Source organism: Acomys minous (assembly GCF_964271855.1).
Source record: "Acomys minous genome assembly, chromosome: 4".
In the NCBI taxonomy this organism is placed as follows: Eukaryota; Metazoa; Chordata; class Mammalia; order Rodentia; family Muridae; genus Acomys; species Acomys minous.
The window spans coordinates 22,015,075-22,087,163 of record NC_140486.1 but is presented as its reverse complement, the minus strand read 5'-3'; the positions used below and the strand labels follow the sequence as shown (position 1 = coordinate 22,087,163).

Below are 72,089 nucleotides of genomic sequence, written 5' to 3'. Positions count from 1 at the left end.
GAGTCAAGGCAGTTTCAAAACACAGGTACTGCTCTATTCTGATTATGTAATATATTTTAAGGAGTCAAGTTTACAGAAGTAACCTGGGTGTGTGCCTGAGCCTGTAAGAGGGAGGAGGAGGAGGAGGAAGGGGAGGAAGAGGAGGAAGGAGGAGGAGGAAGGAGGAGAAGGAAGAGGAGGAGGAAGGAGAAGGAGGAGGAGGAGGAAAAAGAATAAGAAGAATAAGAAGAATTAAGAGTCTAGTCTGTGCTACATATTAAGACTACGTCTCAAACAAATGTAAAATGCTCATAGAAAGATAAATTAGAACCCGCAGCAAAGTAGTAGTAAGAAACGTTTGTTTTCCAGGTACAGAATTTCAACTGGAAAGATTAAAAAGTGCGGGAGAAGGGTGGGTAGTGGTAACACTTAAGCAAATTTGTGAATGTGCTTAGGGCCATTCATTCAGAAAATGGCATATTTTATTCCACACATCTTTTACCAGAATTAAAAATGACAAGAGTCTAAAGTACATAGCAAGCCCCAAACTTCATTGTATCGTTTTTGTTTCAGCTACTGGTAAGAGAAGAAGGGCTCATCCACCTGCAGCAGTCAGTTATGACGTGCAAAACAAAAGAAAAGAAAACTTCAAGCATGTAGGAGAACTGAAAAGGTTAGAAGCTTTGCAGGCCTACCACTTAGGTTCGAAGTCAGTGTTGTTCTAGAACATGTATTTATTCTGTCCATGCACTCGCCTAGCAACATCTTGTGTTTCGTGCTTTTAAATCAGATTTCAGACTTCGCTCTTCCATAGATCCTGAGTTCAATTCCCAGCAACCACGTGGTGGCTCACAACCATGTATACCGGAATCTGATGCCCTCTTCTGGCAAGCAGGTGCACACGCAGATAAAATGCTCATATATAAATAAAATCTTAAAAAGAAAAAAAGAAAGAAAGAAAATCTATAAACAATCATAAATTCTGCTTATCTTAAAATTACAAGGATGGTCTCTGTAGAGGAATGATGAGTGGATGTATCAACCATCAATAAAGCACTGTTTAGCCAATCAGCTGGGCGGAAGGACAGAAAATGGAAGGCGGGGCTTGCTGGGGGAGGAAGAGCAAGTTTGGCAGTTGAGGAGAGAGACGCTTGACTGGGTAAGAAGACAAAGGAGAGAGAATGAATGAACGAGCATCTTAGCGGCAAATGCTTGGGATATATTTTTTTTCCTTCAGTTTAGTTTGTTTACCATAGTTTAGGAGAAGATTTGTATTAGTATAGTTTCTGCCCAGCCTAGAACTACAGCCTAAAAGTATGCTTCGGACTCTGTGTCTTTATTTAGCAATTTTAGGCTGAACCGATACTTTTAAAATGTAACATCTGTTATATTCTAAAACTTTATTCTCGGGTTTAATCCACATTGGATTAAAATTTTTTTCTATAGTATGATTTAATGTATTTCTGTATATTTACTTCATTCATGGGATTGGGTTGGTACCACTTTCAAAACTCATTTGGTTGGGAGTAAGTCAACAGTTTACAGTGGTTAGTGATGGGAAAGGCATGGGGGTGGGTACGATGGTGTTCGCACAGGGAGACTCCATGGTGACGCATTAACTCTGTGTCCTGATGGCGACACGAACACATGCAAGCAGTAAGATGATAGCAAACTAATCGCTCACACTGGACCACTATGGACTTCCTGATCTTGCCATCGTACAACAATTATAAAAGAGGAAGTGATTCAGGGAAGCTGGCATGGGTACATGGGACATCTCAAAACGCTCTTTGCAAGTCTGTGTGTGTGTGTGTGGGGGGGGAGGTGGTCAGTTGATGTGTAAACACAGGTTTATTTATTTCTGGGCTCTATATGCTGGTTCAGTGATTGATCAGCATCAGCACCACGTTGTCATGATTGCTGAGGTTTCAAGAAAGCCTCCTCGAGCAAGTAGATCTTCCAATCTTGCTTCCTATGAGATTTATTGTATGTTCATTGTCTCTAAGTCAATCTGACTTTCCAGTGAAATTTTAGGAGCAGCTCTCACTTCTTCCACATGGAGTCATGGCTGGGATCTCCCTGACTCCATCAATTCAGAGGGTGTGAGTTCCAGGACACATCTACTCTTCTGATACATAAATGGGCTTCAGTTTTTGGTATACAGGCTTTCCACATCTGTTGATGAATTTATTGCTAAGAATTTTGTTTCCTAATGCTACTGGTAGTAAAGTCATTTCAAACCTCATTTTTTTTTTTAAAAAAATCTGAGAAAGGATCTTGCTATGTAGTCCTGGGCTGGCCAGGAACTCTGTGTAGACGAGGTGGGCCTCTGACTCAGAGAGATCCATCTGCCACTGCATCTAGAGTGCTGGGATCAAAGCCAAGGGTACCACACTTAGGCCCTGACTCTCTATTTTAGTCAGAGTTCTCTAGAGGATATAACCAAAGGGATATGCATATATATATAATATATTATATGCATTATATATATAATTTATTCAGAATTTCTTAAGTGAGCTTTAAAGTAATCAAATGGTCAAATCACACTAGAGCTGGTCAGTGTCAGAGTACTCCCAGAATAGCTGTCTCTCACTGGGGGGGACTATTGGCAGTCACTTGACCCACAAAGGTAGGGTGCCTTAGTAGTCATAATTTGGCACTGGAAGCCTGGAGGGTTCCTGGAGAGCTGCTAGCTCCTGCTTCAAGACGAAAGTTTGGAAACACTAGCTCTGTAGTCAGTAAAGGAATTGTTGGCGGCAGCAATGGGGCAAATCAACTCTACAGCAAGAGAAGAGGACAGACCAGCAGAAGATGAAAGTAAACTTCCTCCTGAAACACCTTTTATCTGGGCCTACTGGATGGCACCTACTAGAAGGTGCCATCCCCAGGCCAGGCCAGGTGGCTGATGCAGACTGTCTGTAATCGTGAGGCAGGCACAAATGATCCTTCTATCAAGTTCCCTCGCTAGCCTGGCCAAACTGGTGAGCTCTGGTTTCAAGTGAAAGACCCTGCCTCGGTGTATTAGGTGGAGCACAACTGAAGGAAGACACTCATGTCAGCATCCAGCCTCCACATGAGTGTGGGACATGCATGTGACTATGCACATACACATGCACACACAACACAAATGCACACACATGCCCCCCCAAACTGCATTTGAGTTTCATAAGTTGCTAAGTGAATTTTAGCAGGGGAACAGGAGAGCATTTCCAAGTTCTGCAATGCCTTTAAACACACATCTGTCATTGTATATACTGCATGTTTGTGTACAGTTAGCATATTCAGCATTGATGATTGCAAATTATTTTTTGTGTTCTTGACACAGGGCCTCATGTAGCCCAGGCTGGCCTCAAACTCACTCGGCTGGCCTTCAGTTCATGATCACCCTGCCTCTACTTCCCAGAAACTGGGATTATAGACGTGTCACCCCATTTAGCCTAAAATCAAAATATTGATCAGTTCTTAAAAACTGTTGATGATGATGTCCTATAGTATCAAATATTGAGCAAAAGAACTAGCAGTTTATGTAAAGGTAAGTAAGTACACCTATCTTCTTAGAGTACACATTTGCTTTTATTTTAATGAATGTTAAAATTATATGTAAAGTTGTTAGAAATGTTTATGACTTGCTGTCAGTGACTATTTACTTATATACCTACATATATCAGCATGTGTAAAAACTTCCCAGGTGAAAAGGGTCACAAGAAAAAGCCTAATAAGCTCTGACCTAATAAACACATCCTCCCTGTCTGCCTGGGACTTGGTGTTAACTGGGGTAGTGTGATCTGGTAAGATGCGCAAGAGCAGTGATTCTCAACTTGCTGGTCATGACCCTTTCACAGGGGTCACCTGAGGCCAATGGAAACACAGGTAGTTATATTCTCACTCATAACAGGAGCAGAATTACAAAGTAGCAATGAAAATAATTCTATGGTTGCGGGTCGCCACACACCTGAAGAACTATATTAAAGGAGCGCAGCATTAGGAAGGTTGAGAGCCCTTGTGTGGTGCGGTGAAAGTTAAGGGCTAGGCATCTGTCAGGTTGTAACTCAGCATGTATACTCTTGTGTGTGGTGATACGGTTCGATGGATTATATTATGGGGTGGTGCTGTGCTGGGAAATGGTGCAGAGTGTTGTGGTGCTGTGCTGTGGTATGGGGCAATGTTGTGGTGTTATGGCATAGAACAGTGGTGTGGTGTGCTGGTGTGGTATGGTACTGTGGTGTGCCACTGCAGTGTAGAGGTGCTGTGGTGTGGCAGATTGTGACCTCAAGTGGAACCACGGCTGGTCCTCTGCAGGCTATGCAGCTCCATTGGGACAATGATGAAATGACACCGTGGTAATTTGGGCTGTCAAGATGAAGTGGCAATTTAGTGACTTCCTTGGGCACATTAGGCTTCATATTTTATAAGAGAGCAAGTCTTTGTGCCATCCTGCAGTTGCTCTATTGAATAATTAGACAGTGTTTTATGTCACAAAATGTACAAACCTAGGACTGACACAGCTCCCCTCACCCAGCCCAGCCCACCACCCCATTAACTAGAGCACAGAGGCAGGCATCAACTGAACAGGCCACGTAAAACTATATTTAAAGTTTCTTATATAAAATGAATCACAGCTCACATAAAAACTCTTATAGGAGATGGGTGTGGTTCTAACGTGTGTCTGTGGTGTGAGGAACTGTGGCTCCAAGGCGATCAGCACCCAACACAGCCCAGGGGTCTCCAGGAATGTCTGAGAGGAGCTAAACACTGCAAAGGGCCATCACTTCTGAACTTTGCTACTCGCTTTTATTTACCTGCTTTTATACCATGAAGCTGCGTCTTGTGCCCTGTGCCCAGGAATCCGGGTATGCACCCATGCGATTGTCTTATTGCTCTCTCATAGAGAGTTTCCTCTTGGTAAAATTGTTCTCTATCCTTACTGGTTCTATGAATGGATTCACTAAGAAGCTCCGTCTGTTTCATTTTGGTTGGTGTTGACTAAAGGGCTGTTTCTGAGGTGAATCTTTGTTCGGTTCGCTGTGTTTGAAAGAGCTGATGTTAGGGAAACTACACTGACGTCTACCCAGAAAACTAGCTCAGAATGTTTGCACAGTGTCCTGGAACTCGGGCCTAAGGGTGGAAGTCAGAACAATAGGAAAAGACGGGGGAGGGCTGAAGCTAAACGGAAAAATAAGGGCAGCTTGAGTGAAGCTCCCTCCTAGTATTGTTTGTCTAGCCCGTGCTCCCACTGGTACCAGAGCTCAGAGAGAAGGAACCGTGCTCAACTCACAAGCAGAAACAGCTGTCCTCGCATCCCTCAACCTTAACCTTTGCCTCCTTGAAGGTCACTCTGCGCCTGCTGATGCCGTCCAGTGCAGCAGGCTGGGGAAGTCTGCTTTCTGCTTCTCCTCTTTGGCCACAGCCCTGACCACCACTGACGCTTGGCTGAATCATGTCTGCTTTATCTTGGATAGGGAATGCCCCCCTAAAAGGATCATGTGTTGGGGGGGCTTATCCTCCACCTGGCAGTCTTCACTGGGACAGTGACAAACGGTATTGGGAAGTTTTGGGTTGTCAACGTGAAGTGCCCACCCATTTAGTGATTTTTATTGTTGTTGTTGAGATTCCGGAAACCTCAGGAGGTAGGACCCAGATAAAGGAAGTAGATCACCGGGTGTTTCTCCCCGCTACATCCTACAACCTTCCTGATGTGATGTTCTGCCTCTCCCTTGCAGCCAAGCAGCCATGGACTGGACCTTCTGAACTGTAAGGCCAAATAAGTCTTTCTTCCCTTTACAATGTTTATGTCAGACAGTTGGTCTCAGAAAGACAAAATGAGTTACACGGTGTCTAAGAGGCAAATTTGAGGGGGTGAGGGGACCATTATGGATCAAGGATGATGGGAATAAGAGGTGATGTGGTATATGATTGCTCTGTCACCTGTAGCCTTGGCACCAGGTGACCACAGCCTCCTCCCTGCCTTTCTCTCCAGGTGACTGGCATCATGTTGATTGCTGGACATTGTAAGATCCTGGAGAGGAAATGCCGCTTGTTTTTGTTTGGCTCTCCCGGCTGACCTAAAGATCTCTAAGGAGATGGCTCTGCGCCATAATTTATGGCTGATATTTCTTAGTTGCTCATGGCTAAAGCTAAAAGGAAAGTGTGCTCCCTGCTGCCCGGCTTGGTTAGTGCTGTGCCAGGACATCGAGAGTGACCGAATTGTTGTTTATTGTAGACAACTTTCCCATTGTGGTTTCCCTAAATATATTTGCTATATTGTACTGCATGCTAGGCACCCCCACTCTGACAGGCCTGTGCTCCCGAAGGTGGCCTGCCTCTCTCCTTCCACCTGGCCCACCACCTCTCACATCACAGAGCACTTCTGTTCTGCTGACTGCTTGATTTCTGTGAAGGTGGCCTGTGCCTTTTCTTTAATGGTATCCAAGTCCATGTTCTGGAGGTTCTGCAACTGCCCAAGGATAGAATCCTTCTCCTCTTCCTCATCTTGGTCTTCATCTACCATCTTTCGGAGATCTTCCGGCAAATCCACGTCGTCCCCAGCCAATTGGATTTGCGTCTCATCCATTTCACTCTATGTGGAAAAAAATAAGGAAAAACACATAGAGAAGTAATTCAGAAATTAACTAACTGTTTAAATGGCTGAATAAAATATAAGCGCAGCATGGAAATAAAGGACTGTCAGGAATGAACGGTGCAAACAACACACTTGGCTGCTGTGCAGTGGCCCTGATCCTGGAGGCAGTGCCAAAGACTACAGCTCTGGCCCAGGAGGTCCCTCCCTCTACGCATCTTGGACTGACCAGATTTGTCCAGACCAAAAGCTTTCCAAGATGTTCCCAGAGCAAGCAGCATTGGCGTCATCTAGGAGCCTATTAGAAACAGAAATTCTATCATCCTAAACCAGAGAAACTTTACCAGAAACCCTGGCAATAGAACCTGAGATGGCTCAGCAATTAAGAGCACTGACTGCTCTTCCAAAAGACTTGGATTCAATTCCCGGCACCCACACGGCAGCTCATAATTGTCTGTAACTCCAAGATCTGATACTCTCACACAGACATACATGCAGGCAAAACACCAATGCACATAAATCTGGGGGGGTGGTGGGGGGACATTGGAGAGTCCAGACAATGAAGTTCCAGAAGCACACTATCTCTCTCAGATTTTATTTATTTATTTGTTTATTTTGTATGCGGGTGTTTGTCTGAATGTATCTTGGATCATGTGCATGCAGTGCCTGGGACTAGAGATAAAGATGTTTTGAGTCACCATGTGGCTTCCAAAGGCACATGCATACCTGGTACCCATGGAAATGAGAAGAGGACATTGGATTCCCCGGAACTGGAGTTACAGACTATTGTGATCCATTGTGTGGATGCTGGGAACTGAACCCGGGTCCCCTGGAAGAGTGGTCAGTGCTCTTAACCACGGAGCCATCCCTCCAGCGCAAGAGGCCATCTCTCGATGTGCACAGAACCTACAGTTCTATCTCAGCCCCATGCTGTGACTCATGGGTTCAGTAGACCCCACTCTAGGGGGCTGCACTTGAGTTGGCAGTAGCCACCTATAACTCATTTAAGTGGCAACTCCTGCTTAATAATTGTTCCTGCCTTTATAAGGGGACCCCCTTAGGGGCAGAGAGTCATGTCTAGCATGACCTTAGTGCCCCCTCCCCTGAGTTAGTGTGACATGTAGTCTGTATGTGTTACAGGTGTAGTCTGTCATTGTCACTCTGTATGATTGGCTCTGTTGTCACATCACCTGGCTGGAGCAGGATTTCCGAGTGTACTGTGCCAGGCTCCATGCTCTTTATGCTGTAGAGCTCTAAAGTAATGGGGAAAAAAAATCTAAAGAATAAAGTTCCCCTGAAAAAGTTCACAATAGCTGATGTCCCAGATGGCAACTCTCAAACCATTTTCTATCAGGTTGTATTTTATATGGTGAACTGAATTTCAGGAGTACAGAGGGAGTTACGGGTACTAGAAAAGGCAATGATAGAGAAGGCGCCCACCCCTATAGGTTTTAATCAGCCTTATGTTTGCTACCAAAGCTCATGAAATCACTGATGGTCATATTAGTTTTAATCAGGCCACACTGATTTGACGTAAGACAGATTAGCATCTGCTGAGCTCCTCAGTAAAGTCAATACCCAAGGGAGCCGGGAATGCCCCTCACCTGGGTGCCTAGCAGAAAGGACCAGAAACTAGTTGTCACGAGATCTGGGAGATGTGTCAGGATAATACATGCGCTGTTCATTCTTGTCTCTAAGCGGGCTGAGAGGGACGCAGCAGCTGAAATCTTCCCCAAGCTCATCTCCAGGCGGGCCTGACACCTTTGTCCTAGAGTCTCAGTGGTCTGGTTCCAAGTAGAGCGACAGACAGTCTGGCTCTAGGGTGGGCTTGGGAGGCAAGGCCAAAGTAATGCCTTCTACAGGCCCTCTCTGTAGACCCCCAGCTCAGTCGTTGACGATGCAGTAGCCAGCCCTGCACTTGGCAGGTGACTTAGCCCCTCCCAGTGCTGTTTAACAGATTAATTAGTTCCTACTCAAAACCCTGTGAGAGTAATCAGCTAATCCCTAGGGGCTCCCAGGCAATCTTGCATTTGCACTTGTTTTTATTTACCTATTCTAATGGACTGTTTCCCTTGTAGATTATCTACTGTGTTTCCACTGAAGGTGTGGGGAAAAGCCCTCAACTAATTCTCTTTGAGTTCCTGTAAAACAGGAACATTGCATCCCCTAATCAAATGTATAGGGTTTAAAGAGCAATCTTGGGGGGTCCTGGCCCCTCCCTTATGCTTGGGAGTAAAATCTCTGCACATCTCAGCAGGTCAGACCCTAGACAGAATGCTTCTGGACAGAGTGACCACTGTAGGCCTAGAGGTCCAGGCATTAGAAGCTGGGTGTGGAGGATGGGGGGTGAGGAGGGGTGGTGGAAGGGCAGGATGTGCATGCCAGCCTGTGCTATGAAGCACTAAACCTACTCTTCTCACAAGGGACCGGGATCTCCCAGCTCCAACTCCCTGGACCGCCTTAGCACAAAGCATTCCTCTTATGATTCTGGGAATCGAATAAAGTGTCTTAATGGCTTCCTCCCTCGACCACATGTCCAGGGAAGATGGGAATGTCGGGTGTCCCCTGGGTGACGTCATCTTAGCTAGTTCTGTCTTCATGAGTCTGGGCGGCTAAGCAAATACTTGTTTGATATGAGGGAGATCTGCTTCTGTTTGAGGCTTGCCACTTATTTTGGGTGTGTGATAAACCAAACAGCTGCATGGGCAGATGTTTCCTGACATATGATATCATTGCCTCCAGTAGTTACTTCTTGCCAAAGGCTACCCCGACTCCATCCTGGTTCTCTCTGAAAAGCTGCTCAGGTGGTTCAGGTGTGGGGGTGGCCCCCCTTTGCTGTTACCACTGCTGTTCTTAAGGAGTCCCTGGCACACCCCGAAGGTAGCAGAGGATAGATTTGCCTTTTCCTGCAAAGGCCGTCCATTTTTAGTGTTGATTGGAAGTGGGAAGTTAGAGTTTCTGGGGAGCAGCTGTGCACACACACATCGCTTCCTTCCTCCTAGGGACTGAAGAGGCTGGGAGAGGTAACCTAGTCAACCAGCCGTCTCACTTTCAACTGAAGAAAGCTAGGTCCTATAAGGCAGATGCTTGCAAAAGTGTCATTTCCCAATCCCATCAATGGTTTTGGGAAATCCCTTCTGTCACAGACCTAGGGGAGGGGAACAGGATGAAAGAGGGAGGGAGGAGGAATGGGAAGATACAAGTGAGGGGATAACATTTGAGATGTAATCTGAATAAATTACTTAATTAAAAAAATTTTTTAAAGTGTCATTTCCTGAGGATGTGATGGGTTATTCCTATAATTCCACCACTTAAAGATTTCCAACAGTTCAAGGCCAGCCTGAATTACATAGAAAGCATTAGACCAGTGACACAGTGACATATCCATCATTCCTTATTGGGAATGCCACTTTAGTTGTTGTTGTTGTTGTTGATCCATCATGGCTACCAGAGTGGCCCAGCGGGACAATATGGTCTGCAGGGTTAGGTCAGTGTAGTTCCCACCATGTCGTACACAGGCTGTGTGATCTTGAGAAGCTGCTTTGCCTCTCTGAGCTTGGCACGCTATCTGACAGGGCTGTTGAAGGCTTAAGTGAGAAAGCTGGTGTGGCTGAGGAAACCCTGCCTCTTTGTGTCTCAAGATGCCACGTCCCTCCAGACATTCAGTTCACTGCTCTTCAAGGGGCTGGGGAGGAGGGGCCAAGGGAACCAGGACATGCAGAGGAGGGGGAAGTAGAGGGGGGGAAGGGAGGCAAGGGGAGGGGACTTCACAGTTGAAGCAGCTGCTGGAGGCAGGCTGGCTCTGTGTCTCAGACGCTGCAGAAGCCCCAAGGACCTCTAATCCTAAAAAGACCGCTGAAAAAGCCTTGAGCCAGCTTTAGTATTATGTATATATTTTGAGTGAAGCACATTTTAAATTAAACTCTAGTGGAGTTTTCAATATGACACATTTAAAGACGGCTGTGTTGAGAGACTTTCATAATGAGCAATGCCCGCCCTTCCCTTCCCAGGGCAGACAAACACCAGGTGTAACTAAATCGGACAGCTCAGCAGGGGCACAGCATGCTCTCCAGTGGCTGACCCAGATTGACAATTCTGTTAATAGGATTGGGGCACACTGTGCAACTCTTTTCTCTTATTAATTTGACTTGACTTACATATACATTTTGAATTGGCTGAGGATAGGGCTCATGTACTTTTTAGAAAGAATCTTGTGGCTTTATTTAAAACATGTGACTTACTGGGTTAGACAATATATGACATTTTAATTACAATATAGAGTAGGCTTTTGTTGTATACAACACTGTAATGTCTAATCCAGCTCTGTCTGATGTTTCTGGTATGTTGTTCTTTGAGTATGGGGTATTATTCTCTTTCTGCTATCTCAATAACAACCAGTCAATCAGCAGTAATAGTCTCTCTCTCTCTCTCTCTCTCTCTCTCTCTCTCTCTCTCTCTCTCTCTCTCTGTGTGTGTGTGTGTGTGTGTGTATGTGTGTGTGTACAAACATATGTGCATGTGTGTGTACATGTTCATGTGTGTTTATGAATGTGTGTATGTGCCTTCAACTTCTGTGTGATGGCCAATATTAGGTGCTGAGATAAAGACGAAGGCAGTCCTGTTGAGAAGCATGTAACAGCTGTGAATATTTAGGATCCTAAGATGATATAAGGCAGTGGTCCTCAACCTTTCTAATGCTGCGATCCTTTAATACAGTTCCTTATGTTGTGGTGACCTCCCAACCATAAAATTATTTTTTGTTGCTGCTTCTTAACTGTAGTTTTTCTAATTTTGAGAATCCTAATATAAATATCTGTGCCTTCCAATGGCTTTAGGTGACCCCTATGAAAGGGTCATTTGGTCTCCAAAGGGGTTGCTACCCACAGGTTGAGAACCCCTGATGTGAGGGCTGTGCACCAAATTAAGTGGGTGAACCTGGAGGAGGTGACCTAATCCAGCCTTCAGTGGAGGAAGGAGCCATGAAGAGTCTTAGAAGAAGCAACTGTAAACCAACAATCTCCCCTAAAGAAAAGAAAGTGTGGGAATTAGGGTGTAGGGACCATGTGGGATGAATGTTTGGGGAGCATGAAGCAGCCTGCAGTGAAGACAGAAAGGCAGACACCTGGCACAGCATGCAGGTCATGGCACGGCATGCAGACCAAGGATTTCCTTTAACAGCCATAGTTAGCCTTTGAGGAATGCCCACACAGACAGGGAAGGGCCTAGAACAGATAGCCACCTATGAAACCTCTTCCTACAGTTACAAGGCTCAGAGCTGCTGTCCTAACAGAGGTGGAAAGTGCTGGAACTTGCATGGAGAATGATTTGAGAGTATCTACAAGGTCAGTTAAGGTGCCCGGGTGATTGAGGCTAGAACAAATAGGAGAATCAAGTGTGCTTTCCATATGCCAAGCTGGCTGTGGGTGAGCATGGCAGCCACTGGCAAATGCGCAGCCTGGTAAGAGCGGGCTTATGAGGACAATGAGTCGGTGTTTAGGGGTGAGCTTGTTCTCCCAGTGAGGTGACATTTAGGAAAAGATGTAAGCTGGAGCTCAAAGTTATCAGCATGTGGATGGCAGTGGAACACAACAGGCGGGCACAGCCGTCAAACACCAAGGTACAGACTTGAGTGAGCGAAAGAACTGTCTCAAGGGAGCATGCTGGAACATTCTAGGAAATGGGGATCGGTAGGGAGATGTGACCTATAAAAAAAATTAGAGTAAATCAGAAGTAGAAGGGTAAATAGGTGAAAGAGAAGTGCATGGCAGAAGTGACCACAAACAGAGGGCTCAGAAGAGAACAAAGGGTGTGGATAGACCACCGGCATTCTGCAACAGTGCATCTCAGCCTATGGGTGGCCACGCCCACAGAGTTGCATATCACACATCCTGCATGTAAGATATTTATATTATGATTCACAACAGTAGCAAAATTACAGTTACAAAGTAGCAACTGTATAGTTGGAGGTCACCACAACGTGAGGAACTATATTAAAGGGTCTCAGCATTAGCAAGGTGCTAAGGGAAGATGGTACTGCAGGCAGGAAGGAGGCCTGCCAAGGAAGGTATGTTCAGGTGAAGAGCACTGCTTGCTTGCTTGCTTCTGTCGGCATGGAGGTAATCTGCCCTATGGGAGTCCACAGAAGAGAAACTGAGGGTACAGAGCAAGGGACAGGTTAACTGGTAGAGGTGATTCCACCCAACATGAGCATGGGGGACACAGGCATCTTAAGCGCCCCAATGGTCTCTAACTGAAAACCTGAGGAACTCCACAGAGCCTGGGTATGTGAAGACGAACATTGTGGCAGCTGATAAGAATGTATATACACATACACCCCTTAGTGTGCTATAGCATGGCTATTACGTTTATTTGATGACTTATCAACTACTACAATTAACAATGGGCATCCAAAAGCCTATGTTCCTGCACTTTTTAAAAAAAGAATTACTATTGTTTTTCCAGCTGTAATAGAGTGAGGCACTCCATTTCCTAAGAAATGCCAACCAAGTAAACATCTTCAGAAAATATAATTCTAATTCCTAAATGTGACACAGCTGTCCTCATTAAACCTGACAGCTCCTGGGAAGACATTACCCCCCCCCCTCAAATCTGTTCCCTGTTTGGCTTTGGTCAAGGGAAAAGGTCTAAACTGACCCCTGCAGCTTTGTAACCATGGTGGGGATGACCCTAGGGTATTGTGAATGAAGAGCCTGGTGTCCTTGTTAGCAAAAAGATGGGTTGGATTTGCCCAGCTCCCTTTGGACGGTTTACAATTTCCACTGGCTGCTTGCCTTCCATGTATGGCATCAGATGACACAGGGCTATGTATGGTACAACCGCTGTATGGAGGACATGGCTGTTAGGAGCTTGCTATAGTCCTGGTGAACTTCGTTCTTTGCCCAGGGCCATTCTATTTGTTAGACCACTTGCTCAATTCTAATGTCCCGCGTTGTGGAGGAGACTGACATTTAGAGAGAGCATGCAGTCTGAGACATGGAAAAGTACTCGATGAAGAATAATTGCTGTCCCAGTAAGCTTTGTGATCTTTCATAAATCTTTCCATTCACATGCTTCTCAGGATTATGCAGTGAGTGTGCACCTATAGTGTGTGCCTCCCTTGGTGCAAAAAGTAAGTAAAAAAAAAAAAAAGTCCTCAGTACGTACTAGGGAGCTGAAACAAGGTGGCCATCCTGAACCCAGATCTGTTCTAGAAAAAGGACTTAGTGATTGTTGGGGGAGGGGCCAAATGATGGCAAGTTCCTCAGATGCCTTTGCATGGCAAGCACACAGTAACTAGGTTCCTACGGGCCTTGGGCATTCTCTACCACAGAGCCAGTGAGTGACTGTGGAGCAAGGGGAAGGAAAATGACACCTTTGGGCAGTCCAGGGTCTCTGGCTTCTTAACGCAACACCTACAAGTCTCCAGCTCAGAGTCTGACTGTGGTATTCTGAGAACACTTGCAAAAGTTCCGGCAAGAAGGGTTCTGTAGCCAATGCAAGGAAAACTGAAGATTTGTCTATACTGTGACATGGCCACTGGGACATGCTGGCTGGAGACAATACTGGAACAAAAGCATGGCCTTTGGAGCACCCCTATTTCATTCCCCCCATCTTCTCTTGCAGTTTAAAATTCCAATTCTGTCCATTCACGCCCGATTAATGTCTAGCAGTACCATACCATCCTAGGTGGTGAAGCAGAGACAGCTGTTTCTGACTCTTTCCTAGTACCTCACAGGAAGATTTGCAGCGCACATTCTCACCCACAACAGCAAAAAGATGGGCGTTTTAAAGGTAGACTGTCATCCAGAGTCATAACGCTGTCACTTACCCACAAGTCTGGGCTCTCCTTAAGCAACAGGGAGAACCCTTCAGGTAATCACCACCAGGGGGCACCTGGCATTGGGGATCACCCATGCAGGAAGCCTCTGGGGTAAACTCCTAGGTCAAGCCTGCAGGTGGCACCACCAAGAGCTGCTCTCCTTGGGGGAGCCAGAGCCACTGTCCCAGTGCTGATCTCCAGAACTGTGTCTGACCTTCTTGGGCTCTTGAGACTATTGCTCCCTGAATCTCATCAGTGAGCGGGAAAGGGAACACATAACTCAGGAGGCAGGGGAGGCACCCAAGGGTACAGCTGAGTGGCAAACACAAGTGCCACTCGTTGAGGTTGGGGAAGTGGATGGCATCTGGTGCTAGGTAGGTGGAATATAATCCGACTGATTTTCTTTTTCCTTCACAGTTTCTGTTAAACACTGTTTTCACAGAGAGCCACTCTGGATCCCACAGGCAATTCTATCAGAAGCAGCAGTGTTTGGGGTGTTTTTTTTCCCCCACACACAATTGGGAAATTCTTAAAACACCATATAGAGTTAATTTCACAAAATGCAACCATAATCAAAAAACACCATAGGGAGGCTCCCAGCTGAAAGGCAGCTTGCCAATGAACCATGGATGTACAGTGTTCCTGAGTGAAATTCTCCTCTGTATTTTTGGAGCTTAGGCAGCCATGGAGGTCTCTGAAAACCATCAGAGATTGAGAAGGCTAACGAACCTCTGGTATTCATGAGAGTGGGGCTCAGTGACTTGTCCCTAAAGGAGTCAGGCAGGAGGGCAGTGCCAGTTACCCAAATATTTTAGTATAGTTTTAAGGCAGGCACAGTTCAAAAAGTGCCATCAATTGTTTGGGAGCTGAAAGAGCAGACACCAGTACCATAGGTACAAGGAGCTGTGTTCAAATCCTTTCTGTATTTTGTTCTTGCGCGTGGTCAGGAAGCCTGAGCGGCATCCTGTCTTGTGGCTCACTAGGCAACTCAGACCTGGCTTTCCTGAACGCCCTTAACTCTCCTGAGCTGAAGGAGTTTTTTTTTCTTGAGTGCATGGTAAGGTGACAGCATGTAGCTGGGTGACCTCCAAGGCTTCCTCTGCAGGATCCATGGAAACAATCAGACAACAGCCTGGAGGTGGCTCAGTGAGTAAAGCACTTGTGACACAACTGTGAGGGCCTGAGTTAAGAAACCATGTAGGGGTGCTGGAGAGATGGCTCAGAGGTTAAGAGCACTGGCTGCTCTTCCAAAGGTCCTGAGTTCAATTCCCAGCAACCACATGGTGGCTCAGAACCATCTATAATGAGATCTTGTGCCCTCTTCTGGCATGCAGGCATATATTTGGGCAAAATACTGTATACATAATAAATAAATTCATCTTAAAAAAAAAAAAAAGAACCCATGTAGAGTTGGATGCAATTGTGTGTTCCTGGTAACCAGTACTCCTGTGGTGAGAAGGGAGCTGGAGACAGGACAGTTTCTATAATCTCACAAGCCAGCCAGCTAGCCCGAGATATTCAAAGATAAACAGGACACTGTCTCAAATGAGCAGAAATGAGAACCAACAAGGAAGGTTATCTTCTGAGCTCTATGCAAACCCGTGACACATATGCATGCACACAGGTGCACAGACTGGAAAATAAAACAAGCAGGTGAACTCTGCAAGCATTGTGCGTTGGAGGCGGCTTTAGCAGGAAGGGCACGTGTGAGCACGCGTAAGGCATGCAAGGATAACTACCAGATCCTGCTGCTGACTTCTCAGTTCCCTCATCCTCTGCTGCCAGCTGGCTTTGGCAAGCAGATGCCTGTGTCAATGTGGTGGCCACCAGTTTCCCAAAGAGTATGCATAGAGGTTGAACAGTTCATGAAAATGACTCATTTCTTCTTATGGTTTCTAACGGAAAGCTGTGGTTCCAAAGGGCAACTCAGCCCAGAGAGCTGGGGTTGCTGCTGACTCTTTGGAGTCCAGACTCTGCTGCTAGACCCCAGGTGCCCTCACCCCTGAGTCTGGAAATGAATAAGCACAATAAACTCACCATGAGAGAAGGGGACGAGCAAAGGGAGGCCTTTGGCTCAAGAGCCTGAGTTGTACTAATGACATACATGGATGGGCTTACCTTGAGCCCCATACACCTCTGATTGTTTCCTTGTTGTTGTTTGTTTGTTTTGTTTTTGAGACACAGTTTCTTTTTGTAGCCTTGGCTGTCCTGGAACTCACTCTGTAGACCAGGCTAGCCTCGAATTCACAGAGATCCACCTACCTCTACCACTGCCCTACTGCCCCCCTGATTGTTTCTATCAGAAAATAAGATGCTTTTGTGGTCACTGATCAGCACACCTACAATCAGTGAGGTCCTCCCTCTTGTCAGGGGCTGTACTAGCTCTTCGACGTTATCTCAGACAGAGCTTTATCAGATGAGGTTGGTATCTTTGCCCTCCTTTTGTATACATGAGGAACTTGAGGCTATCAGAGGTTGCACCGTGTCTCCCTGGCAGAGCCAAGGCTGAGACCTAACTTTCCTTTGAGCTCCACTGAATGATGACAGAATGGAGTCAGACACAAGGCCTCAAAAACCCAACCTTTGTGGAAGATGCATGCCTGGCTGAATGTGTGTGTGTGTGTGTGTGTGTGTGTGTGTTTGGAGTTTCTAGAATCAGCTTTCCCCAGGATCTTCAGGTAACCCATTGAAGGAAAAGACATATTTTTTAACTCCCAAAGAAATGGGCGTGGCTCATTTTCAGAAGAGGAGTTTCATTTGGGAGGACTTTACATTAGCTGTGCTGGACCTGTGGGGGTTCTGCAAGAAAGATGCCAGTTCACAATGTAAACTTAAACACCCCAGCTTCAGGGGTAAAGGCAAGACAGTTAATGGAACTGGGTAGTTCCTCAGGAAGTGAGCATAGCTGAGTGCGGGTGTCCTCTGCCCCGTGGAGACAAGCCCTGCATGACAACACATTCTCTTTCCACTAGCTGGAGACATACTAGACCACAGCCACCTCTCAAAAGGTCTGAGATGGGGAAGACGATGCCACCCAGGTGAGTTACCACTACTCTGTCATCTTCCAAAGCGAGAGAACAATCATTACCTTGAAACAGAGGTGGGGGCTGGAGAGATGGGTCAGAGGTTAAGAGCATTGTCTACTCTTCCAGAGGTCCTGAGTTCAATTCCCAGCACTCAAGCACCCACACGGTGGCTCACACCTATCTATAATGTGATCTGATGCCCTCTTCTGGTGTGCAGGCACACATGCAGGTAGCACATTGTATATGTAATAAACAGAGGCAGGAAGCTAAGGGTGTAAGCCAGGGCCTAGGGCAGGAAGGCTCTGCTTTCTGCCTGTATCTTCTGCTATCAGATGGAGGTAAAAACATGCCCTAAGTAAAACAATACATGTGAAATGCAATACCTGACACCTAGAAAGAACTTAACAGGTATCAGCTCTGGCTCTGTCCTCACTGTGTATGGGTGTATAGGTGTTCTGTAACAACAAAGAGATCCTGTCTCAAATCAGGGCCAACAGCAAGGTTGTCTTCTGACCACATTTGAGCCATCACATGTCCATTCCCATATTTATATACACAAATGTGCACACATGAGTTATGCACACACACACACACACACACACACACACACACACACACACACACCACACACACACGTCATTTATCGGTATGTTTTTTGAGTCAAACACTAATTTCATAGAAGTTAAACTCCTAGTCCAAAGTTCTTTTCAATAGCATGTATGTAAATTAGGATAGACACTTATTCATCAATGTAACCTTGCTGATAATCCAACATTCTCCATTTTTTATTATTAAGGACCAATGAGACACTTTCTTACCTTTGGGAGCCTGTATTTGTCCCTGAGGTGGACTCGGAGGCAAGCCCTCTCTGCCTTTTTCTGAGTAAATGCAGCATCTCTCTCCATCCTAAAAAAAGGTAAAGAGTAGAAAATGGAGTAATAGGAAATAGAAAGCCCTACAGTTCCCTAGCTGGTGGTTGCCACTGACCACTGACATTTGGGGACATGTGGACTTTCCCCTCCAATTCCCCAGCATCTGCTTCTGTTTCACTATCATCTAAGTGCCCTGGCAGAGGGCCTGGGAGTGTCTTTGTGAAGGACAGAGAGCATCAGAAGGATGGCTGGAGATGGGCTGTGTGGTTGCCCTGAACCTGAGCATCACCTGTGGGGAAGGTAGATCCCACATGTGCTCTTCTCCTGTTGCCTCGGAACTTTTTAAACACTGTGTGTGTGTGCGTGTGTGTGTGTGTGTGTGTGTGTGTGTGTGTGTGTGTGCCCATTTCTACCCCCTCCCGTCCCCCGCTGTGGGCACTTAGAGAGGTAAAAACCAATAAGTCCCATTCCAGGACTAAGTTATTCTTTGAGGTGCCTGTGGTGTCTGGAAGCAGCAAGATGCCAAGTTGATCCCTTCGTTATCGCTGCTGCCAGGGGCCCCCGTGAGAGTGTCTTATACAGTGTTCCCTTCCCTAGCGAGAAGCACTGTCTACAAATAAGGTGGTACAGAGTCTTGTCTGGCCAGCCAGGCTAGGAGCCTGCTCTGTGGATGATCTAATTCAGTGGTGCTCAACATGTGGGTCTACACCCTTTGGGGGTCACATTATCAGCTATCCCACATATCAGATATTTACGTTACTAGAAAAATTACAATTATGAAGTAGCAACAAAAATCATTTTATGCTTGGGGGTCACCACTACATAAGGAACTGCATTAAAGGATCACAGCATTAGGAAGGTTGAGAGCCACTGACCTAATTGGACCCATGCTTAGGCCAATTTGAAATGGACTTCCTGGGTTATGATGATCCTTTCAGAAGCATAAAGCATTGGGAAAGGTGTGCAAAGCTCACAAGAATTGCCTCCCTCCCTAGCTGCACACAGAAGTGCATGACTGATGCCAACTCTCTCCAAAGGCACCTGTCACATGGCTGCGTTGGGATGGGTCTAGTTGGGTAACTGAAGTGTCTTTGGAAAGCTGGGATTGCGACTGGCAAAGACTGAGACCTGAAGCATGGCTTGGAGTATAACACGTGGACTTGAAGGCCCCTGGCTGGCACTTCCCACTTCCGTGTGGTCTAGGTCATGGAAGGCTCTCTGTGGGAGCTGGCTGCTAAGTGGACAGGAAAGCAACCTTACAGGGACAGAACAATGGCAGGAGTGTTCAAGGTAACTCCGTAGCCATGTGGGTCTCCCTGTAAACCCAAAGCAGGCCCGCTAAGCTTTCTGCTATGGACTCTGTGGAGCATCTTTGCACAAAGCATTATTTATATGAAAATGAATCCTGTTTTCATTTTTTCAGGTGAAAAGTGTCTCCTGTTTTTTTTTGTTGTTGTTGTTCTGGTTTTCACTTCAAACACAGAAGTAGTCCTATTATGTGAAAGGCTGACTTCAAGGATAGGCTACATCTGAAGCAAGCAATCAGATTATATGACTGATCACGGTACCTTGGACTCAAGTCAGTCTCCAGAACATTCTGGAATAGGCCTGGGATATCACTGTGTTCAAGCTTCTAATATTTAGAGGAAGAAATAGGAAAAAGTGATTTATCCAATGCCCCCTGGCATGGCTAGGAAACAAATTCTTTCTGCTCATTATTTTAGTAGGAAAACTTTTAAACACACAAGAAACTCGAAAGAACTTTACATTGAAAGCCACCTAGCTTCTCCAGCTCACATCTCATGTTTTAATATATAACTACCCTCTGTCTATTCGTTTATTCATCTTACTTTTTGATACATTTAAGGCTGCAACAGTCAGTATTATTCCCCTTCCCTAGAACACTTTTAGCAGGCACATTACCAGCTGCAGTTACACGTTTACTAATACTTCCTCTGGTTTTTCTTTTGAAGAAGAAGAAGAAGAAGGGAAAAAAACTGCATGCAATTCAATTCCCAAACCTTAAAGTGTACCATTTGTTAATGCCCCCAAATGCCCACACTTGTGTAACCCAAGCCCTTTAATCAGAAAGACTAGGAGGATGCCCTCCACCACTGTTTTCTTGACCAATTAAATCAAGGCCACCTAAAAAATGTGCCAAGACCAGGAAGTGTTAAGATGCGTTAAGCGTGATGGACAGAGTCCATCATTAGTGCTGTTCACCTCCATCTGCACTGGTACCATGCAGAGGCAGCAACGCTATGGGGATCTGCTTCAGCAGGACCAACTCTCATCCGGGTGGAGGTAGAGTCCGAGGAAAGCCATCCTCAGAAGCCAAGAGCTGTGAGGCTGGCACTTGGGACAGACTCCCCTTGCTCCGAGGGGAGCGAAGGCTGGTACTCACTTCTCTTCAACCATCTGCTTCTGGTACTCCTCATATTCCTCTCTCGTCATCCCTTGAGCTGCTGCGGGGTCCGAGGCGCCTCCTTCTTCTTTCTTCTCTTCAGACCCACCTCCGAAGCCTAAATTCTTTACCTGGTTACTTATCATATTTTTCACAAAGAAAGCCATTGTCTCTGCTTCGGAGAGCTGAAACCCAGTCAAAGATTGACAATAAACCAAGCAAATCGAGGCAACCCCCGCCCCCAAATATTCTCAACCACAGCTACACATTTGGGAGCGACGGATTTGCGCAGCCTCCTCTGTCCAAGGGCACAGAGGCACAGGGGAGAGTGCTTTTGCTGCTCGTAAGCTGGATTAGAGGGTGAACTCTTAGCATAGAGGCAGATGGTTCCGATTACTAAAGCCCACGGTCAGATGCAACCCTCTGCCTTATGATTAATACACTCAGCTAATTTCATGGGGTGGAAACCCTGCCCATTCTCTGCCCTGCAAAGAATGCCTATCTGAAAATTTTATTTTGTTTTTGGCTGGAGCTGGAGATTGAGAGCAGGGCCTTGTGCGTGTCAGGCCAGCATACTACCTTTGAGCAATGCTCCCATCCCCTAAAGTTCAAGCTATATAGACAACAGGGCTTCATCAACAGTCCCATTTCAATTACATTAATTGGAGCCAACTGATTATATATGGCTGCTGTGGAATTTCCATATCCCAGCCCTGGACTACAACATCCTGTTGGAAATCATCCAGTGAGACTCAAACCCCTGAATGCTTTATTAAGCAAAAGTAATGCTTCTGATCCATATTTTATCTCACTGGACTCTAAGACTTAGGCAAACATTGCTTTGGGGTTCAGTTCAGTTTTGTTCCACATCACTGGGCACGGCGTCTCACAAAGAAATACACAAGCCAGGCAGGAGGCGGGGGTAGTCCGAAAGGTGAGCCATGGGCTTTAGTTCACGCAGGAAGATTTTTCTTGGCTTCTACTGCATGGAAGTGTCACTCCTCTTCCTGAGAAGGATATTTTGGACACCCTAAGTCAGAGATAGGACCCATGGGAGTCAAGTCATCAGTATGCCCCGAGCACATTTTCCTTTACACACAGTGCACTTCCTAGGTTATCTGCTTTAAGGAAGCTACAGTTCTGGCAGTGTTTTGTAAACAGGGCATTCTCTCTGTGGCTTTCTTTCATCAAGTCAAGGTAAGGACAGAGCAGCACGGCACAGCTAAGACCTTAATCCGGCAGCTCTCAGCCTGTGGGTTCGACCCCTCTGAGGGGTGGAATGACCCTTTACATATCACATATCCTGCATATCAGATATTTACATTGCGATCCACAACATCAGCAAAATTACAGTTATGATGAAGCAATGAAAAGACTTTTATGGTTGGGGGATCATCACAACGTGAGTACCTGCATTGAAGGGTCACAACACTAGGAAGGTTGTACTTGACTATTTCCAATAAAAGAGCTGGGGGGGCGAGTGGGCGGGTGGGTGGGAACTGGAAACTTACTTGTAATTCATGTTCATTATTTTCTCAGCAGGAACAAGTCCTCCCAGGCATAAGCTACCATCCCTAAGAGTAAATGGAAATAGATAACCTGGGTTTTGTATAACATGTGCACTGTATCTATCTTAAACCCATTTTCCTCCTACTAATCCATTTTAAAATGCTATAGCTTTGACATGAAAGTCATCTCCCTGAGGGAACTCAGAGAGCTGTTTAAGACTGTAAATTCTAAGTCTTAACCTTTTGACCTTGTGGGGTTCCCCTGCCCTCCTACAAGTTAGTGTACAAAATTATCTCTTAGAAAATTCTGTACATCTAAAACACCTTCATTTTCCATAGCAAAGAACAGCTCGCTGAAGTGCTGCCCTCTGCAACAGGTATCAGGAGGAGCAGCTTGGAGCTGATGGGTCTGGTCTACATCATAGTAGCAAACTACCAAAAACAAAACAAAACAAAACAAAACCCCCAAAAAACAAAAAACAAAAAAAACCCAAACTAATAAAACGTAAAGCCATTTTGTTGTAGCTGATTAAATTACTTGGATTTATTTTAAAATATAAAAACTTCACTTTACTAAAAATTAGTCAATGCTATTAATAGAGAAAGCATCAACTGTAAACTCCAAACTAGCCTGTTTAACATTTTCCTCTTGTCTGTGTAAGGGTGGGTGGGGCGTGCATTCATGCATGTGCACAGGAGCTCACGCCCAGCCTTGCGAAAATTCTTAAGTGCAGTCACATCAGTGTGAAAATGGAATGCCACTTGCTAGTCCTTTGCTTTGGGAAATGAATTTCTGGCTCACTCTCCAGCCAGTGCGCCCACAAGATGTGGAACCACATCTCACCTCATGCCTTGCTTTCTTACTGAATTGCAGCAGCCTTTTTATTTGACAACTAGTAACTATGTTCTGCCCCAAGCCAAATTTTTGAAGAGATAGTTGTAGAATCTTCTGCTCCTCCAGGAAGGGAAAATAAATTCCACAGGATTTGTGAAGTAATGGGTATTGCTGTTCCTATGGCTCCTTCTGTGCCTGGGTTAAGTGTCTGCACCTCACTGTGGCCTGTGAGGCCTTACGTGATTTGGGCTGTGTCAGCCTGCCAGCTTCACCTAGCACACTTCTTTTTGTCCAGCCTGCTCCAATCATATTGATGTCTTTATCATCACTTTATTCAAGCTTGTCTCTACTGTGGTGTGTGTGTGTGTGTGTGTGTGTGTGTGTGTGTGTGTGTGTGTGTGTGTGTGTATGGTGGGGGAGATGTCTTCTTAAATTCTTGCTTTCTTGGAAGAAAATATTCAGTAGAGAAACAGCTGAAGTTTATTAAACACAGCAACACAAAGCGAGCACTCCAAACAGTAGAGGTTGAAGAGATGGCTCAGCAGGTAAGAGCACTCAACTGGCAAGCATGAGGATCTGAGTTCAAATCCCTATATAAAAGGTAGGCGTGGTCAGTGTGGCTGAAATCTCAGCGCTGTGAAAGGGCGGAGACAGGAGGATTGCTGGAGGTTGCTGGTCACCAGCCTGGCTCCAGAGTCGATGAGAGACTTTGTTTCAAGGAAATAGGTTAAAGTGTATTAAAGCAAGTCATCTGATAGCCTCTTTTGACTTCTATGCACGGGCACATGGACCTGCATATAACACAGACACAGACACACACACAACAATTAATGAAAATACAGAGCTATACTAGGCAACCCCTAAGGGTGGGAGTAGCAGCCCAGTGGATTTTAGGCTTGGGTCTTGAGATTTTGTGAATATCTGAGGTGGGTCAAATTTCCCCTGTAGGGTATTTTTTTCTATGATATTCTAGAAGAGTCTACAAAGTTGGGACAGGAGGACTGAAAAGCAACAACAACAAAAGGACAAAATCAAAACAATGTGAGTAATGCTACAGTGAAGCCAAGATCTCTTGGAGAGGCTGTCCCTGCACATAGGTGGCAAACTGTCCTCAGTTTTTGATATATTGGGAACAATCTCCTGCAGCCTCAAGGACATTTAACTGGAAAGGGGGCGTTGATGGGGCACACAGCTATCAGGTATAGCTGGAGTCTTCTTGGTTACTGCATGGCTAGCCTCTTGGAGGTAACCTCTTGGAGACTGATCAGGGATCCATGATTGACCTTATGTCCTGGGTGCCCTGAACCTCGAGGAGATGGATTTGATGAAAACATCCTGTTTAGAGCTGAATGTTCCAAGGTCGCTCACTCTCTCCATAATGTCTGACAGGAGGTCTCTGTATTTGTTTCCATCTGCTGCAGGAGGAAGCTTCTCTGATGATGGCTGAACAAGGCACTGATCTGGAATGTGAATATACGCCAATGTCATTAGCAGTCACTTTATTGCTGTGTTCTGTTAGGAGAACAGTAGTATTTGGTTTTACCCTATGTCCTTGCGCTATCTAGACTCAGTTTCTTGATTCCTCAAGTAGTATCAGGTATGCATTCCATCAGCCATTGGTGGGTTACTATGACACACTTTGTGCTACCATCATACTAGGATATCTCATAGGAAGGTCACCAGTGTAGATCAAAGGGTTTGTAGCTGGGTTGGGGTTTACACTTCTCTTGTGGTAGGGTACCAGAATATCTTCCTGTACCAAAGATGTTCAAATGTAGTGGTGAAGGCTCTATGAAGGCGTAACCTTGACGTTTTCTTGTTCAATGAGTTGTGTAAGTGTTGTCTTCAGCAATAGCGCCTTGCAATCAGTTTGTAGAGAGCAACCTAGAGTCTTGCCAACAACCTGGGTTGTTTGAGGATTCCGAAGGGACAGTTTTGGCCAACAACTCGATTATGTGTAACCCATTGGAAACTTCATTTTGTGACGAGGTGTCCAGATGGAGTTCTGTATCCTCCATTATTCGGTAATTTCATTTAGATTACCTGTTCTAGAAAGCTTCTACAGTATTAGGCTTTCCTTCTATGCCGAGGTGGCCCATAGTTTTAGCGGTTTCCGTCCATATACCCTCCCTCTCTTACCTACCCCTCCACACTTGATTCTCCACTCCAGTCCCCCACTCCATCCATCCATAACCAACTCTTCTATTACCCTTTCCTAGGGAGCTCTATCTGCCCACCATAGCCTCTTACTTCAAACCTAATCTCTGTTGTTCTATGGTTTGTAGCTTGATTATCATTGACTTAACGGTTAATATATACATATAAGCAAATGTATAACATATTTGTCTTTCTAAATCTTGATTACCTGACTCAGGATGAGGTTTTTTTTTTTTTATCGTGAATTTCATTATTTTTAACCACTGGGTAATATTCCAATGTGTAAATGTAAACATTCGTATCTATTCATCTGTTGAGGGACTTCTAGGCTGTTTCCAATTTCTGGATACTATGATTAGAGCAGCAATGACCTGAATTGGGCAATATCTCTACGGTAGGATAAAGCACATGTTAGGTATGTGCCCAAGAGTGGTTATAGCTGGACCTTGAGGTAAATCTATTCCCAGCTTCCTGAGGAGGCGCCACACTGATTTCCATAGAGGCTGTTTAAGTTTGCACTCCCATCAGCAATGAATGAGAGTGTTCCTCTTATTCCACATCCTTGCCAACCTGAGCTGTCATTTTAAAAATTGATTTGGACCATTCTGACCAGCATAAAATGAAATCTCAAAGTCGTTTTAATTTGCATTTTCCTGAGGGCTAGGGATGTTGACTCTTCAAATGTTTCTCAGCCATTTCCTCATTTGAGAATTCTGTTTGGATCTGTACCCCATTTTTAACTAGGTTATTTGTTTTCTTTATATCTAGTTTTGTTTTTGTTGTTGTTGTTTCTTCTATATTTTGGATATTAGCCCTATATTTACATGTGTAGTTTGGGAAAAATGTCTTTTCCCCTTTTGTCCAAATAATGGGCTTCAGTTGTTTTTTTTTTTCCAAGACAGGGTTTATCTGTGTGTAACCTTGTCTGTTCTGAACTCATTTTACAGACCAGGCTGGCCTCCAACTCACAGATATCTGCCTGCCTATGTCATCCAGAGTGCTAGGATCATCACCACACCTGGCAAGCTTTTCGGTTGTATGAGGTCCCATTTATTAATTATCTTAGTGCTTGTGCTAATGACATTCTGTTCAGAAAGTATTTTCCTGTACCAGTGAGTTCCAGGCTATCCCATACTTTTTTTTATAACAACTTTGGTTTATCTGATTTGATGTTGAGGTCTTGGATCCATTTACAGTTGAGTTTTGTGCAGGGTGATAAGTATGGATCTATTTGGATTCTTCTATGTGCAGCCATCCATTTTGACCAACACCATTTGTTGAAGATGCTGTCTTTTCCCAGTATGTATATTTTTGGCTTCTATATTAAAAAATCAGGTGTCTATAGGTGTGTGGATTTATGAATTGAAGTCACCTTCCCTATTGTTGTGTGAGGGTCAATATGTGATTTAAGCTGTAGCAATGTTTCTTTTATGAACTTGAGTGCCCTTATGTTTGGTGCATAGATGTTAAAAATTATAATGTCCTCTTGGTGGACTTCTGCATTAATATGTAGAGTTCTTTGTGATCTCTTCTGAATAGTTTAGGCTTTAAGTCTATTTTGATAGATATTAAAATGGACAGATCAACTTGTTTCTGATACTCATCTGCTTGAAAGATCTTTTTCCATCCCTTTTACCCTTAGGTAGTATTTGTCCTTGATGTGGAGGTATGTTTCTTGCATGTAGTACAAGGATGGATCTTGTTTTTGCAACCATTTTGTTAAGTCTATGTCTTTTTTATTGAGAAAGAGACCATTAATGTTGAGAGTTATCGATTCCTCTGTGTGTGTGTGTGTGTTTCCTTTTTTTATTTGCTTGTTTGGAATTATTTATTCCTTGTATTTTCTTGGGTGTGGCTAACCTCTTTAGGTTAAAGTGTACATTCTAGTACCTGCTGTGGGACTGGATGTGTAGATAGATGTTGCTTAAATTTGGTTTTATCATGAAATGCCTTCTTTTCTAGAACAGTTCTAATGGAAAGTTTTGCTGGGTATAGTAGGCAGTGCTGGCATATGTGGTGTCTAATGTTTGTAGAACATCTGTCCAGACCCTCTGGCTCCATTGAGAAGTCTCCATTGAGAAGTCGGGTGCTATTCTAATAGGTTTACCTTTTATATGTTATTTAGTCTCCCCCCTTTGCAGCTGCTGTTAATATTCTTCCTTTGTTTTGTACATTTAGTGTTTTATTATATGCTGTGGAGAATTTCTTTTCTGGTTTAGTATATTTGGTATTCCAAATGCTTCTTGTACCTTGATAAGCAACTCCTCTTTTATGTTAGGGGAATTTTCTTCTATGATTTTCTTGAAAATATGTTCTATGCCTTAACCAGGGCTTTTTTTTCTTTTTTTCTATTCCATTATTTGTAGAATTTGATCTTTTCATAGTATCCCAGATTTCCTGGATGTTTTGTGCCTGAATTATTTATTTTTAGATTTAATACACTGTTCTTTGATCAAGTTATCTACTTCCTTCTATTGTGTCTTCAATGCCTGAGATTTTCTTCTGTCTTGTATTTTGTTGGTGGAGCTTGCCTCTGAGGTTCCTGTTTTGAGTTCCTACATTTTTCATATCCAGTTTTTCCTACTTAAGTTTCATTGATTTTAGTTCTACTTTCAGATCTTGAACTGTTTTCTTCCTTTCCTTCCACCTTTTGTATCTTCATAGATTTTTTTTTTTAAAGAAAGGGATTTATTCATTTCCTCTTTAAGGACCTCTATCATAGTCATGATAGTTATTTTAAGGCTTTTGTCTTATGTTCCAACTATGTTGCAGTATCAGAGCCTGTAGTAGGGTTGCTGTGCTCCAGTGGAGACTTGCTGTCCCGCATTTGGGCACCTGTGTGTGGGATGAGTGTAATTCTCTGTGCGGATACCTGGTCTTGTGTTGGTTGGGTGAGCACTTTGTTCTTCCTTCTTGCTGCCTCTCTTGGGTTCTTAGGACAGTGGGGTAGCTCTGTTGCCTGATAAGGAGTGCTTCCGAGACCATGCCAGGTGTGGCCATGGCGGGGGGTAGGGTGGGGGTGGGGGTCTGGGTAAAATGTGTTTCTAGGTATTGGGAGCTGGCACTTAGGAATGTGGATGACTAGGAATGGGGGTGCTCCACAGGAGGGAGAGAGGTAAGGGACTTTACTAGGATCTGCTTAGTCTCTTAGGAACAGGGGCAGAGAGTAATGAGAGCTACAACAGGTAGTCTGCTACAGAGCGGGGGTGGGGGTGGGTGGGGGGGAAGAGGGGGAGGACGGTGAGACTGGAGATTAGATCTGGAGAAGTGAAAAACTGTATGGTGTCCCTGCTTTCCTGGTTGCCATGCTGGGTTTTCTGCTTTGTTTCTTAAATCATGCCTAATCTTGACTTAATGGCTCCCTTTTGAAATACCGATTAGTTGACTTATTCCACCTAAAATTCCATCCAAATAATATACATCCATTTAGATCTTTCACCTTGAATTATTTTTCCCCACACTAGAGCCTGTGCCTGTAATTGAGGCTCGTCTGTGGTTTGTAGCTTCTTCTTTGAATTTCCCTGAGGAAGGCATGGCTATCAGGTTGTACTGGCTCAATGCTTCTGTCTTCTCCCTCTAGCTTCCCAGTGCTAGAATTACAATAAATTCCCACCAGTGGTGGCTACTACTTAGAAATGACTGAATGAGGCTGAACAAGAAATGGCTCAGTGGTTGGGAGCACTGGCTGCTCTTCCAGAGGACCTGGGTTCAATTCCCAGCACCCACATGGCAGCTCACAACTGTCTATAGCTTCAGTTCCAGGGGATCTGTAACCTTCATAGAAACATGCAGGCAAAACACTAATGTACATAAGACTAAAAAGAAAAATGACTGAACACTGCAGCTAAACTAACCCTGATGCCAGCTTTTGCTCATGTCTATACGTTTTGTGTAGTGCTGGGGGACTGAAGCAAGCAGCGCACACATGCTGGGCAAGTGTCTTCTCTGTGTTCTACACTCCTAGCATTTGGCCAGCAAAGGGTGAGAACACCAAATACACTGTTGTAACTAATGTGTGCTTTTCATCACTGGCAAAGGCAAACATCTATCTGTTGTTCTTACTCTCCTCTGGCCCCCTTATCTCACCATGAGTTGAGGCCACAGATGGCGGGCCACCTAGGAGAGGTGTGATTGTCAACTTGATACAATCTAGAATAACTTCAACAGAGCGTCTCAATGAAGGATGGTTTGGATTAGACTGACCTTTAGGACACTGTTTTCCCTGTGTTGATAGAAGTGGGAAGGCCCTTCCATTGTGGGCGGCACCATTTCCTGACTTTTCAGTGTAGGGCAGGCATGAGCACAAGTCATATATTGACTTTCTCTTTGCTCGTCACTGGATGTGACTAGCTGCTTCAATCCTTGCCTTGACATCCCCCAAATAATGCATTCTAAATGGGAATTAGAAGCAAATGAATTACCCTTCTTTTCTTAAAGCTGCTTTGTGAGCAACTGGAAAGGAAACAGAACAGCAGGGTATAGACAGTAGGAGAAAGACAGCTATTAGGCCCCAACATCAAATCAACAAAGGAGGAAACCAATTTACTAAAATATTTCTTTTATTTGAATAAGGTCATTGACATTTCTTGAATTCCAGCTAGCATCAAGTAACAATCAGAAAAGGAAAACAAAACAAAACAAAAAAACTTGACAAAATGCCATATAATTGAAATTGACAGTGGATAGAAAACCCTTTTAAACTTTTAACATCATGAAAGAAATATATTAAAATGGGCAACATACAGATTTAAAAAGTTACAAGAGCTGATCTCACCCTAAATCTTACAAATACAAAATTCCCAATGACTGCTTCGTTCATTGCCTTCCTTCTACCAGCATTGTGGGCACTGCGAGAGAACCAGAGCCTGGGAACGACACCAGCTAGCTTCTTTCCAGAGACTCTGCGGAGCAGCAGCTGAGCAACCCTGTGTTCAAGTCTTTTCCATTTTCCTCAAGTTATCAACACGTGCAGCCGTCTGGGGTAACACGTGGTGGCATCAGGAAGGCAACAGCTTGGGCAGGCAGGCTTCACCATGGGCACTTTATGGGTTTCACTAAGTGCCGAGAGTTCGGGCAACAACCTGGGCTTAGTTTGTAGTTGCTAATGAATGGAGAGATTTTAGCAAAATGAACACTAAGATGAACAGAAGGACCAGTACAGATGCTGCTCTCAATAACAGTGAAAATGTGTGCAGCTCAGTTCTGAGCCCACAAAACACATACCCATCACACACTTTCCCCTACTCCTCGTTCTAGTGGTTCTCGGCTGTCAGTGTGCTGTGTCTGTGGTGCCTGTGGGATGGGCACTCTGGGGCCCCACCCGAGCTGTGATGTGATGGAGGGGGATGGGGGCCTGGACTCTGCACTTTTGCTAAGCATTCCATAACTGAATGGTTGGTCCATGGGCCATACTCTGAAAAACACTGATGTGCCTTTAATATGTGACAAAACACTGGTTATTGTTTGTGAAGTTTTAAGACTAAATAAAGCATTCAAATAATCTGAATGCAAATGGCATATTAAATAAGCCTATCAGCAATTACATAATTGAGATTTCTTTTAAAAGTGGCATCATAAATAATGACTTAAAGTTTTAAAATAAATTTTGTTTTAATCCAAGGCACCTGTAATATACTTGCTGGTGTGAAAAGTGAGTTCCAATTACACAAGACACTACAGAGATTGAGGAGTTCCGGCAGTGATAGTTTTCCACAGAGCAGAGGTATGCTCAGAAGTGAGCTATTTAGAGTTAATGATTTTGAAGAAAACAAATAGAGACAGGTATGTGATATTTAAGCAATTCACAAATAAAAAGACCCCTGCTCTTGCTACAATGGCTGTCTGCAATCACAGTAGGGACGATTTTACTTTCCCTTGGATCTGAGCCTGGAACCGTACATTGCCCAAATCTGGGACTCTTTTAATGTCCAGGATATGTGACTGTGGACTCTAATACTTGGCAGCCTTTTATCTCAAGATTTCCCAAGATCCATAGTCTACAACTTGACATTCTTCTGAAAGGTTTTTCAAATGTTAGTAAATTCTGGAAGGTAACACTATTGGAACCTAAGTTTCAAAATGCTAAGTTTACAGAGTGGAAAGGGGGAAGCACTTTATGTTGCACTGAGTTTTGGGGAGTCACTGTGGCTTTCGCAGGATAAATGACAGCATAAAATGCATGGGGGGACCACAGGCATGGTACAAGTCAGGTAGTCACAATGTAGAGTGCTCTTCATAAAGTCATTATATATAATGATTTTAGGTGGTTAGCTCAATCTGTAAATGACATTTGAGAGAAAACTTACGATGGCTTAGAACAATTTAGTAGCATATCTTATTAAACTGTGTTGTTCTGGATCCCATAGCAAACGAGACCACTGCTTTAATAAGAGGTAAACTGTCTTGAAGCCAGCTGTGAAGAGAAAAGTAAAATCTGCACTTAAAATGCCACAGGTGATTTCTCAGTCCCTACAACTAACCACGGGCTGACAGTGCTCCTTCCAGCCCTGTGTTTCCCGGTGAATTCACTAGCCCCACAACATCTTTATTTCTAACATTGAAAGGGGAAACAGTGAAAGTATTTACTTTACAAATTTGCTTTCAAATAGCTCAAAGCTGCTTCTGCCACAGCCTCCTACATTTAAGAGTTTGAAAGTCATAAACCTCCAGTCACATAGAGTAATGTAAACCAGAACATATTGTTAAGTCTTGTGAGTTTAAAATGCCGCAGAACTTGTAATCAGAGCTAAGTACATGTTTGACACAATGGGAGAAAAAATTTCACAAACTAAAAGTATAAAAATCATTTCTGTAATATCAAATTAACATTATTAGAATAAAGATACTCAAGACAGTGGGCATCATGAGTGAATACGCTACCAGGCAAAATACTCAATAAACACTGTCACAGGAATGTTCTCAGCTAAAGGATCTAGGCAAAAACTAGTTATTAGTTTTCCACCAAAATTTCCTTTAACAGTGGACTCCACATTGAAAACAGGGGAAACATTTCATCAAATGCTCGGATGCCTGGGTCTAGTTTAAAATTTGCAGACCAAACACTGATTCCAGAGGGAGCTGTGCTGGGGCCAAAGGGCTGTAGAACTCACTCTTTACAGAAACAAATGCTCACTTCTAAAACCAACTGGTAACAGAGCACACATGAATAGGGTGCTCTTGCTTAGACCTCATTCTGGGGGCAAAGGGCAAGTTGTTTATATAAACAAAGAAACCTCCAACACCAGAGACATAGAGAGTAACACCCACAGCCAGTGGCTGCTCTTGTTTTCTTTAGGCCTTGGCTTGCCATTATTCTGTTCAGTGGCTGCACTCAGTCGGCCAGAGACTCACTGACATTTAAAGACATGTACTACTATGAACAAAATATGGTTGTCTTTAACATTTATTTTTACCAAAAAAAAAAAAAAATTAGTTTTTAAGAGTTATTTTATACAAAATTTAATAACTTAGACTATGAAGCAATTTAAATACTAAATCCCCTCAAAAAGACAAACATTTGCACATACATACATACATGATGTACATATAGGAAAATGAAGGTCAAAAGAATTTTTTGGCAGCTGCTTCTTGCTGAGTCCTAAAAAAGAAAAGAAAAACTGATAGATGCTCTATACACTTAACTTGGGTAAGAAAAGGGCTTATTTAAATTAAGCTATCAATGCCCCCTGAAGTAGAAAATGGTATTGAGATGAACACTTTGTAAACACGCACACCCAATAGACCAGTTTGCTTTGTAGTAACTGTCTATGTTAGTGAAAGCCACTTAACTGCACCAAGTACCTCATCCAGAAGCACGCTGGGCTGGTGTTCTCATGAGACTCACCTGTACATGATATAGCCAATGAACAGCACTGTCTGCACCACTACAAATATCACAAAGTGGACTGTGGACAAACACGACGGAAATGGCGGCAGTTCTGGGCATTTTGGTTTTTCATTAGATGGCTGTAAAGCAAAAAGCCTGCGTTATAATTAGTCAAATAATGATCTGGAAAGATATAAATGTGAAATTTTACAGAACTCATAGTCTGTTAAATAAATAAGTACTTTTCTTTTCTTTATTCATTCCACTAAGTATTTTCTACCTACTTAGCTTCTACTATCTTTTAAAAATTCTTTTTCTTTCAAAGAGCAGCTGACATAAGAAGGCTCCCTCTGTCACTGTCAAGTCATCCACAAGTGCCACCTGCCTCCCGACTTCACTATAAATGATGATTTCAGTGCCCTTCATGTTTCCAGAGACTGGGGTCCCCACAGACTCCCATTGCCCCTGAGGCTTCCAGTTCATAATTTCTGTGTTGGCAAATAATTAACAGCACAGACCTCATGCTCAATAATGTTCCAGGTCATACAATAAATTACATGGTATTTGCCAACAAACTACTTAAACAGAATTTTGTTTCCTGGCACATCCTTCCCAACCTCAGAATACTGTATCTGACTGACTTTGGAAAACTGTCTATCTTCTGGTCTCCATAAGATATGATATTCTAAGGAGATAACTAATACCAAGAGCACAGATGTCATCCAGACACAAAGACTTCTAAGATTAGTTGTTCTCAACCCAGTTCCAACTATGAGGCATATTTTTGGGGATAAATCTCCCACAGTACCAAGTTGGCCGTTGCAACAAAGAGGGAGAGTATCTTCAAACAAAATTAAAATATAATGATTTGGGTGAAAAGCAGAGCCAATAAGAAAACTATTAAGCAAGATTTGCAAAAATGACTCAAGGCATGTACATAGAAACAGTTAAGTAAGGCAGTGTCAAAATGTAATGGGAACAAGAAGTTCAAGTGGTTTCCCTTACAAATGACCTTGAGAAAGTCATGTCAATGTCATTCATTGCTGATATAAATATAACATATTTCAAGGGGTTGGGTCTTCTGTTTCTTCTAAGCTTGACTAGGACCAACTAGCTGAGTGAGAAAAGCACTCAACACAATCTTATTTAATATATCTAATCTTATAAAACCTAACTGATGTGAAATAGTAACAAAATAGGAAGACCATTTCAGATCAGAAGGTTGGGAGAAAATATGCCAAAGAAATATGCTTTTTAAAAACAGACTCACAAAAGTACATTACATAAGATCAAGCCAGCTAAAATCCCAGCACTAATATGGGAGGGGCTAATGAAATCCTGTCTACTGGGGGAGGGAAAGTCAGTTCTCTTCAGGGGTATGGCCCCTGCTGGGCTGCCAATGCTCTGGTGGGTGGCCCTCATGCACATACAGAACTAAGTGGATTCAAGAGTACATGAAATGGGGAGGAGTGGGCACTGGGACTGATCACAATGCCTTCTCTTCAGAGTTTCGCCACAGCCTTCTTTCCTCATGCACGCCATTTGTCGCCAGTCTCACTGGCCAACACCTTAGCTTCTTCTCTTTGGAAAGCCATTAAGCATGCCCACCAGGGAATGAGGAAAACAATCCTCACTCTCCTTCCTGCCCTCCAATTCAAGCTGCATTCCCAGCAGATCAATTGCTAGCCTTCCCTCTCTTCCCCTATTCTCAGCAGGCTCAGCTTCCCTCCTTCCCTTCCACTCTTTCAGCCTCGCCCCACCCCTGCCCCAGCCCTTCTGGCCCACCCTCATTCCTGCATTTCAACTCCCAACACCTGGAAACAAGTCCACTCAGGACACCCAGGGGCCCACACCTGCCAGGGACCTAGAAGCACTCTTAACCAGAAAATGCGCAGCCACCACACACTCCTAAGAGCCAGAGAGGGCAACAGAAACCAAGGACCAGAAAACTCACCCAACAAGGATGACACCTAGAATCACACTCATCCCACACCCAGCTGCCTCGGCTGCAGCATAAAAACACAGCAGCTGCCAGGCAACCCTACGACAGTGGCCCTAAGACATGCAAGATAGCCGAAGCAAAACAAGGACCTCAAAATGGCTGTTATGAATTTGTTTGAGGTCCTTAAAGAGGATATGAATAAATCCACTAGTGAAATCTGTGACAGCACACAGAGGGTAATGAAATGACATGATTAACTAAAACAACATGATCATCTCATAAGATGCATAAAAGGCTTTTAACAAAGGGCAACATCCCATAATAATAAAAGTCCTGAAGGACCTAGAGATACAAGAGACATATTTCAACATAATAAAGGCAGCTTCCAGCAAGCCTACAGCCAATGTCAACTTAAATGGAAATCTCAAAGCATTTCCACTAAAATCAGCAACAAGATAAGGCTGTCATTCATCTATTTAAAGAAAAAAAATCAAATCATGAAATTTACAAGTAAATGGGTGGAGCTAGGAGGGCTGGGAGTTCACTCACTCTGAGTGAGAGAACCAAGACCCCAAAAAGAAAGACAAGGTGTGCATTCGCTTATATGCGATGCTCGCTGGTAAGGCCTTGTCAGAGGCTACAATTCACAGGCAGAGGTCACAGAGTAAGGAAGTAAGTGGGAGGGCAGGGCGCATTAGGAAGAGGAAACAGAGGAGACAGTATGGCTGGGTGTAGGGAGGACAGGAACAGCAGGAGAAAATGGGGAGGGGAAAGAAAGGAGTTGAGAGAGGAAAAATGAGGAGGGGCAGCTAAGACGGAGGGCCACGCGAGGAGTTGTGTGGAAGCCTAACACAGTACAAGTTTCCTAAAATATACACAAATGCAAAGGTGATCTAATGGGGATCACCAGATAAGTGGGGAGATGGAGCCCCAGTTGGACAACTCTTATCACCAAATGAAGCATCTTGGAGGACTTGGGGGAGGGGAAGCCATAATCAGAATATATTGTACTGGAAATAAAATCTATTTTCAATTAAAAAAGAAAACAAAACCACCTTATACTCATACATAGTGTCAAACAAAGTTTTAAGAACATGGATTATAGAGAACATTAAAATGGGAATACAAATATTTTCATTTTCTGGTAATGCAAATTCCCCCCCAAAGCCCCCAGTGCTTGCTTCTGCTCAGTGAGTGCAGACAGACTTCTACCTTCTACCTAGGAACCCAATGCCAAAGCTTCCAGAGCTGATGGGACAGTTAGGGACGAGCACCAGGACACAGGGAGCCATGTTACCATGCTGCGCTGCGCGAGGCTGTCGATGTCTCTCTTCACCACATGCAGGTGCTCCTTGATGTCCATGAAGTGCTGCGTTGTCTCATAGACGCCTGCCGAGCCCGGGTGCTGGATGCCACTGACCAGCCGGACTGTTTCGCTCATGGAGTTCCTGGAACACAAGAAGCCCTTTGAAATCACAAGGGTTTTGTTTTTGTTTGTTTGTTTCCAGTTATAAACTTCAGACGGTTACACCTTTTTAAGTTCAACACATCAGATCATTTAAAAAACAAAAATCCAGCAACACGCACACAATGCCAGAAGACAGAAGTGGCACATACTGGTAATACCCATTCTTGGAGGCCGAAGCCAGAGGGCTGGGAGTTCAAGCCCACTTGGGCTACAGAGTGAGACCATGAATGAGAAGAGGAGGGTAAGGGGAGGGGGAAATGGAAAGGGGAAAGAACCCTAGGGAAGAAACATGTATTTAGAGAGAGGCTGGAGCTGATGTAAAGCCAGCCCCCGGCAGACTTGAGTCCCTGGTTGATTCTGCCACAGAGGTAGGTCTGGCTACTGCAATGTGACAGTGCCTGTTGTGTTTACCTGAACCTTAAAGGACTGACCTCCAGAGGGACTGGAAACTCACTGAAGGCCAGCTGCAGGCTTGAGTGAGTTTCCCACACTACTTGGAGAATGACCCCTGACTTATGGAGCCTAGAGTCCAGATAAACCTACCATAAACTAAGTGAAAAGCACACTTAACACCTCACTCACAGAACACTTTGGCTTAGTAACACAGCGGGTAGAGCTTTGCTTGTCCACGCTCATGACTGAGTGGTCGACTGGGATTTGAGGTTAGATACCACGGACTACTATTGCTACATCACACCCATACCATATCCAGGGAAAGAGACAATGCAAAGTCTGTGGTATGGTTTTTAATGCATAGTTACTACTTCCAAACCATGGTAAAGTAAAAACCTGAAAATCAAGCTCCATGTGCTGGGGGCTGTGTGTGCTGGGAGCTCCTGGGTGCGCCTGCACTCTGATCAGTTGTCACCTTTCTGTGATTGCACTCTGATCACTTGTCACCCTTCTGTGATGATGGTGTTTCTTTTTGTTGGAACAAACCACGACCGGGAACGCAACGAGTTCTGAGTTCTCTTAGTACCTCTGACCAATCAGAGACTCTGTGGGTCTTAGGGGCTCCTGACACAAATGAACTGTGCCTCTGTCTCCCTGTGCTCCTGTCAGGTGGCCCTCATGGACAGGTCCAGTGAGGCAGCAGGAAGCCAACAGAGGAAGCAGCAGTGTCTGCTAACATATGAAGGAATGTGTGAGTCTCCTGACCCTGCACTCTCCATCCTGACTCCATGACTCCACCGTTCCAATCTAAGGCAGAGCAGACACGGAACCCTGCGCATGTGAGTGGCAGCATGTCAGCCAGAAACCGTAAGCACTCCAGTCATGGGGGAAATGAACAGATTTGTTTATAAAAAGGGATGAACGGGCCTAGAAATATCCAAGGTACTTTAGCTAGAGGTACTTTCAAAGCTTTATAATTAGTAAGTCATGTGATCATCACTGACAATAGGAAATACCTTTAAGGTAGTTAGAACACCAAGTCTCTACCATCTTGCTGACTTTATCTCTTCCTGTTCCTTCATCTGTCTCTTTCCATTCCCTGAAGATATCCTTCAACTACAGGCCTGCAGTGTACTGCTCTTTCTAGACATGGCCTTTGCCTCCTCTCTGTGGACTAATTAACACCCATCTGACTTTCCTGGAATCCTTTCCTGACAGAACCAGGCTGTCCCACTTGTGTGGGCCGTGGACTATGTGGCTCCAGGAGAAGACTTTCTATTGTGCCTTCAACAACAGCGGCTCCATCTAGATGAAGCAATAAGGTTTTTTCTCCTACTTCCTCTGTGTCAATCTTAGTGTCAAAAGTAGGAACTACAGTGAAGGAAAGAAGAGCAAACTCTAGCAGTTATGACCACTGGTGTTAAATAGACAAGTTCTACCTGACTTGAGCGAGCAGTGAAAACCACACCACACCCCGGCTTTCTCAGTCAGAAGCTGATTACAATTTATCTTAATGGCAGAGTATCTGTGTTTTCCTCTTAAAACTTCAATATATCCGAGACACATATAAGGCTATCCTGATAGTATAACTTTCTCATAAATGCACATTTAACATTACTGCTTGTCAGAATCACAAATCTGATTATGAAATAGGTTTTTAGTATACAAAGACAGTGTCTCTTAACAGATTCCTCTCTGCTCATTCCCTGGTCCAAGACTCTGCCAACAGTTGTGGGGTGCCATGTTTCGAGCGGGGCAATTTCTAGGCAGAACTGTGAAAGCAACATTGCTTCTGCCCTGCTGAGAGCCACAGTCTGCCAGAGGGCAATGCCCCAGAGGCACAACCAGAGTCCTGCAAAGGAAGATGCCCTGAGCTCAGCAGGCCGAGGGCTCGGTGTCTGGGGAAGGATCTGAGATGGGAAGAGATATGAAACCCTCCCTACAGCAGCGGGTTGAACTGCATGCTGCTAAAAATCTTCCACATGAAACCCCATCCAGACAACCATCATTCCCAGGAAAGGCAGCGATTTCCTCTTTACATTTTTCTGACGCTTCTATTTGGGCTCAGTTTTTGAGTGACCTACCATATGATAACGTGTGTTTGCCACTGCTAACTGGGGCGTGTGGAAGGGCTGCTGCATATCTGCGGAGGTGCTTCTGCGGATAATGCAGTCCAAAGCCTGAGTTTCCCAACCACCACCCGCACTTTAGGGTGTGCTGGTGCTACATGGAGAGACAGGTGAAGAACAAGATCCCTAGAATATGGTCCTTCTACAACAAAGACAGTGTAGGAAATGCCCCCCCAGAGACAGGAACATGAACAAACCCACTGAAAATGGATCTGCGGCCTATGAGGGCAGACAGAAAAGGGCCAGGAAAGAAGTACAGTTCAGTGGACGAGCACTTGCCCCAACAGATCACTAGTCCTAGGGCTAATCAGATGGGGACATGGGAGAAGAATGCAGGTCTGAAAGAGGGGTGACCCATATGTGTATGCATGTGCACGTGTGCATGTGTGTGTGTGTAGTACAGCTCCCCAGAGATGGAGGGCCCACCCAGCTTATTTGTTTAGCTGATCATATAGTATGAATGTTAACTTGTTGGCTCTCACAATTATGCTGTGATTATGTAAAATATCAACAGTAAAAGATGGGTAAAAGACACACAGAAACAATATACCATATAGCTTCTAAAGTTTAAAATCATATGAAAATAAGAGGCTTATGAGATGGCTCAGTGGCTAAGTACACTAGCTGCTTGTCCAAAGGGCCTAAGTTTCATTCCTAGCACCTACATACAAGCTCATAAACACCTCCAACTGCAGTTCCTTGTACCCTCTTCTGGCCTCCAAGGGCACTGTATGCACATGGCACAGACATACACATAGACAAACACACACATACACACACATATACACACACACATAAACAAATAAATCTTCTAAAACATTGTATCAAAATAAAAAATACTGTTCTACAACCCAGTCTACTTCTAAGAGAAATCTATTCATTTGATTTAAATAGGGCAAGGACTCACTTGAGAATTGTGAATTAACAACAAAAAGTATTTCTTAAACACCAATCTCCAGTTGTCAGCGAGTCCTTTCAGCGTCCTATGCTGCTTACCCTGGTCCTGTACTGTTCAGTCCCTTGTAACTCTCCCTGACTTCTCCTCTGTCGAGGGCTGAACTGGGTGGGCATGCTAGAGCTTTAGCTTATGAAGACACACACAGCTTGTTTTCCCTGTTGCAGTCATTGAGGATGTTGGCTATGCGCCAGCCACCCTCATTAGAAACATATCATCCAGAGACAGGCATCTCTTTTCTGTCCGACTCTCTGTCCGTCTGTCTTAGGGCAGAAGATGGCACCAAAAGGAAGTTTCTGAGCAAGTATGCCTGTTTTCCAGTCCTGCCACAGCACGTGTCCTTCTGCCCCCAGTATCTCTCACTGAGCTCTGACCTGCCACACTACACTCTATAATTTCCAAAGAGAGGCACACTCCTGGTTTCAAGTCACTACAGCAAACTTCTTTGCTAAAGCATTTTTTTTCTTTTTTCAGTTTATAATGATTTTCACAATTTAGATGTTTGCAGTTTGAATATATACTTTTATTCCTAACACGACACTAGGCTGTGCAGCCTGCCCTCCTGCAGAGCACTCACACAGGAGAGCAGGCACACAAGTTTCACAGGACAAGGACACAGAACACTGAAACATGACTGCTGTATACTTACTTCATCTCGTTCACTTGTCTCAGGATCTCATGCTGGGCTTTCACCACAGTATCCAGCTCCTGCTGTGAGACCTGGAGGGAAAGAGGGTGGGCAGCTTGCACCCGCTGGCCACGCAGAGCACAGCACTCTCCCCTGGCGGGGGCACTGCATCTGAGCACCTACCTGTCCAGGCTGCCCTGGGGCCCCCGCTCCTCTGCGGGACATCTCCTCTGTCAGGGAAGACACGTATCTCCTCTGCTCATCGAGAATCATATCCAGCTGCCGGTTAAGCTGCTTGATCTCCAGGTGAATACGATTCTGTCCCTCAAAGACCTGCCTCAGCTCACGATCAACTATGCTCTCAAAGACGTCATCCGCTGAAAAGAACCACAAGTTACAATTACAATTCTCTACACATCTGGGGCTTCAAACTACTTTAACGGGCCAAGTGTTGACATACACCAAACCTAGAACATTAACAACACAGGGATGTAAGCTTCCAAACAGTACAGCTGCAGACACCTATCTCAACAGTGACTGAATTACTGTTTTGGTAAGTTAGATCTGAACTTTTTCACTTAAAATAATTTTCTGTTTTATAAATCCTGGGTGACTTTATTAGGGAGAACTGATCTGGAGTAACAGAAAGCAAAACAGTGACAGGCTATGTGAGAAGTGGGCTTATGGCATCAGAGAACTTTCTGGGATGAAAAAAAAAATACCAACAACCAACTGTGCTCTATACACTCATTAGAAAAGCAGCTTCAAGGTATGGTCACAAATTACATGTTTATCATGCCACTGATCACTGTGAGAACTGTATTACATAGTGTTCAAACGCCAGACATGGGCTTCATCGAGTGCAGTCTCTAGTACTCAAATTGATGGGAGCAAACCAGATATAAAGTTGTGTTATGTTTCTGACAATGTAACATAGAAGGTCTCAATTTCTCTGGCATAAGTTAGCATGTAACATTTTTCCACCATTAAAGTCCAGGATTCCCAGCAATAAGGGGAAAAGAAGTAGGCATTGCTTCACTTTAAGTTCATAATAGTTTTGATAGGTCTAAACAGGTCATGTGTGTCATTAGCCCCAAGGTCAAAGGAACATGATAGAGGGGATAAAAAGACCATAAGAGCAGGGACATGGGAAAGAGTGCCATAAACTACTGCCAGACACCACACAGCTGCCACTGTGAATACATGACAGCTGTACAAGCTTGACCTCAACGTTTCCTCATGGATCAAGGAGGCACCCATGAGCCCCACCCACTCCTGAGAAGCTTGACTTGGTGCTGGAGAAGAGGGTGTCATGTTTTTTCAACGGTATGGCCTCTACCGGACTAGTTGGAAGGAAGGGGTTCAGAGGAAAAGGAAGATAACACAGGGTAATGGGGCAATATACCACTACACAATTTCCAATATAATTAATTCCAACATATCCATAAAACTACCAGAACTCTTTAATAAAGGCAATTGTGTAACACGGAGAGGAGACAGTGATCTTGGATGCTTTCACTTAGCACTTTCCCATGAGGGCAGCACTGTCTCTGTTTTTCATTTGTTTAGTTTAAAGAACACAGTGGTGAACACAGCAATGCTGTCCTCACCAAGCTCCAGCACAGTGGCCTGTGTTCACTCACAATGCCATGGTGTTCTTCATCCGCTCCTCACAAGCCACACTCACACCCTGAAGGACCGAAGATTTGCTTTTCCACCATTTCCATCTGTTACTGAGTGTGCTGGTCAGAGAGCAAGGTGAGGCAGGCAGTGCAGATCCCAGTGTCCTCCCAGCTACGACTTACTTGGCTGCCCCTGGAGGTCAGGGTGGTCCTTCTGGAATTCCTCCTTCTTTTTGTCCAATTCTTGCTGGAAGTGCTCAAACTCCTCCTGATACTTTTCCTTTTCTTTTTCTGAAATGTCTTTTTCTGCTGTGGGCTTTTTCACAGGAAGAGTAGGATGTAAGAAAGGGAATGGGGGAGACATCTTGGCATCTGTCCTTCTCACACTTGCTAGTTCATCACTAACCTGAAGATTATCTCTTACTTAACTTACAACTAATTCATTCTTGGTTTTAATAATAACACCAGAAATCACACTAACTGCTATCATTTAAGGAGCAGTTACTGTAAGCACACGTGCATCATTTAACACTTAACAGCACAAGAGACGGCCACTAAACAGACATCTGCTTGTCACAGAGGAAACAAGACCAAATGGCAGTGACTGGACCGACTCAGACTGAGGTCAAGTTTGCAAACGCCATAGCTGGAGCAACACCACTGAAAACTGAACATTAACGGGTTGGGGAGACGGTGGATACTCACTGGCTCTTTTCCAGGTTCCATTAGTTGGAAAGTCAGGAAAGAAAGAACATCGTGGTCATCTGCAGACATAAAAACAGTTTCAGGACGTGCTGTAACCAGCTGTTTCAGTTGAGAATTCACTTGACAGGCGCTTACTATGAAAGACTGACATGAGAACTGCTCTGCACTCTTCACCCTGCACAGTGTTCAACAGGAGCTGCCGGGAACGGTCTAAAGGATCGTCCTCTGCCTTCCCAGGCTTCTTCATGGACAATGTCCTGTTCCAATGGCACAAACCTCTGTCCGCCGAGTTCCCAATGCTTTCCTTTGGTACACACCAGCTCTAGCCTTTCATACTTGCTTTTCTCAACTGGATGACAGTAATACCTCTATTTTATCTACACCATGTAAAGTCAAATTAATACCAAGTGGTTTCCGCTGACAGGAGGAACTACGGAGACTGGCCCCCAAGGCAGCGAGCTGCTGTGCCAGTCCTGGCCTGGCCCATCCATGCTGCGGAGTGATTTATTCTGAGTGTGCAGCTTCTCTGTATGTCTGCCTGTCTGGGGGAGACCTACAGAGGCAGCTGGTAAACAGAACACGACACACTGCACACTGGGTAACCTGAGGAGACATGTGCTGCACATCTGGAATCACAAATGCAGAACAGGACTTTCTGGGGGTGACTATGGGACCCTGAGAAACAGCCTTCACCTGGGCGTGCAACACCTGCAAAGGGGATACAGATGGGGCTGCCCCTCTTTGCTTGAGGCATATAGAACAATGTATAGTTTTGGAAATAATTAAAGTAGTAATGCGCCAATGGTTACAAAGAAGTATTAGCGTGGAGGAATTTCATTTATCAACACATGTAGAAAATAATAGCAATTATTTTCCTTTAAATTTGCCCCAAATTATATTTCCTTGGGCTTCCAAATTCATTTGTATATGATACAGCAACTTTCAAGGGTCCTATAACACTTGGGAATTAATTTTTTATATCCTCAACTTTAAATGTCCCCCATCACTACAAAAGGCACAAAGTATTTTACATGCCTCCATGCAGCTCCCATACAGCCAAAGACTGGCAGAATGCACTATGGGAAGGCTCCAAAGACACTTAAGAGTGAGGTGGAATTGAGTCTACATACCCTAAACACACGATTACCAGTAAGTTTATCGTACACAAGCTTTCAATATGAAAAGACAGCAAGATTTACCTGCAAGACCTCCTGTTGCAGCAGATACCCCAAAGTGCCCTTGTGTGGGGATAATCATATTTTCCACTTTGGCACAAAATTCATAATCATTTTTATCTGGTGTAAAGCCATTATTGATCATGACCTAGGAAGACATACTAAAGTTGAGGTTCTTATAACAGACATTTAAAAATAAATTTTAGCACTTTATGATTAATAATATTCACTCTGGTTCCTTCTATTATAATTCTTTTTGTATGTGGATATTGTGTGTGTTTGAGTATGCATGCTTGCATGTGTGTGAGCATATGGGGACCGCAAGGTGACCCTGGGTATCTTTCTCAACCACTTGTCACTTTATTTACTGAGGCAGAGTCCCTCAGTTGATCTCAGAGCTCAGTGACTCTCTAGACCAGCCAGCCATCTTGCTCTGCCTCCTGAGTGTTGGGATCCCAGGTGGCCACATTTTCTCAGCTTCCATGTAGGTTCTGGAGCTCTGAGCCTTGGCTTTCAAACCTGCGTGGCCAGTTCTTTGTCCACCAAGCCATGTCCCCAGCCCTATGAAGGGTAATCTAAAACAAACTCACACACCAGCCGTCAGTAAACAGTGAGATAGGTCACTTAATTTTTTTAAAAAATCCATTATATGTTAAAGGTTCAAAAAGATAAAATGCTGACAGGTTAACAATCTTTGATCTGTCTAAAGTAAAGTAAGTGCCTTTCTTGAAAAGCTGTAGGAGCCCTGATCATTCTGAATGGACCACACAGCAGGGACGCAACTGCTCTGGGCTATGCTGGGTTAGCAAATGGGACAGTGTCGCTCCTCCTCCTCCACCTTCCTCTGGCAGCTACCACCTCAGGTCAGCAGTAAGTGGAGCCCGGCAGATAAGATGAAGATGGGATCAGACTGCAGCTCTCTCCACGTTACCTGCAATCTCCCACGTTCACTTTCTCCATGTTGCCAATGCAAAGATGGATCTTGAGGAGCTGTTTGAAAAGCGGCATTTAAAGCACCAGGTGCGGTGCTTTCAGAGTCAAAGAGCCCGAGCCATCTCGCTTTTTGTTCCATCACGGTGTTTTAAGACTTACTCTGGGGCCTAAGTCACTTGTTAAAACTGCAAACACCATCACTTCTGTTCCTGCTGAGAGTGCCAACTCTCCTAGTTGCTCAAATGAATGGTCACTGCGAGTCTTTCCACCCCACTTTGGAAACATCCTCTATCTTCAGGCTACAGCAAACCACCTGCTCTCTCAAATGTTCAGCTTCTTCAAGGCCCTGTCTGCTTTTTGTGCCTGGAACACACGCACATTTTACACTCACATGCACACTGAGGTGCACCTCAACTAAGAACTCTTTCCAGACCTTCCCCAGGGTCAGGTCTCAGGGTCCAGGTTCCAAGCTCACAACTCCTTCCTGCTGTGCCAGAGCCCTTGTCGCCCAGCATGGTGATGCTACGTGCTTCCTCTACGGTCTACAAGTGCTTCAGGGAGAACGGCCTTTGTCTTACTCGTATTTGTATCCTGAAGACCTGGATGTGCACGGTAGGTACAGTCTCTTCGAGTGGGGAGCTTAAGGTTCCTCTGGCCGAACAGACACTTACTGCAAAGCTGCCCTACAGAGGATCCCTTATACTAGATGATGCATTAACTTCTGGTCTCTCAGAGAAGTGGTTTTAAACCCGTGGGTCGTGACCCCTCTGAGGGTCAACAGGGATCACATATCAGATATCTTGCATATCACATATTCATATTAAGATTCATAACAGTATCAAAATTACAGTTATGAAATAGCAACAAAATAATTTTATGTTTTGGGGTCACCACAAGATGAGGAGCTATATTAAAGGTTCTCAGCATTAGGGCAACGCATACAGATATGTAGAAATCACTTACGTATATTAACTTCTGCCAAGAATTCAAAAGAAAAGCTCTATTAGAATATTCCTTATTTAATTATTGTCACTTACTGTCAATGTTTTCTGGTAATAGGTAATCTTTGCCCGGACAGGATAGGGCTTGTTACGAAAGTCCCTCTGACAACTTGCTAAAGCCTGATCAGCACCATCACTGTAGATTCAAAAATATCAAGTTACAACGAAGCGTATGACAGTCCATGCAGGTCAGAAGACAGAAAGGCTTTCCCTGTCAGAACTCCAGGGAACTCTGGAAGGGAGGGCCAACATCTCCATGTGCTGAAGGGATGAAGCATCCAAGTCACTCAGGGGTGCTTTATTTTTTATTTTACTTTTTATGCGGTTGGGAACTGAACCTGGAGTCTCACACATGCTAGCCAAGTGCTCTCTCTACCACTGAGCTATGTCCCCAGCCCCTTGTGGAGTTTTTAAAGACAAAAGTCTATAACTCCTATCCAAGGCGGCTGAAGCTGAAGCTAAAGACTGGCCCAGGCACTTCCCTTTAAACCACTCCACCACGGGTATAAAAGCTACCAGCGTTGTAGTCACTAAGGCAGGAAAGAGCAAAGCCAGGCGCAGATAAATAAGCAATTTGCTTACCCTCAGCACCTAGAAACTGTGTAACTGACAGTTTCAAAGTGACACTGATTCTGAAAAACAGACTATGCTCATTGGTTTGCTGAAAGCTAAATTTATTTTTGAAAGATTTCTTTCATGAAACATAAAAAGTATGGTTTGCAGAAAGAACTTCAAGACACAAAAGCAGAGTATACAGTCTCACCTAGCTGCAATACAACAGCTCAGGAAAAGGAGTAATCATTTCATTTGAAGAGTGTTGAGATTGGAAGCAAAACATTTCATGAGGTTTCCAAAATGAAACTGAAATAAGAAATACTGCAAAAATCACACTTACTTTTGATGGTCGTAATTAATTTGTCCATTGTTGCCTATAACTACTATAGCAGGATTATTTTTCTAAAAATAAAGAAAACACATTTATTTTAATATCTTTCATAAAAAAAATCATCATTCTTAATTTGCTATAAGACCCCCATACTGCTGAGATTTTAGGGCACTTAAATTTTTAAAATACTATGACTTAAGTTTTCAAAAAGTTATTAAAAATTCTTTGAAATGCTAATAGTAACTCTGAAAACTCAATAAACAACTAGGTAAAGGGAAGAGCATCAATCTTAAGCTTTCAAACACAAGTTAATAATTTCAGCATGTAAGCATATTTTGTTTTAAACTGTTTTTAAGACATCATCAGGACAGTAGGCCTGACCAAAAAGTAATTAACACAGGAGACAATCCCAGTATGAGAGCCAGTCACAGCCAAGTCACAGGCACTTGAACTCTGCCACAGTTTCCTAAACTCTATTGGTTTCACTGCCCACATCTAAAAACTCATGCTGACTTCTCATAGACACTGAGTGCACACAGGGTGTGAATCAGTGACAGGTCCTCACAGCTAGGTCTCCATCATGATAATAAATTAATGTGCAACAAATCATGTCTACAAGCTTGTACCTGATAGATTCTCTGCTCAAGACCAATCACCATGCTCAGACTATCAACTGAGTTCTTTACTATTAAGTTTTAGGTGCCAGGTGAGGCATCTTCTCACAGCCTAAATGGAAAATGGCTAACAGTTTTAACAATGAATACCTTGCCATCATTGTCAAAAGAATCAAAAAATACTCCAACACCATTCCACTTATCAGCTGATCCAAACACAGGGCCATCCAAGCCTTGGTTTTCTGTATACCAAATTGCCTGAAAATACATAAGAGAAGACAGTTAGGAGACAGAGGCTTCTGCCAATGATACTAGCTCAAGTAACAGAAATGATCATACTAAGCCATCAGCTCCAATTCGACCTCTTCCAGTCACTCGAAATGTCACTTCCACCTCCCAGTTCTCGAAGGCTGCCTTTGTTTTTGTCCACACTGAACCTCGTTGGCTTTTTAATGACGGTGCTATTCGAATCTGATCTGAACTTGGAATAGCATCTAAGGTAGAAATCAGAAAAGAAAAGCTTTATGGTATAATTATGCAGAATTCAACATATCTCTGAACTGCTGCATGTAACTACAAAGACCGAATTTTACCTTCATATTGTACATAATAATTTTGTTAGAAATTTTCTTCTTGCTGACTGCTATGACTTTGGAATTTTACTTTGAATAGAGAAATATATCTGAAGCTTATACCCATGTAATAAAATTCCCACACACCAAGGAAGGAGATTAAGAGTTAAAACTATTGCTTTTATATTGTGGTTTCTGATTTTGTGTTTTTATAGGTTTTCTTTCTGTTGTATGCCTGTTTCTTCTGCTTTTTTTCCTGTGTGTGTTTTTAATTCCTGTTTGTTTTCTAAAGAGAGAGGGGGCACAGAGTTAGACGGGTGAGGAGGTGGGGAGGTAAAATGGTGAGCAGATTATATGAATCTTCAATAAAAAAGGCAAACCATCCATTTGATTTTCATAATCTTCTTTTAACAAAAATACCCCCCAAATCTTCCCAATATTAAAAGTCTTCAATGTATTTAACTAGTTAGAAAGCACATTATGACAAGAACCCATCACTAGGAATCAAGTTCAGCTCTGACTTTGAACGAATCATTTCCTTACTCTTTTGGGTTCATTATATGTTCATCTGTAAAATGAGGGCCAGGCCTGACTTTTCTAAACACTTCAAAATCTTATGTCAAATACCCTGCATATTTACATTTTCCTACGAAGAAGGCCAACTAAATTTTAATTTAATAATCAGTTCTTTCACAAAGGTGGACTCTGAGAAAACAAGTGACTCTTCAAAAGAGTTACTGGCTCAAGTCCCAATTTAGCTACTTATGATCTTAGGCCGGTCATTGACTATAAAAGTTTGCATAGGGACATTGCTGGTTCCTTTTCAAACCATCACAGCAAAGTAAGGCACACAATTTTGGGGGTGGGTGGGTTCAGTACATTTAAAAATTACATGTATACTATACTGTACACTGAGTGTATAACAGCAACATGTCTAAAATAACAATGAGAAAGGTTTTTTAACTGTATCAAGGAGTTGGCACATGAATCAGTGGAAGAGCACCTGTCTTATTACTCACAGGACCTGCGTTTAACTCCCAGGACCCCAGAGACCAAAACCAAAACCAAACTAACAGCGTCATTGATTGAAACTGCTAGACTGCATCTGGTGACACCCTAAAAAAGGGTCCTTCTAACTGAGTCCTTCTAACATACCTCCAGTCTGAATCAAAAACCAAAAACCAAAAAGCCAACCAAACATATTCTATGCAAAATTAGATAAATGGAGACACAGTAAAACAAGGTATTCTTGTAAATCCTTCAATCCTCTCACCATAAGGTACCTAAAAGGACTATTCAAACAGATCCTGTCAGATTGTAGCCATTCTGACATTTATGCTGGGACATGAGACAACTGTAATGACACCACTTTATAGGTAGGAAAAGAAAGCTGAGGTACTTTACTCACTGGTTCAGACACTCAAAGGCTGGGGGTAGAACATTACAGAAAAAGCCCTGGACACACACCCTGGAGAGCTGCGCCCATTGTCCCAGAACCTTCATCTCTCTTAGTCACTTGTCCCATCTATACAGGAGATGACACCTGGCTGCCTACTACAACTCAATAGGAGAATGAAGGTGAGAGTTTGAGAGTTAGGAACAGCTATAGAATATTTTCATTTTCTGCCCTTATGAACCTAAAGATACGTGCTGACAGTACAAAGGACATAGGATTTATACAAGAGAAATAGTATCTATGTGATCCTAATTAGGCTGAATGGAATCGGCTGTGCTTAAACTAAATCCTAAGTTTCTCTAGTTTGTTTGTTTGTTTCAAATGATGGGTTGCAGGAATAAATGAAAAGGGAGAAAAATGAACAACAGTATTAATAGAACAGTAAGATTAAAAATTACAGTAACAACAGAAACAAGGGATTCCCATGCCGCCCACACCAGTGAGTCTAACCACCAAGTTGCACTAGGGTTCATTAGACACGTCCCTCCACCCCCATCTTTAGCCCAGACTGAAGTTAAATTCAGCCAAGGATGACCTTGACCTTCTGACCTTGCTGCCTCCACCTCCCAGTGAAATCAGTAATAGGATTACAAGCGTGAAACACTACACTTGGCTTATAGGACACTGGGGATTGAACCCAGGGCTTGGTGCACACTGGGCAAGCGGCCTACCAACCGAGCCACAACTCTAACTCTTTATTTTGACCTCTTTCACAGTGACTAGATTTATTGCTTGTGGCTCTGTGCAAGAGAGTGCAGATAACTAAGTTTGGTACTCGATTAACATTCTGAATCTGCTACTGTGAGTGCGATAGAAAAGACAGAAAACAGCAGACAGGCCATGGAGAGGTTCAGAAGTGAAGAGGTGTCAATAAATTCACCATCATTCTCAAAAGAAAAACAAAACCAGACGGTCTGAAAGCCTGTGTTTGGTGTCATGTCCATCATCCCTGTATATTCAGAGCTGTCTTGATAACACAAGCCCAGAAGGCTTATAATAAACAAACTGGGTAACAGCATAATTGCACCCTCCTTCAACTACATAATGACTCAGTCATTAAGTTCAGTGAAATTTACACCTGATAATTGCACATTAATTTGAGAGAATTTGGCCCTTCCTGGAAGTGTGCTTTCTAGTTAGCAGATACTTTCTAGAAATAAAGCGTTTTGTTTTCAGTCACTGGACAATCTCAAATCATACAGAAAAGCCTTCTATAAATGACACTTGAGTTACACACAAAAATAGAAGGTATTTACTACTTGCTTTGATGGATGTATCTGACAGCCACTGAGGGGCTTATGGAATGACACGTGCTGTTAAATTCTTTGGTCAGCAGTGACACATCAGCACTAAAGAGTGCAATACTTTTTTATTTCCTCCCCCAACAAGGGCAATGCTCACTCTAATGGTTCTGTCATCTGTCTGAGTGAATAAAACTTGAAGCAGAAAGTATTTCTTTTTTTTCCCTAAGATGTCTATTCTTAGTCCCATGTTCGGAAACAACTGATAGAAAAAAAAAATCTCCTGTACTAACTAAATAAAGACACTAATATAAAGTGTAAAGTTCAAAGACCACACACACAATCACTGAGTGGCAATTCTATGGTGTAATCCCAAAATTTTAAGAGCGACATCCAAAGACCTAAAAATCAGTCTAAGCCTATGATGTCTTGGAGAGGTCACGGAAGTTAGACACAAACCTCACCACTGACCATGGTTACTCCCTAAAACAAGCAAGCAGAAGGACGCTGTTGGAACTGGTCTCAAATTGCTATGGCCAAGGAAAGTGTACCCTTGAGACGTGGCATCAGGGTGTAAGGTAACGTGACACCTAGAAGCTGGTTTGCGTGCAAGGAACTGCAGAAAGTAACAAAACACCTCGGAATCAGACAGTAAGGTACAGATGAGATTAAAGAAGAGAAGGCTGGTAGCGGGCGGACAAGCTGGGTGAGAAGCCTCAGGGACACGCGGGAAACCTGCCGGCTAGGGGGATCCTGAGTAGGGACTGCTGCCCCAGTGCATGTGGCATGCAAGGGCTGGAGCTGGTCCTCGGCACTGCAAGGCATTGGGAAGACGGACCGATGGGGACAGAAGGCAAGGAGGGAACCCGCCCCCAGCCCCAGCCCCGGCTTACTCCCCGCGTGGGCCCAGAAGGGCACGGTCCCATCGCTCTGCACCAGATGCGGCCCCTTAAAGCTGTATTTATACTCGAAACGGCGGTGTGGCAACTCGGCTGGGGTGCCCGCGGCGCCGGGGGCCGCAGCGTCGCCTCCCATGCCGTCGCTCCCGACGAATTGGGTGAAAGACAGCAGCAAGGCGCAGAAGAACGACCGCGCTCCAGCCTGGGGACCCTTCCGCCAGGACCCCGCCATCTTGGATTCTGGGACGCAGAGGCCGGCGGGAGAGGGAGGGGCTCGGGAGCCGTGGATGGCCAACAGGGCGCTCACTGATTGGTGGAGCCCAGGAGACCCAAGGACAAGGGATAAGCCCCGCCCCTGGCCTCCTCTATCCTGGAGGCCACTAAGGAATGAGTATCTGTGGGCGGGGCCACAAAAGGGTGGGGCAAGACTGGGAGGCGGAGCTGGCCCAAGAGCTCACAACTCCAGCAGCGTGTGGTGGGGGCGGGCACTGAGGTGTTCCTACTACCAATTTTTTTCAAGCCCCAGGGTAGAGGACTTTTCTGTGGGTTAGAAAACCTCAGAAGCCCTAAGACTTGTGGCTTGCGGAGCCAGCCCATAATAAACTATATTTAGAATAAAGGCATTCATTATTCAGTGGCTGGCTTCCCTTTTGTCAACTTTCCAGAAATGACCTTAAGTTGTAACAGTCTCAACCCACTGAGAGAATCTCAAAAGAGCCCTAGGATCTTTTAGGTGGTAGAGTCAGGGGAGTTTATGTGAAATGAACTTTCACTTCTGAAAAAGTAACTCCAAAGGCTTTCCAAATATTTGAAACCATGGGACAGCACATTCAAATAAAAGTAGGTAGTTTTGTTGCAAGTTTATACGCTATGGGTAGAGTTGATAAATAAGTTGTTTTTATTTTTTAATTTTATTTATTTATTTTAAGTTTATTTTATTTTATTTTTATTATTTTGTGTGTATGTGACGTGTGTGTGTGTGTGTGTGCACGCGCGCACATCAGCTACTACAGCACATATGTGGAGGTCAGAGGACAAGTTTATGGCGTAGGTTCACGCTTTCCATGTTTATGTGTGTTCTGTTCTTGGGGTTAAGCTCACACCTTCAAGTTTTCATAGCATTTGTTCTGTTAACATATTCATGGTTAATCCAGTTTTGTTTTATGATGATTAACCCCCGCCCCCCCCCAAAAAAAAACCCAGCAAAATGATTTGTTTCATTTTACACACAATTCTAGTTCGTCTGGCCTGCCAACAGCACACTATCCTTAGGTCTGTATGATCCCTTGTGTTTGTTTGACCTCCCAGTTTCTCCTTTTCAGACTCCCTAGCTGTTACCAGTAACCCCCTTTCTATAGCACAAATCAAACCTTCATGCTGAATGTAGCCTCGGGCAAGGCTTCCTGTTTGCTTAGACAGAAGTACACTTCTCATCTCCTGGAGAAATATGCCTCTTCAGTCCCCTCTCAGGTACAACAGCAACCAGTGTCTGTAGCTGTGCATCACTGGACTGGGTGGGTCATTGCCCTAGGAGCTCTGGGAATCTTAACTCCACATCTTTTCCCTCTTCGGTTCTCTAAGCTCTAGAAACCATAGCCAAGATTTGCACCGTGGCCTTGAACTATTTATTAAGCAACCATGAAGTTAATAAAAACCGGCAAACACCCAAGTCCTTACAGTGACGGAAGCTGCACCAAGCTCTCTGTATCTAAGGCAGGTGCTGTTGTTCGCATTGTCATTTTACAATGACACAATACAGGCATGAAACAGTCAAAAAAAATTGCCCAGTGTCATACAGTATAAACAGAGATGGGTTTTAATTCCAAGAATTCTGTTATTAAAGTTCACAGTATTGAGACTCATTCTATCAGCCAGGCATGCTTGCATACGCCTTTAGATGCAGCCAAGTGGAGCTCTGTGAGTTCAAGGCCAGCCTGGTCTACAAAGAGAGTCTAGGACAGCCAAGGCTACACAGAGAAATCTTGTCTCAGGGGAGAAAAAGACCCAGTCTTATGTAATAAATACAAAGGATATTTTAAACGTGTTGTTAATGGTTTCTACCTATGAGATACCTGTATTCCAAGCACAGGAAATGCAAGTTGGGTTAAAGAGATGGTTCACCGGGTTTAGAGCACTTGTTGGTTTTTGCAGAGTACCAGGGCTTAATTCCCAACACCCACCCGGAGACTCACAACCATTGGAAACTTCAGTTCCAGGGGATCTTATGATCTCTTCTGGCCTCTATGAAAACTAGACACATATATCATATGCATATGCAGGCAAAAATGTTCCTACATGCAAAATAAAATAAATATATCTAAAAAAAATGAAAAGGAAATACAAATTATAATTTGTAATTTTCAAGAACCAAAACATAAATTGTGTGACATAAGGCTGTTTTTTAAAAAATCATTAAACATAATATATACAGAAAGAGCGAGGTCTTAAGAACACTGCCTAATGAGTTGCCTATAGCAAATGTATCTTACGTAATCAGCGTTCCATCTTAAAAGGAAAGAGCAAAGGAACACACTTCTATCCGGTCCATCTGGAGAAGCAGAGTTGTTGGGACATGGAAGCCATCACTAAGCAGTTGGGTAAAGCAGTAGTACTTAGCTGACATCCCCCAACCCCCAGCCCCACCCCCACCCCCACCCCAGGGCTTCTCTGTGTAGCCCCGGCTGTCCTGGACTCCCTTTGATGACCAGGCTGACCTTGAACTCACAGACATCTGCCTGCCTCTGCCTCCTGAGTGCTGGGATCAAAGGCGTGCGCCACCACGCTGGCCTTAAGTGACATTCTTACTGAGAGCCTCCTGGAACGCAGGCTTCTAACTTTGTCTTACACGTTTCCAGAAGTTCTCTACTTTGGATGTCACTCTTGGATTATATGTTGTTTCAGATCATTTTCTTAAATCTTGTCTTTTAACAGATAAATGATTAGAATTTTAATATACATGAGTTTATCACACACACCTTCCTTTAAGTAGTTGGGGGTTTCTATGTTCTGTTTGGAAATCTTTGCGTGTGCCAGCGGCACAAGGACATTTTCTTTTGAAAGTATTACTGTTCTGGTCTGCATTCTTTATAAACTGATTTCCCATAGAGATGTGCATTTTCTACAGGCAGAGTCAGCTGACCCAGCAACGTTTATAAACATGTACCTTCCCTTCCTCGCTGGTTTCTGTCATATGCCAGGTAGCAGACACATAGGAGTGTAGTTTTGGACTCTGGCTCCAAGGTCAGTTTCCTTATCACTGTGCCAATGATTGCATCTTTAGTCCAGAGTGTTGCACAAGCGGTGTTTAGTCATGCAAGCCCTCCAGCGAATTCTTCAGCACTGCATAGGCTATTCTTGGCACATTTTTCTTTTATTTAGGTTTGTTTTTTTAATTTCATACAATATATTTGCATCATTCCCCTCTCCAACACACCTGTGTCCTTCCCTTAATCACCGACCTCTTTTTTATATCATTATATTTTACCTATATATACATATGTGTATGTATATAACCTGGTGAGTCCATTAGGCGTTGCTCATATGTATATGCATTTAGAGCTGGCTGCTCGGGACTGGATAACTTATAAAGTGGTTTGATGCTGAAGAAGAATGATTCTCCCTTTTTCAGATTGCTCCCTTTCTCCCATAGCTCTTTGTCTAGGCATGGGATGATATGAGGTTTCCCTCATCTGCTCTGGAATGTTGCCTGGAGATATCATTATGCGGGTCTGATTTAGTCAACCACTTCGTTGAGAGTTTCATGTATAGAAGTCACATCTCACTGCAGACATCCTCGTCCTCTGTGTCTTACACTCTTTGCACCCCCACCCCCTCTTCTGCAAGATAACTCTTGCCTTAGGTCACACTGTAGATGTATCACTTGGGGTTAGGTACCCGACACTCTGCTTTTTGCATTTGGACCAGTTATAGATTTCTGTGATAATCTCCATCTTTGATGAGGGGACGAGAGCCACACTTATCAGCGTGTATATGAATGAATATTTGGGAAAATGAATAAGTATTTAGAATCTAGGTAGGAATTATACTGGTTTAGTAATGTGCCAATAAACATCTCCTGTAGGGTCTACAACATCACCAGCCGCTACTAGGCACAACTTCCCTCTCACTGGAAGGATGCAGCTAGTCATCTTCAGACCTTCACTCTCTCTCTCCGCTCTCCTCCAAATCCAGTTTCCCAGTCTCATCCCCAGTTCTGCAGCAGACCACCTGCTTCCTGTCCTCTCTGTCCCCATCTCCAAGGAGTAACCCAGATCTTCTCCTGCACACTTCTTCACCACACCATCCCTTTGTCTTAGCCGCCAATTCCTGCTGACACTCCCCAGGAACCCACTGAGCATGTTCTCCAGCGAAGCAGGTAGCTGATGTTCAGATCTTTATTCTATCCTTCAAAGCCAGTCTCCCGGGGGATGCCAGCCCTGCATCAGACTACTTGCTGTGGCCTTTTCTTCTTCTCAGCCCCCATTCCAGAGGGACTAGGCAGATCCTTTTGGCACACCCTGATTTCCTCATCCTCCACCCCCTAACCTTCCACTTCTAGTCCATTCTCATCCCAAGTGTCAACTCCCAGTGCCTAGAGAAATATTCTACCCAGAACACTGGTGGCCACACCTGGCAGGATCCTAAAAGAATTTCCTATCTGGCAACTCAAAGACACCCTCCTCTCCGAAGAACCAGAAAGGGCAACAGAAAACAAGAAATGGAATACTGGCCCAGCAAAGATGAGACCAGATATGAGCACCTAGCACTATAGTCATCCCAAACTAGACTGTCTAGAAGCCATAAAATCTGCATAAAAACACAATGTCTCCCCCAGCAACTCTACGATTAGGAGGCTTTGAGAAATGTAACACAGCTGAACCACCAGACAAGGACTTCAAAATAGCCTTTAGGAATATGTTAGAGTTCCCTTAAAAGGAAATGAATAAATCAAAGACACCTATAAAACCGCAAATAAACAGTGGGATGAAATGAAGAAAAACAGTTCAAGACATAAAAGTGGAAATGGATTCAATAAAGAAAATCTAATTAGATGGGAAAATGGGAATAAACAACTTAGGAACTAAAACAGGAACTTCAGAGGCAAGTCTCACCAGCAGAATATAAGAGATGGAAAGAGAGGATTTCAGGTATTGAAAACAAGATAGAAGAAATGGATACCTTGGTAAAAGAAAAGGTTAAATCTAAAAATACCCAGGCACAAAGCACCTGGGAGATCCAGAACACTATGAAAAGACCAAGTCTACAATTTATAGGAATAGGGGATGGAGAAGAAATCCAGGTCAAAGTCACAGAAAACATTTTCAACAAATCATAAAAGAAAATTTCCCTAACCTAAAGAAGGGCTGCCTATTAAGGTACAACAAGCTTTTGGAACACTAAATAAATTAGACCAGAAAATAAATTTCCCTTGACACATAGTAATCAAAACACTAAACACAGAGAACAAAGAAATAATATTAAAAGTTGTAAGGGGAGAAGATCAAGTAACCTATAAAGTCAGACCTACTAGAATAACAGCTGACTTTTCAATGGAGACTCTAAAAGCCAGAAAGGCCTGGACAGATATTCTACAAATTCTAAGAGACCACAGATGCCAACACAGACAACTTTACCTAGCAAAACTTTCAATACAATAGAGAAAAGCACTCCATGATTAAAACCAAATTTAAGCATTTCTGTCTGCAAATCCAGCTCCACAGAAGGTGATAGAAGAAAAACTTCAAACTGAAGAGGTTAAATAAACACTAACACACACACACACACACACACACACACACACACACACACACACACACACACCCTAAAGAATAAATAATTCCAGACCAGTAAATCAAAAGATGGGGAACCACCCCCACACCCTAACAACAAAGTAACTGGAAGCTACAAACACTGCTGATTGATAATTCTCAGCATTAATGGTCTCAATTCTACAATTTAAAAAAAAATGCAGGCTAACAGAATGGATGTGAAAATGGGATCCTTCCTTCTGTTGCATCTAAGAAACACACCTCAACATCAAGGACAGGCACTGCCTTGAAGGCAAAAAGATGGAAAAATATTCCAAGCAAATGGACCTAAGATGCAAGCCAATGTGACCACTATAATATCTGAAAAAAATAGACATAAAACAAAAACCAATCAGAAGAGACAAAGAAGGACACTGCATACTCATCAAAGGAAAAACCCACCAAGAGGTTATTTCAGTTATAAACATTTCTGTACCAAACACAAAGGCATTCAAATTCATAAACTAAACAATACTATAGCTTAAATCACATATTGATCTTAACACGTCGATAGTAGGTGATTCCAATACCTAACTCTCACCAGTAGGCCATTCAGACAAAAGCTAAACAGAGAAATGCTGGAGCTAAATGATGTCATAAACTAAACAGAACCAACATATTTATAAAACATTTGACCCAAACACAAAAAGAATATACCATTTTCTCAGAAGCTCCCAGAACTTTCTCCAAAACTGACCACAAGCTGGAACACAAATCAAACCTTAACAGATACAGGAAAATTGAAATAGCACCCTGTGTCTTATCTGACCACCATAGATTAAAGTGAGCATCAACAGCAACAGGAAAAAAAAAAACCCAGAAAACTTACAAACTCATGGAAATTGAAAAAAAAAAAACTCACAAATTAATGAAAAATAATTCAAGACAAAAGTTAAGAAAAAAAAAACCTTTCTAGAATTGAGTGAAAATGAAAACACAACATATCCAAACTTACAGAACACAATGAAGATGATCCTAAGAGACACGTTCATAGCACTAAGTGCTTATAATACAACTTAGAGAAATCTCATTCTAGTAACTTAGCAGCACACCTGAAAGACCTAGAACAATCGGAAGAAATCACACCCAAAATGAGTAGATGGCAAGACATTATCAAACTCAGGACTGAAATCAATAAAAACAACGAAACAAAACAAAACAAAAAAGCAACAAAAAAGTCTACTCTACCAAAGTGGAGAATATAAAAGAAGTGGGCCATTTTCTTTCTTTCTTTTCTTCTTCTTCTTCTTCTTCTTCTTCTTCTTCTTCTTCTTCTTCTTCTTCTTCTTCTTCTTCTTCATTTTCTTCTTCTGGGTTTCTGAGACAGGGTTTTTCTGTGTGACATCTGTAGTTGTTCTGGAACTTGCTCTGTAGACCAGCCTGGCCTTGAACTCACAGAGATTCCCTTGCCTCTACCTCCCAAGTGCTGGAATTAAAGGCATGTACCACCACTGCCCAGCTCATCTTCTTGATATAAAACACCCACCAAAGTTAAATCAAGATCAGATAAGCAATTTAAATAGACCTATAGCCCCTAGTTAAATACAAGCAGTAATTAAAAGTGTCTCAACCAAAAAAAGTCCAGGGTGAGATGCATTCAGTACAGAATTCTCCCAGACTTTCAAAAAAGAATTAACACCAAAATTTCTCAAACCCACCCCCCCAATAGAAGAAACACTGCTTAATTCTTTTTACGAGGCCATAAACATGTGGCTACAACAACCATATAAGGACTCAATGAAATGAGAGAGTTACAGGCCAATTTTCCTTATGAACATAGTTTCAAAAATAGACAAACACTCAATACTTACAAACTATATCCAAGAACACCAAAAAGATCATCCACCGTGATAAAGTGTGCTTCCATCTAGAGATGCAAGGATGTTTGATGTTTCATAATATGGAACTTGATAAATGCGGTCCACCATGTAAACAGAGTGAAAGACTAAAACTACATGATTATCTCATTTGATGCAAAAAAGTTCTTTGATGAAATCCAACCGTCCTTCATGATAAAAGTCCTGGAGTGTCTAAAGATAGAAGAGATAGAACTCAGCATAATAAAGTGATTTACAACAAACTCAAAGACAATGTCAACATAAATGGAGGAGAACTAAAATCATTTCCATTAAAATCAGGAACAAAACAAAGTAGTCTCCTTCTCCACAACTATTCAATATAGCACTTATATAGTACAATGTAGTCTGAACTAGAGCAGTAAGACAACTTAAGGGGATCAAGAAGATAAAAACAGGAAGGGAAGAAGTAAAATTATCTTTATTTGCAGATCATATGATTGAATACATAAATAACACCAAAAACTCTACCAGAAAGCTTCTATAGCTGATAAACACTTCCAGCAAAGTAGCCGGATACAAACATAACTCACAAAAAATCAGCAGCCCCCCAATATACAAATGACAAAAGGGCTGAGAAAGACACCAGGGAAACAATTCCTTTCAGAGTTGCCTTAAAGAATGAAATATCTTGGTGTAACTCCAACTAAGCAAGTCAAATACTTGTACAATACAAACTTTAAAACACTGAAGAAGTAAATTGAAGGAGACATCAGAGGACAGAAAGATCGCCCATGCTTGTGGATAGGTAGGGTTAATATAGTGGAAATGGATAGCCTACCAAAGCAATGAACACATTCGGAGAATGAGTAGGAAGGAGGACAAGGAGGGAGGAAAAGGAGGGAGAACTGAAACTGAGGGCCTTTTGAGGGTTTGTACGGAAACCTAGTAGAGCTCAGGCTTCCTATAACATATACCTATGTGGAGGGTATCTGAATGAAATCACCAAAAATGGGGGAGAAAGGGAGATAGATTCAGCTGGGCATCTCAGTTCAACAAACGAAGCTTCCAGAAGTCCCTATTGCTGGAGACAACACCTACACACACCTCACTGGGATTTTGGATAGGAGAGAGAGAGAGAGAGAGAGCGAGAGAGAGAGAGAGAGAGAGAGAGAGAGAGAGAGAGAGAGAGAGAGAGAGAGAGAACGGTGTCATATTTAATATAGGTTGTGTTGGTATCACTTGTCCATATATTAACTTGTCATGAGATCAGGTATCCCCAAGCTACTAAATGGTATTCATTTTATGTAATTGATCATGCAAAGATACTCTTTTGTGTCCTTCCATGCTTAGGTAAACTAGATGGCTCTGTTCCAGTCTTTAGGTTTTTCTTTTATTTCTTTTCATTTTTGCCTGTTTGTTTTTGTCATGCTAGACATCAAACTTGGGTCCTCTCACATGCTATAACAATACTCTATCACTGAGCTACTGTCATAGGCCTTTTATTTTTAAAATCTGAAAGTTTACCAAAACAAATACATTAGCTCCGTGTGCTATAGTGCTGCACTGTTTACTGTAAGTCAGAACTAACAGACTTTTCTTCCTATGAGAAAGGTCAGCAGTAATGTGATCCTTTATACTCGCACTGGTTTAAATATTATTCTCTACTCATTTTCTTAGTTCAAAGAACAGTTCAGATAAAAGTGAAGAAGAAGAAAAATGTGGGGAAACTGAAATGACAATAGGAGAGAAAGAAATGTTTGTGAAGGGAAAAAACCCTCTTACCTCAACTCTAGTAGTCTGTACTATTTTGAACACAAAATAAGTATTTGTAGATAGTGATATCCTGACACAAATGATGAAGACAATAAGAGTTTGAGTAAGATGTTTCAACTGGGAATCAAGCTGTGCAAAGAAAGAGGAAGCTGTGCTAGAGGGAGAATAGCGCCCCCCACTGTATGCTACATCAAGCCGGTTCTCGTGGGAGCTTTTCTATCTTTTTTCAGAAACAAAGTCTAGCGCCCCCCACTCTATGCTAAATCAAGCCAGCTCTCGTGGGAGCTTTTCTATCTTTTTTCAGAGACAAAGTCTGCACATACTGGAAATGCTAGCGCACAGAGCGGAGCAAAATCCCAGCAGCGCGTGCGATGATAATAATGGATTCTTGCAGTCACTGGATCTCTTGCCATCGCTGCCTTAGTTAGATCCCATCCCTGTTGCTGTGATAAAAACACTATCACAAAAGCAACTCAGAGGGAGGGAGGGTCTATTTTTAGCTACAGCTCAATGTACAGGCCATCAAGGCGGCCGGGAGAGTGAAGCAGCCAGTCACATATCATGGCTCTGGGCAAACAGATGAATGCAGCCCTCATCTTGGGTCCCCTTCTCCATTTTCTTCAGTCTAGGAATCCTCCACCCAGGGAATGCCTCACCCATCGTTAACATGTTCCTATACCAAGGAACAGATCCAGATAATTCTTTTTTTTTTATAAGATTTTATTTATTTATTTATTTATTTAATGTATGAATGATCTATCTGCATGTACACCCACATGACAGAAGAGGGCATCAGATCCCAATATAGATGGTTATGAGCCACCATGTGGTTGCTGGGAAGTGATCTCCGGACCTCTGGAAGAGCAGACAGTGCTCTTATCCACTGAGCCATCTCTCCAGCCCCAGATAATTCTTAAGTTTGACCACAGGCCTAGCTACTTGGCAGATCTTGACTCTATCAAGCTGACAAAATGAGCATCATACTGGATAGGATATTTTCCTCCCTGATCGTTTGAGATTACCTGGGGTTGCAATACCTGTAGCACGATGACTCTGTAGAGAACAGTTTTCTAGTAGTGAAGAGACAGAACTGTCAGGCACTGGACAAGGAAATCATCACCAGTTCAGGCCCAACTATGGACTGTCTATTTCTACTTTCCTCCTGAGAAAAGAGCAAGCAGTTAGTAAATCCATATCATCTCAAATTCCAACAGTTTAGAACATGGTCTATTTATTTTACCCAAACCAATATTGGCCTGATTTTTATTATACTTTAGCTTGAATGAAAAGTATTTGTTAAGCCTATAATGGCAGTGCGTTAAGTGTACTCAGAAGGTTAAAAAAAAAAATCAGAGATGTTAGCTTGTTGTTGTTGTTGTTGTTGTTGTTTTTCAGGAGAACTGTATGCTGATAATTATACACCAGTTGACTTGGTTGCTAAGGGATACCTTCGAAGCCTTACTTCTTAACACTGTCAAAATGGCAGTAAGATGTCTAAATTCCAACCCAGGTTCTGGAAGGAGCATCACACTGTAGCAGGTATTAAGTGAGAATAATATTTTAGAACTTCATAATTCAGTTCAAATAAAGACAACACTTTAATGGTAACATATTGAAATAGACTAGCAAAGAACGTTGTATACCATGTCTCTTTGGACAAGAGTAAAAAGCAATACAAACAAACAAAACCAGGAGACCTTATTGGCAATGACAGTCTATATGTAGCAAAAATGCCCCCTATTCCTATTGATATGAGTTAAAAATGTGTTTTATTCTGTTTGCTTACAAAAGGGTAACTCTTGAAACCTTATTTTCCAATGGACTTTTTTTTTTTTTTTTTTTTTTTTTGCGTGGGAGTTTCCCACATGGCCAACAGGGGCCCAAACAAACATGTCTTCTCTTTGAATGCGGCTTGGGCATGAAGTCTTGCTTAGGATTCTATGGCTGTGATAAAACACCATGACCAAAAGCAACTTGGAGAGGAAAGGGTTCGTTTCACCTTATGGTTTATAGTCCATCATGAACAGAAACCAGGGCTGGAACTCAAGGCAGCACTTGGAGGTAGGAACTGAAGCAGGGACCACAGAAGAGTGATGTCTGCTGGCTTGTTCTTCATGGCTCGCTCAGCCCCGCCTTCTCTGGGGTGGTGCCACCTACAGCGGTGTGAGCCCTTCCACATCTAGCATTCATCAAGGAAGTGACCCCAAAGATTTGCCTGCAGGCCAATCTGAAGGAGGCATTTTCTCAATTGAGGTTCCTTCTTCCCAGATGACCCTAACTTGTGTCAAGTTGATAAACAAACAAACAAACAAACAAAAAACCTAACCAGCGTGTTCCTCTAGCTACTTTGCCTGAAATGTTGAACAAAACTCGCTTCTACTCTAATGGAAGCAAGCTGTGGAAGAAAAGTGTGAACACACATTAGGGTGTGCCTGGAAACACTGGTGTGTGCATCCCTCCCAGTGCTTCCCAGTGACTTGGCTGGTGTGAAGCAGAACTGTCCCCGTGGGCTTAGACATGTGAACACTTGGTCCCAGCTGGTGATGCTATTTAGAGAGGTGTTGGGGAGATGGTGCCTTGCTGGAAGAATCTGGTTGTATCTGTATCTATTAATTAAAGTAAGGTAAGAGGAGTCTAACTGGGTTGCCCAAATTACACCATTTGTTAAAGTTTACTGGTTGCAAGTGCTGCAGATACTGGGAGAAAAGAATTCCTTTAAGCAAATAAGTTTAGGAGACTTGCATCTTCATAAAGCATGTCTATATATTAAACACATGTGGGAGCTCAGCAGCAGTAGCTCAGCATAATGACCTAGGTTCAGATCCCCAGCCCCCATGGAGAGGTCAGACACACGCTAGAATCCCAGCACTAGTAAATGGAAACAGAATCCTTGGTGCTGCATTGACCAGTTGTCTAGCCAATTAGAAACCTCCAGCCAACGGAAGACACTATATAGAAACAGAAGAAATAAGGTGGACAGTAGTTGAAGAAGACACTTGAATTTGACTTGTGGCACACACATACACACACACACACCCTTTCCTTCAGGTTTGCACACTCACACACTCACACACACATACACACTTACAATTTTTAAAAATCCATTTAACACAGCATTTATTAAGATTATTTGATCACAAAATTGTTTTTGTAATACTTAATATTTCTGTCTTGTAGAGTACATTTTAGGAAATGCTAAATGATACTGCTTTTATATGCTATCAAGTTGGTCTGGGGATGTAGCTCGGAGATAAATTGCCTACTTTGAATACAGAAAGCCCTAGCACCTTGGCTAACTAGTGCCAGAGAACACTGTCAAAGACAATTTCCCTTTACTAGCTAACTACTCCCTGTCCTCTAAAATTCAATGTGATTGCTGACCTCAGTATACCACAGTCAAAGTCAGTTTCTCAGTGCTTAACATACATGATCAAGATCTGAGCAAATGTGACAAGGGACTTATCTGCTAATGGCTCTGTAAAATGAGCTCAACAAAATGAGGTCTCAGGACACTCTCTACACACTAGATGCATAAAGACTTTCCAAGTGACATCTAGCTGAGAAATGAATTCGTGAAAACACAGAACCTGCTGTGGAATCCATCAAGCAGGAATCTGAATGATCGTATCCCCAAGCATGTTTATTCTAACACGATTCAGTTTGGTTTCTTAAATGCCTTTCAGATGGGTGACTATGAGATTGCAAGGCCCTGCACAATTCCAAGTTTGAGATTTTCCTGGTGAAAACTATTCATTTAAACTTGTAAGCTGCCGGGCGGTACACGCCTTTCATCCCAGCACTCAGGAGGCAGAGGCAGGTGGATCCCTGTGAGTTCGAGGCCAGCCTGGTCCACAATGTGAGTCCAGGACAGCCGAGGCTACACAGAGAAACATTGTCTTGAAAAACCAATAAATAAAATAAAATACAATAAAGTTGTAAGCTAGCGTCTTAGTCTCCTTACTTCTAGATCTCTCTTAATAGCTTCACTTACAGTTTAAGTGGATAAAACCATCGAAGAATGTTACAGTAGGTGCATGACAGCTCTCATTTTATATTTGCATTCACTGTTGTGGAACTTATTTACAAAAAAAGTGTTTGAAGAGGCTTCTCATTAGGAATGTTCTAGACCTACTCTTCCTTTCACTACAAAATCTTAGGGAGGACGTGTTAGCGATCAAACATCTTTTTCCCCCCCAACATGTTCTTCTTCTGTGTTTTTTTTTTTTTACTAGTTCCCTGCTTGCCCCAAATTGGTACATTAATTACAACTGTGTGAGCGCAGAGTAAAAATGGCAGTTATAGGCGAGATGTGTACTGAAGTGTAAAGCCGTTATCAGAGACAAATGGGTGCAGACTCCTGTTGCAGAGTGAGTCTACTCGATATTGACATAGTGAATTGTCGTGAGATTAAACCACAATCAGAAAAGCAGGCGGAGGTTGTGTGAGTGACAGGGCCTTTATGGGCACAGTGCTTCCTAGTGGGAGAGTTCATCTTCTTACTCAAAGAGACGCCTTCAGGGATCATGTGACTTGAATTCCCTCTGAATTCAGTGTCATCTCAGCTTGACCAGTTCTGGAAGAACATATTAACCCCCGCCTGTGATTTCCAGAAAAACCATTCTAATTTAGCAAGTAATTATGGGTCACATGCAGGACAAAGAGGTGGATAATCTTGGATTACCCACAGGAAGCTTTGTCTCCAAGGCAACCCCCCAAGGGTGGGGCTGCTAATGCAAAGGCCAGTCGGCTAATGAACTGGGAAAGATAACGGGCTCTCCCATCCATCAGAGCCAAGGTAATGGACACAACAATTATACGGCTATTGAGTAATTCGGTGTTGGAGAATAAATGCCTCCAAAAGCCAGCAGAGGAAAAACATTTCAGGAATGGAGATAATTATCCCTGCTCTGCCAGGCCAGGCTTACACAGCTCCACAGAGCCTGCATGAGCCCAAGCCAGGCCAACCTTTACGCACTTTGCCTAGTGCCCTGCGAAATCAGTTGTCTGCACTACTTTCTCTGACCTAGTCACCTACAACCTGGCTTCCTCTGAGGAAGGAGCACCTTGTCTACGACCTGACGAGAGTGACCCAAGGGACTTGGGAAAAGAAGGCAGAAGGAGTATTGTCTGTCTGAGTCTCCGTTCGCCCAGGTTGGACTGAAATGTAAGGTTAAGGAGCATGGGACTTTTAGCCCAGGCTGGTAAAGGTGGAAAAGGAGAGTCTCAGTGAGTGAGGCAAAGAGATGCCACCGCAGGTGAAGAGAAAACAAACAAACAAACAAAAACCCAAAAGCAATACAAAAAGAACCCTGAGAGTTGGAGTAAAAAACCCAATTCTCTCGATTCCTCCAGGCCCCTCTACTCCTGCCTTACATCCCTGGCCCCACCTCTGACAAAGTTTACTCTAGATTATTCTAGTCTTCTCTTCTGCCCCCTAACCCACTCGGCAGCTATCTGAGAACTCATTCACACCCCTTCTCTGAACACTTCTAACCCACACTGCGCACCTAACTATACGTTCTTTCTGTGCTCGTTTATAATCCACTTTGCCTAGGCTTTGGGTTCTGTGGCTTCTAAGTCAGATATTTATGTAGGAAACTATGCTGATGATAAAGGGATTGCTGGGGCTTGGATCCAAAGGGTTGTGTCCCTAAGGGACAGGTGTCAAATGCTCAGTCCTCAGTTCAGTGTCATTGGGAGGTGTTGGAAACTTTGGAGGGTAGGGCCTAGTTGGTGGTCTTTTCGTTTGTGAGGGCTTGTGCTTGGTGGAGAAAGTGGGAGCCTATTCTCACTTTCTTTAAAAAAAAAGAAAAAAGAAAAAAAAAAGGATTTATTTTAGGCCACAAGGTGGCACATGCCTGTAATCCTAGAACTCAGGGAGGCAGAGGCAGGTGGACCTTTGTGAGTTTAAGGCCAGTTGGTTTACAAAGTTAATCCAGGACAGCCAAGGCTACACAGAGAAACTCTGTCTTGAAACAACAACAACAACAACAACAACAACAACAACAACCACAAGATTTATTGTATTTATCTGTATGTGTTTGTGAATGCGTATGCGCACACAGGTCTGAGCGCCTGCTGAGGCCGGAAGAAAGCGTTAGATCTCAGAGCTGCAGTTCCAGGCAGTTGTGAGACTCTGGACATGAGTGAGAGGAACAAAAGTCCAGTCTTCTGCCAGAGCAGCAAGCACTCTTAACTCCTAAGTGGTCTCTCTAGCTTTTCTCTTTCTAGTGTCCTGTGCCACACACTTCTACCATGATGTGCCTCTACAAGCCAAAAAGCAAGGGGAGCAACTGTTTGTGTCCTGGACCGCCTACAATGATGAGAGAAAAGATGCCTTTTCTCTTAATAATTTAATCACCTCATGTATCTGTTATGATGACAGAAAGCTGACTAAGGCAGGAATGATCACTAAGTGTTGACTAGTAGGAAAAGCAAAAGGGATGGACGTGTCTGGTACAGGAAACCCTGAAGCATTCTGGGAAGGTGAAACCCAAATAGGATTACTGAAAGAGAAACAGAGGTTCAGAGAGAGTCTAGAAAACCATGGAGTCATTGGGCTAAAAGTTAAAATGAGGGGGCTGGCAAGATGGCTCAGAAAAGAAAGCACTTTGTCCCAAACCTGAGTTTGGTTTTTGGGACTCACACAGTGGAGAGAGAACTGACTTCAGCAAGCTGCCCTCTGAGCTCCAAATGAACACACACAGTAAGTAAATAAATGTAAAAGAAACAATTTAAAGGAAAAACAAGATGCCAATTTCATAGAAGAAAAACCAAAAAGGTTTTTTGGCTTATTGCAAACACACGGGTAAGGAGACACTGGTGTTCCTCAGGGACCGAGTGAGTGAGGCAAAGGCTGTGTGCCCCTCCTCAGAGATGTTTGAAGGGCTGTGGGTGTTTACTCAGGGAAATGGAACTGGCAGAGGGGAGGGGGCAATCTGTTCTTTCTTGAGTGTTTGTAAATAGAGTTAAAACACTAGGGCAGAAAGTAAACTTTGGAACACAGACAACAAACAGATCTGCCTGGGAGGCTGGGCTCCTCCTGCCCTGGTCCATCTGATGGCTGTGTAAATAATCCAGGAGTCGGTATATATGTATATACATATATATATATATCACCTTGTTATATGTGTATATATGTATACATATATATATGATAATATATACATGATAATAACTCATAATTCCTGAATTAAATCTCAGATATCCATTGCTATACCTGAAATAGTGGGGATATGCCAGAAGGCAACCTGTAACTATAATTACCTTGTTCATTCGTTCAGGAAGCATTCATTGTGCCCTTTATACACAACACCTAGTGCTGTGCTGGGCTTTATGGATACAGCCATAGAGAAGGTAGACAAGAACTCTCTGTCCTTTACATGGCAGCCGGGAGAGACACAATTGGAGAAGCGTGCTTGGGAGGGGCATTGATCCCTTTCCTGCCCGTCATAAAGAGAGCCAAGAAGACAGGTCAGCGAGAGGAAAACACTACAGATGTACTGGATCATTGCTTTCTGTATCATAGGAGTTTTGAGATTGGAGACCCAAAGGCTCAAGTAAATGAACCACTTCTATGTTTAGGTTTGATAAGTCAAGGACGGGATTGTAGAACAGGGCTGGATCACAGGACCTGAGGTAATGCAAGCAGACCATGGACCAAACAGCAGGTCCATCCACCCAGACACTCCTTGTGTCTCAGTTGTTGCATTCCTTCCTCCCATTCAGGACAAGAGCTTTCTGATAGACCTTTCTTGTGATTTACTATGACCCAAAGTAGGCCAGAGAAGGCCTTTTCCAACCAGCTCCCAGGAGAAGATAAGCGATGCTTTCTACTAGTATTTTCAGCCTGCATGGTTGGCTCTGAGAGGGAAAGGTTCTAGCTCCTACGGTCTGCCTTGGGGAAAAGAAATTCTGGCTTCCAGGTTTGAGTTGTGTGGGATGAAAGTGGGAAGGGTAGGAGAAAGGCAGAGAGAAACCCTATTCCTGAGGCTTCGGGGTGTTATATTCTGAACCCCAACACAATAAAGATGCCAACAACTTTAAGGATGTCTCCACCTGTGAGCATGCAAACAAAACCAGAGGAACGTGCCCTAAAGCCACCAGAGCAGTGGGACGGTACAGGATGGCATCCTCTCTGTGGATGTCACCTGATTTGAGGGATAAATGGGCCACAAGTGAGGATAAAGAGGCAAGTGTCTCAGAGAAGGTTCAGTCAAGGCCCTGAAGGGGGAGGACAAGAAGCTGAGAAGGACTGGCCTGTGGAAGGAAAGCACTAGGCGGGCGGGTCTAGGGGACTGGTGGCTGCCTTCACAACAGCGCTGGAGGGACACACGGTCTAATCTAAGCCAGTAGGCAGCCCTAACAATGCATGTGCTCTTTTCTGGCAGGTAAGTCAAGCGCTTCAGCAGCTCCCAGCAGCAGCTTTCTATTAATTCATAAGCTCAGCTCCCCTGCAGATTGGCTGCCTTGGGCTTTACATCATAAGATTCCCGAAGGATGCGAGATGCTTATAGTGGTTTTCATTTTGTTTTGTTTTTGTTTTTCAGGACAGAGTTTTTCTGTGTAGCTTTGGCTACACACTCACTCCATAGACCAGGCTGGCCTCAAACTCAGAGATCCACCTGCCTCTGCCTCCCGAGCGCTGGGATCAAAGGTGTGCATCACCACACCTGGCTGCTTATGGTATTTTTTTTTTTAATAAGGAAATGACAAGGCAGGGATGTGGCTCTGCAGGAGAGGACTTGTCTAACACACATGATACCTCAGGTTTGATCCCCAGTATCACACAAAATATTAAATAATATTTCAAAAGGAAATTAGGGGTGAGAGGATAGTTCAAAAGTGTCTGTCATGCAAGTGTGAGGGCCTGAGTTTGGGTGATTAATACCCAAGAAACACCTGGTGTGGTAGTGAGCATCTACAGATAGGGAGAGAGGTAAACAGAGGCCTGGAGCTCACTGGCCAGCCTGCCTACCTGAATCGATAGGCTCTAGTTGCAGCGAGAAACCCTGTCTCAAAAATAAAGAGAATACAAGCCGGGCGTGGTGGCGCATGCCTTTAATCCCAGCACTCGGGAGGCAGAGGCAGGCAGATCATTGTGAGTTCGAGGCCAGCCTGGTCTTCAAAGCAAGTCCAGGACAGCCAAGCCTAACACAGAGAGACCTTGTCTTGAAAAACAAAAACAAAAACAAAAACAAAAAGAAAAAAGAAAAAAAAAAGGAGAGTACAATTGAAGAAGGCATAGACCATTAGCCTCTGGATTATACATGATGCACGTGCACTGGCATGCACACATGTACCTGCACACAAGAACACAAATAACACACACACACACATACACACACACACACACACACACACACACACACACACGTACACAGCATGCATACACACCCAACAAAACAGAAAAATTACAAAAACGGTGGTGAGGACTCAGAGAAGTCTGAGGCCTCCTACATTGCTGGCTGGATTCTTTATGAAGTTGGGACTCGGTCTCCATCTCAAAACTGAGATATTCACCTCTGGCTCTCCTAGGCCCCTGTCCTCACATGAAGATTTTTCTAATAACACCAATGGAAATGTTGTCTAATTAAGTTCAGTTTAATATTTGTGTGAGTTATTTTATCAAATTAAATTACAAAGCAAAACCATTGATAGAGTCTGTGTGTCCCCCAGGTTTTATTACTGACTATCACTGAAAATACGGCCACTGACCTGACGGAAGGACACATGGACCGAGCCTTCTGCTGCCTCTTTCAGAAGTTGCAACCAATTGGCAAAGAGCTTCCCCAGGCTCCTGCTGGAGCATTGGCTAGTGTGTGGAGATTACCAGATAACCCCCCCTGCCCCCCCCCCCCCACCAGACCCTCCCACTGCTCCTCGCCCTCCATGCTCAGGCTGCTCATTAACTCATTAGAAACGGCTCCACCAGTAGCTGAGAGAAGCTCTGTGTCTGTGGCTGCAGGGCTTGGGCTTTGGAAATGTCCAACTTGGTACCACTTGAAATCTTCAGTACAGTGACCATCCCCTGTGACACCGCACACAGACACCTTGCACAGCAGCAGGAAGAGGTGTATCTGGGGGTGGAGATCTCACCGCAACATCTGCACTGTGCACAGGACACCAAGCTCCACGAGGGTAGGCTGGGCCAGCCAGGTTTCGTTTACCTCCATATTGTGAGTATCCCAACTTTCGCTGGATGCTAAATGTGTGAGTAAAAGGATGGCCAAAGGAATCAAGCTGACAAACACACTGATTTTCCTCTTAGGTATACCTTTGTCTATGGCAATAAAAAGATCCTTCCGTCTCACTGATTTGGGACTGATGTGAAGTGTTAGTACATTGTATACACGTATGTAGGTATGTACATACATCTCACTGGCCTCTCCTGGTCTACTCTAATACAATCAGGAACTTCACAGCAAGTGGCTGTCAAACTCTTCAACTTGGGAGTCAGCCCCTTGTGCTATTCAAAAAAAAAAAAAAAGTATCATGGAGCTGGAGAGATGGCTCAGCTAAGAGCTAACAGCACTTTCTGCTCTTACAGTGGACCTGGATTTGAGTCTCAGGACCAACATGGTAGTTGATAATCATCCATTAACTCCAGTTCCAAGGGATCCAACATCCTCTTCTGGCCTCTGTGAACACCAGGCATGTACAAATTGTACATACATACATACATACATGCATACATACATACATACATGCATACATACATACATACATACATACACACATACATGAAGGCATACACATAGAAGAAAAATATATCTTAAAAAGAAAGAAAAGGGGCTGGAGAGATGGCTCAGTGGTTAAGAGCACTGTCTGCTCTTCCAGAGGTCCTGAGTTCAATTCCCAGCAACCACATGGTGGCTCACAGCCATCCATAATGAGATCTTGTGGAGAGTCACACATGCAGGCAGAACATTGTATACATAATAAAATAAATAAAAATTAAAAGAAAGAAAGAAAGAAAGAAAACCAGTACCAAATGTGTTGGTTTAGAATTAGGTGCAAACATAGGCACTTTCTTTGACCTGGAGATTTTGAAACCGTCACTTAATCTGAGCACCAGTGGTCTGGGAGC

General features: G+C 43.5%; 2 protein-coding genes across 4 annotated transcripts; both read right to left on the bottom strand.

The window, feature by feature from the left end:
- Positions 1 to 6,328: 6,328 nt before the first annotated feature.
- On the bottom strand, positions 6,329 to 20,844 carry CPLX4 (complexin 4; the record flags this gene model as incomplete). Its single annotated transcript, XM_084778368.1, has 3 exons — positions 6,329 to 6,556; positions 18,220 to 18,307; positions 20,678 to 20,844. The coding sequence occupies 3 exons, from the start codon at positions 20,842 to 20,844 to the stop codon at positions 6,329 to 6,331; spliced, it is 483 nt and encodes a 160-aa protein (XP_084634494.1).
- Positions 20,845 to 29,718: 8,874 nt separating this feature from the next.
- On the bottom strand, positions 29,719 to 51,888 carry LMAN1 (lectin, mannose binding 1). Of its 3 annotated transcripts, none has more exons than XM_084780152.1 (14): positions 51,616 to 51,888; positions 47,793 to 47,947; positions 47,604 to 47,711; positions 46,849 to 46,910; positions 45,990 to 46,089; positions 44,044 to 44,167; positions 42,845 to 42,903; positions 42,323 to 42,455; positions 40,701 to 40,894; positions 40,539 to 40,609; positions 36,242 to 36,392; positions 33,021 to 33,142; positions 32,708 to 32,774; positions 29,719 to 31,589 (listed from the first exon to the last, which is right to left on the bottom strand). In XM_084780152.1, exons 1-13 carry the CDS (start codon positions 51,851 to 51,853, stop codon positions 32,738 to 32,740), a joined length of 1,554 nt encoding a protein of 517 aa, XP_084636278.1. In that variant the 5' UTR covers positions 51,854 to 51,888; the 3' UTR covers positions 29,719 to 31,589; positions 32,708 to 32,737. The 3 variants fall into 3 exon arrangements, with proteins under 3 accessions (XP_084636278.1, XP_084636277.1, XP_084636276.1); XM_084780151.1 differs by having other exon boundaries at positions 32,712 to 32,774; XM_084780150.1 differs by having other exon boundaries at positions 29,719 to 32,774.
- Between the last annotated feature and the right edge of the window lie 20,201 nt (positions 51,889 to 72,089).

Coding starts and splice junctions, on each gene's coding strand:
- LMAN1 (XM_084780150.1), bottom strand. CDS start 51,853: ATGGCGGGGTCCTGGCGGAAGGGTCCCCAGGCTGGAGCGCGGTCGTTC. Junction 47,712..47,792: donor GAATTGGAGCTGATGGCTTA/GTATGATCATTT, acceptor ATGTATTTTCAG/GCAATTTGGTATACAGAAAA. Junction 42,904..44,043: donor TGCAACAGGAGGTCTTGCAG/GTAAATCTTGCT, acceptor TTATGTCTGCAG/ATGACCACGATGTTCTTTCT.